The sequence below is a fragment of the Oncorhynchus mykiss genome, unplaced genomic scaffold (assembly GCF_013265735.2).
Source record: "Oncorhynchus mykiss isolate Arlee unplaced genomic scaffold, USDA_OmykA_1.1 un_scaffold_215, whole genome shotgun sequence".
Lineage (NCBI taxonomy): Eukaryota > Metazoa > Chordata > Actinopteri > Salmoniformes > Salmonidae > Oncorhynchus > Oncorhynchus mykiss.
In genome coordinates, this window is record NW_023493685.1 from 564,927 (window position 1) to 631,356 (window position 66,430).

The following is a 66,430-nucleotide window of genomic DNA, read 5'->3' on the forward strand; positions in this document are numbered from 1 at the left end:
TTCACACAGTGGTCCGACTCATCCAAAACCATCTCAATTGGGTTGAGGTCGGGGGATTGTGGATGCCAGGTCATCTGATGCAGCACTCCATCCCTCTCCTTCTTGGTCAAATAGATCTTACACAGCCTGAAGGTGTGTTGGGTCCTGTTGAAAAACAAATGATAGTGGGACTAAGTGCAAACCAGATGGGATGGCGTATCGCTGCAGAATGCTGTGGTAGCCATGCTGGTTGAGTGTGGCTTGAATTCTAAATAAATCACTGACATTGTCACCAGCAAAGCACCCCCACACCATCACATCTCCTCCTCCATGCTTTAGGGTGGGAAATACACATGCAGAGATCATCTGTTCACCCACACTCTGTCTCACAAAGACATGGAGGTTGGAACCAAAAATCTCAAATCTGGACTCCAGACTAAAGGACAGATTTCCACCGGTCTAATGTCCATTGCTCGTGTTTCTTGGCCCAACCAAGTCTCTTCTTCTTATTGGTGTCCTTTAGTAGTGGTTTCTTTGCAGCAATTTGACCATGAAGGCCTGATTCACACAGTCTCCTCTGAACAGTTGATGTTGAGATGTGTCTGTTGAACTCTGTGAAGCATTTATTTGGGCTGCAATTTCTGAGGCTGGTAACTCTAATGAATTTATCCTCTGTAGCAGAGATAACTCTGGGTCTTCCTTTCCTGTGGTGGTCCTCATGAGAGACTGTTTCATCATAGCACTTGATGGTTTTTGTGACTGCATTTGAAGAAACTTTCAAAGTTCTTGAAATGTTCCTCTTCCTCTGTTGTTTCTCTTTGCTTATTTGAGCTCTTCTTGCCATAATATGGACTTGGTCTTTTACCAAATAGGGTTATATTCTGTATACCACAACACAACACAACTGATTGGCTCAAATGCATTAAGGAAAGAATCTCAAATATGAAATATTTAGCTCAGTGGACATCAGCAGAGACTGAGAGACAACAGTGGTGTTGAGCGCCGGAGGACAACCCCTGTAGGTTCAGAGGAAGAACAGTGGTATTGAGCGCCTGAGGACAACCCCTATAGGTTCAGAGGGAGAACAGTGGTGTTGAGCGCCTGAGGACAACCCCTATAGGTTCAGAGGGAGAACAGTGGTGTTGAGCGCCTGAGGACAACCCCTATAGGTTCAGAGGGAGAACAGTGGTGTTGAGCGCCGGAGGACAACCCCTGTAGGTTCAGAGGGAGAACAGTGGTGTTGAGCGCCTGAGGACAACCCCTGTAGGTTCAGAGGGAGAACAGTGGTGTTGAGCGCCTGAGGACAACCCCTGTAGGTTCAGAGGGAGAACAGTGGTGTTGAGCGCCTGAGGACAACCCCTGTAGGTTCAGAGGGAGAACAGTGGTGTAGAGCGCCGGAGGACAACCCCTGTAGGGTCAGAGGGAGAACAGTGGTGTTGAGCGCCGGAGGACAACCCCTGTAGGTTCAGAGGGAGAGGGGGCACCATGAGGAAGCAGTGTGGGATGGGGGCTGCACAGTGCCTGGTTGGATGGATGGGGATTCCCCCTTTACATGGGAGTTGGCTATTCACTTATAACAGTCAGCGTTTTTCTATCATAGCACACTAGCTATATACAAATCAAATCTAAATGTATTCACATACACATGGTTAGGCGATGTTAATGAGTGTAGCGAAATGCTTGTGCTTCTAGTTCCCACAATGCAGTAATATCTAACAATTCCACAACAACTACCTAATACACACAAATCCCAGTAAAGTAATGGAATAAGAATATGTACATTTTAATATTTGGATGAACAATGACAGAGCCGCATAGGCAAGATACAATAGATGGTATAAAATACAGTATATACATTTGAGATGAGTAATGCAAGATAAGTAAACATTATTAAAGTGGCATTATTAAAGTGACTAGTGATCCATTTATTAAAGTGGCCACTGATTTCAAATCTGTATACAGGCAGTTAGTGGTGGCTGTTTAACAATCTGATGGTCTTGAGATAGAAGCTGATTTTCAGTCTCTCGGTCCCAGCTTTGATGCACCTGTACTGACCTCGCCTTCTGGGTGGTAGCGGGGTGAACAGGCAGTGGCTCGGGTGGTTGTTGTCTTTGATTATCTTTTTGGCCTTCCTGTGACATCAGGTGCTGTATGTGTCCTGGAGAACAGGTAGTTCGCCCCTGGTGGTGCGTTGTGCAGACCGCACCACCTTCTGGAGAGCCTTGCGGTTGTGGGCGGTGCAGTTGCCGTACCAGGCGGTGATACAGCCCGACAGGATGCTCTCAATTGTGCATCTGTAAAAGTGTGTGAGGGTTTAGGTGACAAGCCACATGTCTTTAGCCTCCTGAGGTTGAAGAGGCGCTGTTGCGGCTAATCAATCCCACTACTGTTGTGTCGTCTGCAAACTTGATGATTGAGTTGTAGGCGTGCATGGCCACACAGTCATTGGTGAACAGCGAGTACAGGAGAGGGCTGAGCACGCACCCTTGTGGGGCCCCAGTGTTGAGGTTCAGCGAAGTGGAGATGTTGTTTCGTACCTTTACCACCTGGGGGGGGCCCGTCAGGAAGTCCAGAACCCAATTGCACAGGGCGGGGTTTTCCACAATACACTAATTACATCATGGTTAGACCACCATTTGGTTAGACCACTAGTTAACCACCATGTTTACTTTCTTCCCACACCACGTGTAGGCCTAACAAATCAATCCATATAGGACGCATGTAGCCTACCATTAAGAAGTTAACATTTGTCAGGCAAACTATTCAGACATCATATCCCCATCAGGTTGTCACTATAAGCTTTTTAATTACACGTTCATGTATTCATTATAAAAGTTATTAATTGTAAAAGTTCTTATGTTAGGCATATCTTTCTTATATTATCACATTTAATTGGTATCAATCCATTCTTGAGCACTCATATGTGGCCCAACACTTCTGACACAGCCCACTGAGATGAGATAAAACTCACAGAGGCTGGCTATGGTCAGGAGAACGATTTGTGATAGGGAGATATGTATCATAACATGGTTAGTGACAGTTTGGTCATGCCATCACAATTACAACTGCCAACCTGTCTCAGCGGCTACACTGTAACTACAAAGTTACAATGTAACTACAATGTAGCCTAACTACAATGCAACCTTGCGGACAAAATAAATGACAGCAATGACTGCAACACTGCAAAAGAAAATGCCGCCTGAGCCCACTAAATAATAGTAGGCTACACTTTTATTTATCCAAAATACTTTGCCTACCTTCCAACTGTTTGGTTGGCGAGCTGTTTCATGCGATTAAACTGTTTCTTCATGTTTGCGTCCTTGCTCCACCGTATCCAACAAGTTTCAAAAATTTGCAAGGCCCCCTCTTTGATCCTTTTAGAAAGCAAGTCCAGAAGTTGACCTAGGTCGCTGCCATTGTATTTCTGAAAATGTTACGTTGACTCTGCTGCTCGTCGCCGAATAGGTGTTGTTGGAGCGTTCTAATAAGAATCGATTGTCATTCCCCGCAATGTTTTTTCCTCTTACAAAGTGAATAGGCAATTACAGGACACAGCCCCGTTCAGTTTTCGCTCTTTCCATTTTCACTTTGTGGGCTACTCCTATAACCCAAATGCTGTGCTGAACAGTGGTGTGTAAAAGGAGGAAGTGCAATTCACTTCCCTACTGTAGGCTAGCCTACATGGCCCGCTAGTGAGTGACATGTGATACCTTGGTAAAACAACCCTGTCGAAGTGACACACTTATAATGGGCAATTATGAGTACGAAAAAAACGGACAAAACAATGTGTAAAGCGAATGGTTTGAGATGCATTAACGGTTTTCTAACTGTCACGCGGTTTACTATAGGTTTAAAAGGGCTTATCCACCTATGTGATTCAACAGCAGCACACAATAGGCTTGCAATACCTTAGCTACAGTAGGGGTCAGTGAAACTATTTCTCTATGGACATTTTTGCTTTTTGAAATTGGTAATGCCATTATGTCCACCCAGGGATGTGCTCAACATGATGTAAACAATGTTTCTAATCAGTGACTAGGAAGTCAGGCTTACAAAATCATACTCTCAAGTCATTAAATAAAGAGCACTATGGCCATACAATATGTTATTACAATGTTCTTACAATGATTTTAAAATGTTATGTTACAACAAATGTGTTATTACAGTGCTGTGATATGAATGCCACATGGTGACTGAGCATTAATTACTGTTAATAGTATGTATGTATAAGTCTAACAGATCTCTTGATGTGAACTTCATGAGGTGTTTCATATGGCCATGGATGGAATCAATGGAAATTGCCACCCTGTCATTCATCAGTTGTATGGATTGAGGTAGGTATGGTGAGCTGATACTGGATCTATGCTTGGGGGGTAATACCTGGAGCCTTCAATGTCTGCTGTCATTTCCAGTGTTCTGCTGCTCCCTTGTGGCATGACATGCATAACATGCCTTCTCACAGAATGAGTGTTGAATGTGCATATGTCTTCATTGATTTTGACAAGAAACATAGCATGCCCATATGCATACATTTGTATTTTAAAAGCATTGCAATAGACAGAAAATGATATGAATCATGTATTTTCACATTGTGGGGGATGTAGCCCCTTAGGACACTGTCACTAGCCAGCCACCACCAGGTACTCATCCCTGCACCTTAGAGCTGCCCTATACCCGTAGAGTCATTGAACACTGGTCACTTTAATAATGTTTACATACTCTTTTGCCCTTTTAGATATATATATATATATATTCTGTATTCTAGTCAACTGTTTCTATTCCGGACTCTCATTGCTCGCTCTATTCATATACTGTCCATACTGTCTATACACACCAACTGTTTCTATTCATATACTGTCCATACTGTCTATACACACCAACTGTTTCTATTCATATACTGTCCATACTGTCTATACACACCAACTGTTTCTATTCATATACTGTCCATACTGTCTATACACACCAACTGTTTCTATTCATATACTGTCCATACTGTCTATACACACCAACTGTTTCTATTGCGGACTCTCATTGCTCACTCTATTCATATACTGTCCATACTGTCTATACACACCAACTGTTTCTATTCATATACTGTCCATACTGTCTATACACACCAACTGTTTCTATTCATATACTGTCCATACTGTCTATACACACCAACTGTTTCTATTCATATACTGTCCATACTGTCTATACACACCAACTGTTTCTATTCATATACTGTCCATACTGTCTATACACACCAACTGTTTCTATTGCGGACTCTCATTGCTCGCTCTATTCATATACTGTCCATACTGTCTATACACACCAACTGTTTCTATTCCGGACTCTCATTGCTCGCTCTGATCTTCCTAAATGTCTTGTTTTTCTCCTTCTTTTTCCTTTTTACATTTGTTCTTTTTTAATACTTTTTAAAAATAACAATAATAATATATTTTACTGTTAGTCATTACTGCACTGGTGGAGCTAGGAACAGAAGAATTCCGCTGCACCCACAGTAACATCTGCAAATGTGTGTATGCGACCAATACATTTTGATTTGATTTAATGATTTATATTTTTAAATAAGCTGTCAATCAACAGAACAACATCTGGAAGGGCATAACAAATCAAATCAAAGTTTATTTGTCACATGCGCCGAATACAACATACAACCTTACTGACAAGCCCTTAACCAACAGTGCAGTTCAAGAAAGAGTTAAGAAAATATTTAACAAATAAACAAAAGTAAAAAATAATAAAAAGTAACACAATAAAAGAACAATAACGAGGGTATATATAAGGGGAGTCAATGTGCGGGGCCATTTGATTAATTGTTCAGCAGTCTTATGGCTTGGGGGTAGAAGCTGTTAAGGAGCCTTTTGGTCCTAGACTTGGAGCTCTAGTACCACTTGCCGTGCGGTAGCAGAGTAAACTGTCTATGACTTGGTGACTGGAGTCTCTGACAATATTTTAGGCTTTCCTCTGACACCGCCTAGTATATAGGTCCTGGATAGCAAGAAGCTTGGCACCAGTGATGTACTGGGACGTACGCCTACCCTCTGTAGCGCCTTACAGTCAGATGCCGAGCAATTGTCATACCAGGCGTTGATGCAACCGGTCAGGATGCTCTTGATGGTGCAGCTGTAGAACTTTTTGGGGATCTGGGAACCCATGCCAACTCTTTTCAGTCTCCTGAGGGGGAAAAGATGTTGTCGTGCCCTCTCAACGACTGTCTTGGTGTGTTTGGACTATGATAGTTCGTTGGTGATGTGGACACCAAGGAACTTGAAACTCTCGACCCGCTCCACATCGGCCCCGTTGATGTTAATGGGGGCCTGTTCGGCCCGCCTTTTCCTGTAGTCCACGATCAGCGCCTTTGTCTTGCTCACAATGAGGGAGAGGTTGTTGTCCTGGCACCACACTACCAGGTCTCTGACTTCCTCCCTGTAGGCTGTCTCATCGTTGTCGGTGATCAGGCCTACCACTGTTGTGTCGTCAGCAAACTTATTGATGGTGTTGAAGTCGTGTTTGGCCACACTGTCGTGGGTGAACAGGGAGTGCAGGAGGGAACTAAGTACACAGCCCTGAGTGGCCCCAGTGTTGAGGATCAGCATGACAGACGTGTTGTTGCCTACCCTTACCACCTGGGTGCGGCCCTTCAGGAAGTCCAGGATCCATTTGCAGAGGGAGATGTTTAGTTCTAGGGTCCTTAACTAATGGTAACAGCCATCATTCTATTGATATACCAACATTTTTTAACACTTACATTTGTATTACATGATCTATTAAATACTTTAATTGTCTTATTAAATTTACTTAAATTCTGTTAGTTGTCGGTAATCTGCCACTATGGTCGTGGTCACTGAGTTCAGGTCCATTCTGACGTTCAAGGTATTTATTATAACTGACCCTATGTGGTCCTCCCCCCACTCCTCTCTTCATGATGTGGTGTGTGCGTATGACGTATCTCATCCACAACCTTATCAAGTGAAACAACCTACAGATTGAAACGGCTAGCACGGATAATCCACTGACAGTCCATCATCTATTTGATTTGCATTCCCTTTCAAGATTGTTTGATCAAAATCAGATGTGTAATTGTCTGGTTTAGTCTGACACATGATTGCTGTTTTTGCCTCACATCTATAATTAGATGGTCATTTGATGTGTAAGCCTGGGCCTACTTGGCTGATAAAACCCATATAGAAAACAGAAACAGTAGTTTAGGTTGATGCATAAAAAACTATTAACAGTTCAGTCAATGAAGAGGGTGGTTCGCACATAAGACAAACTCGGAAATATGATGTGGTACTTGGCTCTAATAAAGAGGGTATAGCCTACTAAAAGCTCTAGTCTAAGACTACAGAACAGAGCGCCACCCTTTGGTGGTGTTGAAGGACAGCTAGTGGTACAGTTGGCTTCTTGGTCTTCTAGGCAACCGTCGGTCTACTTCAGATTGACGAAAAATACCTAGAAATGTCCAGAGAAATACAAAACATCACTCTTCTTTACTGTTTGGATATGGGTTTTCATTCGCTCAATTACGTGATAACGCCATAATAACAGAGCTAGACTATTCATTTCCAATGGAGCCCAAAGTGCCAGCTATCAACGTTCCCCTGTCAGACAGGCTCGTGTTGTTTCTGAGCAGGGGTCATGTCCAAGTGGTGGGGCTCTTCAGCCTTATAGTAGTCGATAAATACTGTTACTATACAAGTGGCACACTCCACAGCTGCTGCTCGGGTAAAGCTATAACAACCACATTTTTATCAATCAACTTACCTGTCAACTTTATTAAAGATTAACTGTCAGATAAATCAATGAAACTGGTCATTTAAGTATGAATCAGAAAATTCAACTCTGGTTCAAAAAGTGAAGAGTTTGAAGGTATTTACTTATTTGTAATTGAATGTCTTCCTTCAATGGGATAGTTTATTTTAAGAGGGAAAGTTCAGCGATGTTACATAATGATATTTGTTTACATACCTTTGTTTTTTGAGTTGTTGAAATGGATCTTTGAAGACGTGCCCACAGTTTCATAGAAATTTGGTTGAATAATGTGACTTAAATTAAATGCTATTTTTTTTTATTAAAGCTGTTTCCATTCTTACAGTCTTATTGGAGGACAAAATATACTTCAGGAATGAAAAGACTCCTCAGACTCAAGTCACACTCTTGATGTGTGGTGGAAAACGTTCATCCTATCACGTGAAATTCTCCCTTCTAGGAAGTGAAATATTTGTGCCTAAGATTACATATTTCGTCATTACATTCAATACACTATAACTCCCCCACCAAGACGGAAAGACAAACAAGTATCAGGAAAGATCAACAAGTTATGAGGTTAATATCAATGTCAAATGATTAGACCATTTAACATTGAGCCAACACTACATCCATTGTTTTGGTCCTTGCTGTTTCACAGAAAATGATGTTTCTCACCTGACCTTTATTTTATTAAGGCATAATATTATCATTTATGGTATGTGGTGGTATAATTTAGAGGTTTATATTTTCTGACCTTGTATTCAAAAGTAGGATGAACATTATTTGATGGCATATGAACAGGGCCAGGAGTTTTTCCTAACCCGGTGACATGACCAGGAAAACCTCCAGATTCTATTTATACATAAGGTGGTCAGGAAAATTCATAGCTCTATATGAAACCTATAACCTTAAAGTACAGTGGCTTACGAAAGTATTCACCCCTCTTGGCATTTTTCTTATTTTGTTGCCTTACAACCTGGAATTAAAATAGATTTTGGGGGGTTTGTATCATTTGATTTACACAACAACTATCACTTTGAAGATGTATAATATGTTTTCTTGTGAAACAAACAAGAAATAAGGCAACAAAAAAAAACAGAAAACTTGAGCGTGCATAACTATTCACCCCCCCAAGTCAATAATTTGTAGAGTCACCTTTTGCAGCAATTACAGCTGCAAGTCTCTTGGGGTATGTCTCTAGAAGCTTGCCACATCTAGCCACTGGGATGTTTGCCCATTCTTCAAGGCAAACCTGCTCCAGCTCCTTCAAGTTAGATGGGTTCCACTGGTGTACAGCAATGTTTAAGTCATACCACAGATTCTCAATTGGAAGTTTTAAATGCCTTTCCAAGACATTTAAAACTTTCCCTGTAAACCACTTGAGTGTTGCTTTAGCAGAATGCTTAGTGTCATTGACCTGCTGGAAGGTGAACCTCCATCCCAGTCTCAAATCTCTGGAAGACTGAAACAGGTTTTCCTCAAGATTTTCCCTGTATTTAGTACCATCCATCATTCATTCAATTCAGACCAGTTTCCCAGTCCCTGCCAATGAAAAACATTCCCACAGCATGATGCTGCCACCACCATGCTTCACTGTGGGGATGGTGTTCTTGGGGTGATGCGAGGTGTTGGGTTTGTGCCAGACTGTCACGACTTCCACCGAAGTCGGCTCCTCTCCTTGTTCGGGCAGCGTTCGGCGATCGATGTCACCGGCTTTCTAGCCACCGCCGCTCCATTTTTCATCTTTCCATTTGTTTTGTCTTGTTCCTTACACACCTGGTTTTCATTCCCTAATCATACTGAATGTATTTAGTCCTCTGTTCCCCTACTTGTCTTTGTGTGTAATTGTTTATTGTTTGATGGTGTTTTGTCTGGCGCTATACTTTATCACTGTTTCCGTGTTATTTTGGCACGTTGATTTTTCATGTATGTTATTTGTGGAACTGAATTCAAATGCGACTATTTATTTCACTCTGCCTCCCTCGCCATTCCAACCATTATTATGAGCCGTTTGTGAGTGGATTGATGGTAATTCAGTAGTTATGTAGAATGACAACTTATATAGACAGTCATATAATGAGGCCGCTTGTCCATGTGTTCTATAACACACTCATCATTTTGGTATTTTATTAGGATCCCCATTAGCTGTTGCCATAGCAGCAGCTACACTTCCTGGGGTCCACACAAAACATGAAACATGACATAATACAGAACATGAATAGACAAGAACAGCACAAGGACAGAACTACATACATTTAAGATGTGACACAGAGCCTCTATGCTGTACTTCTATAGTATTTTAGGCAATAGCTCTATCTGCAGAAGCAGGGTTTCTGTCCCTGTATTCTAACTGCATAATGTATATTGAAATGTAAGCTATTCATTTCACAACTAGTATTCATAATACTATTCATAATAACAGTCATGGGGAAATCATTTTGATTGATCCATACAAAGTCCTGACAAGTATGTTTGAAGTTAGATCAAAAGTATTGCATTTAACGGTAATCACTTAAGCGAACAATATCTGAACATTTCTTGCATTTTGTCTCATTGTTTGATGATCTGGTAGCATTTTTCTGCCTAGCTATCTGGACCATTCCAAGAAAATTACTTATCAACGTCCCCCTCCGCTATCTTCACCCCACCTCCGCCCCTCACCTCCACTTCCCTCCTTGTCTTCGGTCCTCCACATCCTCCCATTCCTCCACCTCCCTCCTCCTCATCCACCTCACCCCTCCTCCTCCCTTCTTATTCCTTATCAGCACTCTTGCGTAACCTCTAGACTTAAGAGCACTAACAACCCATGGGCTGTTTCCAGTCTTACACAGTCTGACCCAACACCATGGCTCTTTATGAGTCTAAGACCGAGCTCTGGGACCTGGACATCAATGTGATCCAGCCAGAAGGGAAAGGTCCAGATCCAGCCACAGATGGAAACAGCAGTACCGAGTCGTTCAGGGATGCGTTCCAACGTTATATCCAGCCCTGTCTGGCAGAGCTGCTGGGTTCATCTCTGTTTATCTTTGTGGGGTGTCTGTCTGTGATCGAGAACACAGAGGGCACCGGAAGGCTGCAGCCGGCCCTGGCACACGGCCTGGCCCTGGGCATCGTTATCGCTGTGCTGGGGGAGATCAGGTAAGGCTGGGGGCCCCTCTGGGGGTGGGTGGGGAGAGGCTGGAAGGTGATAACCTGGTCCTAGATCTGTTTGTGCTGTAAAACCAACTTTTCTGGCCATGACATGGTATAGGTTTTGGGACAAGGCTGGGAAGTTGATGCTCAGGTTTTCAAATGTTAGCAGAGCAGCAGAAGAGTCTGTTCCTAGGCTTTCAACATGCAGCATGTTGATGCATAACAGATTGTGTAAAAGCATTGCAAAAATGAAGACTTGTAATGGATCTGTTGATCAGCATTGACTTGAAGTTTTATGACTGTGCTTTCAAAGTAGCCTACAATAGATCATTAAAATGCACAACAGGATTTTAAAATCACACTTGTATCATTTTGATGAGGCAATCTACATTAGCATTTTTTCTTAATATGGTTTTATTGTTGCTACTTGCCTCTATATTTAAAATAGTTTGTTTTGTTTTCTAAAGGATGTGCCTCATATAAAAAACTATTGTGAACTGTTTAAAATAAAACAACTTAATTAAAATGTATTAGGGTAATTCAATTGTTCCATGTCTTTCTCTGCAGTGGGGGCCACTTCAACCCAGCAGTGTCTGTGTCTGTGTTTCTGATCGGGGGTCTCAACATCATACTGCTGGTCCCCTACATACTTGCTCAGATGTGTGGAGGGATGATAGGGGCAGGACTAGCCAAGGTGGGTACTCTGTAGCCTACTAAAAGGTTTGTTGAACTTCTACTCATACTAACTTGGTATTTAATAGGATCTTAATTATAATTGTTCTTATTTATTGACATTGAAGACATGTACATTTATTTAACTTCATTATTTGGTAACAATATGTACTTTCTAGTACAAACATTCAAGAATTCAATATACAGTATTTGGTAACTACCTGGCACCAAATGGGTAGGCCTACTGTCACTAAAGACTATGTAAACATCAGGAAAATATCAGCTAGATCTTTCACACTTTCAGAGGTTTGATCGTCCCATAACACACAACACTTGTACAATCTGCACTTATCCTAACAGTATGATCATCCTCATTCTGTCAACACTTCAGATATGGATCATGACAATAATCTCTTTCTGCACCTACCCTGCTCTTCTCTTGGCTGCTATCAGGACAGTAAAACGATAAAGCAATTGACGTCCATGAGGGTTGAGTGACCAGGCAGTCACCCACTCTACTCGATTGGCAGTCATGTACATGTACAGTACAGTGTCCTTAGAGATGAACAAGATTAGTTGAGTCTGTGTTTCACCACCTTGTAAAGTCAAGAGCTCATTGGCCATTACCCTGCAAGCACTTTTCGGTCCTTGGAAGTTGTGGGAACATAGGTTTTTGGTTTCCCATTGGTTCTGGGAACGAAGCCATATGTTTCCTGACCGGTAAAATTGTATGTTTTTTAAACATTCTGAGAACATACGTTTTTTTTAAACTGCTTTGTTGGTTAAGGGCTTGTAAGTAAGCATTTCACTGTACGATCTACATCTGTTGTATTCAGTGCATGTGACAAATACAATTAGATTTAATTTCATTTATTCTGGGAATGTTAATTTTTAGGTTTCAGGGAGGTACTGAGGATGTTTTACTATGGTTCCCAAAAATATTTTCAGACGCCTCACAAGTCCTCAACTGGCAGCTTCATTAAATAGTACCTGCAAAACACCAGGTTCAACGTCAACAGTGAAGAGGTGACTCCGAGATGCTGGCCTTCTAGGCAGAGTTCCTCTGTCCAGTGTCTGTGTTCTTTTGCTCATCTTAATATTTTATTTTTTATTGGCCAGTCTGAGATATGGCTTTTTCTTTACAACTCTGCCTAGAAGGCCAACATCCTGGAGTTGCCTCTTCATTGTTGACGTTGAGACTGGTGTTTTGCAGGTACTATTTAATGAAGCTGCCAGTTGAGGACTTGTGAGGCGTCTGTTTCTCAAACTAGACACTCTAATGTACTTGTCCTCTTGCTCAGTTGTGCACTGGGGCCTCACACTCCTCTTCCTATTCAGGTTAGAGCCAGTTTGTGCTGTTCTGTGAAGGGAGAACACAGTGTTGTATGAGATCTTCAGTTTCTTGGCAATTTCTCACCTGGAATAGCCTTCATTTCTCAGAACAATAATAGACTGACGAGTTTCAGAAGAAAATGCTTTGTTTTTGGCCATTTTGAGCCTGTAATCGAACCCACAAATGCTTATGCTCCAGATACTCAACTAGTCTAAAGAAGGCCAGTTTTATTGCTTTTTAATCAGAACAACAGTTTTCAGCTGTGCTAACATAATTGCAAAAGGTTTTTCTAATGATCAATTAGCCTTTTAAAATGATAAACTTGGATTAGCTAACACAACGTGCTAATTGTTGCTGATAATGGGGCTCTGCACACCTATGTAGATATTCCATTCAAAATCTGCCGTTTCCAGCTACAGTAGTCATTGACAACATGAACAATGTCTACACTGTATTTCTGATCAATTTGATGTTATTTTAATGGACAAAAATGTGCTTTTCTTTCTTTTTTGACCCAAAACTTTTGAACGGTAGTGTATATGTTCAAATCAAAATATATTTAACATTTTATATTTTTCAAAGTAGCCACCCTTTGCCTTGATGACAGCTTTGAAAACTAGGGATTCTCTCAACCAGCTTCATGAGGTAGTCACCTAGAATGCATTTCAATTAACTGGTGTGCCTTGTTTAAAGTTAATTTGTGGAATTCCTTTCCTTCTTAATGCGTTTGAGCCAATAAGTTGTGTTGTGACATGATAGGGTTGGTATACAGAAGATAGCCCTATTTGGTAAGTACCAAGTTGATGTTATGGCAAGAACAGCTCAAATAAGCAAAGAGAAATGACAGTCCATCATTACTTTAAGACATGAAGGTCAGTCAATCCAAAACAGTTCAAGAACTTTAACAGTTTCTTCAAGTGCTGTCGCAAAAACCATTGAGGGCTTAGATGAAACGGGCTCCCATGAGGACCGCTACAGGAAAGGAAGACCCAGTGTTACCTCTGCTGCAGAGGATAAGTTCATTAGAGTTACCAGCCTCAGATTGCAGCCCAAATAAATGCTTCACAGAGTTCAAGTAACAGACACATCTCAACATCAACTGTTCAGAGGAGACGGAGTGAATCAGGCCTTCATGGTCAAATTGCTGCAAAGAAACCACTACTAAAGGACACTTATAAGAAGAAGAGACTTGCTTGGACCAAGAAACACGAGCAATGGACATGGTGGAAATCTGTCCTTTGGTCAAATTTGAGATTTTTGGTTCCAACCGCTGTGTCCCTGTGAGACGCAGAGTAGGTGAACAGATGACCTCTGCATGTGTGGTACCCACTGTGATGCATGGAGGAGGAGGTGTGATGGTGTGGGGCCACTTTTCTGGTGGTTTGCGCTTAGTGGGACTATCATTTGTTTTTCAACAGGACAATGACTCAACACACCTCCAGGCTGTGTAAGGGCTATTTGACCAAGAAGGAGAGTGATGGAGTGCTGCATCAGATGACCTGGCCTCCACAATCACACGACCTCAACCCAATTGAGATGGTTTGGGATGAGTTGGACCGCTGAGTGAAGGAAAAGCAGCCAGCAAGTGCTCAGCATATGTGGGAACTCCTTCAAGACTGTTGGAAAAGCATTCCAGGTGAAGCTGTTTGAGAGAATGCCAAGAGTGTGCAAAGCTGTCATCAAGGCAAAGGGTGGCTACTTTGTATTTTGATTTGTTTAACACTTTTTTGATTAGTACACGATTCCATGTGTTATTTCATAGTTTGATTGTCTTCACTATTATTCTACAACGTAGAAAATAATACAAATAAAGACAAACCCTTGAATGAGTAGGTGTGTCCAAACTTTTGGCTCGTACTGTATATTATTTTTTATCACACTTGAAAAGACAAACTCTGAACAGATGTAGAATATGACCAGTGGAAAGTAGCAGTCGATAAGCAAATGTTAAATAATGTTCTTCTGTATCTGGACCTATACTTTTCTCCCTACAGATCCTATATTCATATCAGTAATATCTCCTTCTCCAGGTGATTTCCCCATCCATGAACTATGCCAAAGTTTCAGGGGCAGCATTCGACACAGTGCAGGCCGACACCCAGATAGTACCAGCCACGGTGGCAGAGGTGATCATGACTCTGTTCCTGACGATGGTGGTGTGTATGGGGGCCGTGAATGGACGCACGCGCAGCCTGTTGGCCCCTCTCTGCATCGGGCTGACCGTGACCGCAGACATCCTGGCTGGGTGAGGACCCATGGGGTAGAAGGTGTGGTGTAAGAGCGGTGGGTGGGGTGGTCGTGGAGTGGATTGATGTAAGGTGTGTGGGTAAGCGATAGGATGGGAGGAGGGCTGGAAAGGTTTGAGAAATTAGCCTGGAGAAAGACTGTACTGTACATTCTGCAGAACAACTTTTTAGATACAAACAAATCAAATCAAATGTTATTAGTCACATCCGCCGAAAACACCAGTGAACCTTACACCTTACACCTTACACCTTACAGTGAAATGCTTACTTACGAGCCCCTAACCAACAATGAAGTTTTAAAAAATTATAAGAATAAGAGATAAAAGTAACAAGCAATTAAAGAGCAGCAGTAAAATAACAATAGCGGGACTATATACAGGCGGTACCGATACAGAGTCAGTGTGCGGGGGCACCGGTTAGTTGAGTTAATATGTACATGTAAGTAGAGTTATTAAAGTGACTATGCATAGATGACAACAGAGAATAGCAGTGGTGTAAAGAGGGGGGGGCACTGCAAATAGTCTGGGTAGCCATTTAACTAGATGTTCAGGAGTCTTATGGCTTGAGGGTAAAAGCTGTTTAGAAGCCTCTTGGAACAAGAACAAGAGCGCACAAGCCGTGCGGTAGCAGAGAGAACAGTCTATGACTAGATGACTAGGGTGGCTAGAGTCTTTCACCATTTTTAGGGCCTTCCTCTGACACCGCCTGGTATAGAGGTCCTGGATGGCAGGAAGCTTGGTCCCAGTGATGTACTGGGATGTTCGCACTACCCTCTGTAGTGTCGGAGGCCGAGCAGTTGCCATACCAGGCAGTGATGCAACAAGTCAGGATGCTCTCGATGGTGCAGCTGTAGAACCTTTTGCGGATCTGAGGACCCATGACAAATCTTTTCAGTCTACTAAGGGGGAATAGGTTTTGTTGTGACCTCTTCACGACTGTCTTGGTGTGCTTGGACCATGTTAGTTTGTTGGTGAAATGGACACCAAGGAACTTGAAGCTCTCAACCTGCTCCACTGCAGCCCCGTCGATGAGAGTGGGGGCGTGCTCGGTCCTCCTTTTTCCTGTTGTCCACAATCATCTCCTTTGTCTTGATGTTTGATGTAATGGCCTACCTTTGTACAGTATAGTTAACTACTACTGAGATAAATACCTGTACACTACCAATAAAACACAATGTACACCACAATACACTGCTTACTGTGTACCGTAAGACACCACATGCTCTATCATTCATTCATGCATCGCTTTTATATCACGTCCTCTACAGGGGAGCAGTGTCTGGGGCATGTATGAACCCAGCTCGTGCCTTTGGCCCGGCCGTGGTGGCCGACTACTGGAGCTATCACTGGATCTACTGGGTGGGACCCATGTCTGGAGCCCTGCTAACCGCCAGCTTCATACGGTACTGTACAGCTCTGATCTTCTGGGGCCTGGATACCTGGTTGTTTACATCATTGTCCTGTTTGGTTTTAATCAGAAACAGACTGGAGCCCAAGCTACTATTGAAACACTTTGGTTGGGAAAGCAATCTTAATCTTTGTCCTTGAAATGACCATTAATACTAAAATAATGACCCAACTGGAGCTCCATAGATTAGAATGGAATATATTTATTATTGAATGGAAGTTGCCTCCACTAGCTGCAGGTGTGGGATTAGAAGCCTTGTCTGCCCATACATTCTGGCAAATCAGCAAGAGAATCTACCACCTCCATATCGGGATATGTTGTCTTGTGCGATAAAGCACTGTATCGTAACATGGCTGTTAGACAGGGCTGTTTGTCCTCAACCTGATAAACATGAACTGTCCCTCTAAAATCAATGGCTAGCTATGGGATGGAAAGTTACTCCTACAATGGGTGCTTTTATACAATTCTTAAGTCTGGGAGAGTCATTAACCTAGTTTTAACAATGTGTGGATTTAACACCTTTTTATCTTGATTTTCCTTGTTAAAGTCTTGTGTTGTCTAAGACATATTTTGGGGAATTATTTAGATTTATGTTAAAAATAACTAAAGAAACAATGTGTGGAAGCAACAACTTGTCGAGTGATGTTACATTCAACAATTCTGTACTATTTTGATGGTGTGTTTTTTCTATTTTCAGACTACTGCTTGGGGATGAGAAAACCAGAGTTATCTTGATGTGATACAGATGTAGGTTTCCAGTTCAAGTCCATAAAAAAGTCAATTTCCAAAATCCACATAAATTCTAACAGTATTTTTGTGTTACTATTTCCATGTCTCTTAGTTTAAAATAATCTTACCAATGTCACTTTACTCTATACTGGTATATATAGATGATCTATTGTCCATAAATGCAATCTATTTTATTCAATGCCATTTGTAAAAACACATTTTTGTACATTAAATATTGCATTGTATATTTTTTTTAATGATTGATCCCTTTTGACATAGTAGAAGTGACTTCTGGCCCGTAGTCTGTGTTTTATACCGCCACCTTTTGGTTACGTGGTGAACTACAGCCTTGCATTGGTCTGACTCTCACTGTACTGTGATAGAAACTTTCATATGCATCATGCCTTTTCACTGATTATCTGCACACAGACATCCAAAAACTAGCCACATTAGATAACATTGAATTTGACACTGTAATTGCTATCTTGACTGAAAGTCTCAGCCATAGAAATATAATTACTAGGAAGGACATAGCCCCTCAGACAACCGGTCCTCCCATTATGGACTCATTGACTTGAACGGGGACCTCTCTTCTAGTAATTATATTTCTATGGCAGACACTCATTGGAGACAGTAGTATGTGAACGTTCAAAAAATGTTGCAGTGAAGATTCAAGAAATGAAGTATAAATGTGTACAGCAGAGGAGTGTCCATTTATTGATTTGTATGTTGGAAATATAGAAGATACTGTTTCTTTCATACGCAATTAATACAAATGAATTATTAAATGAATTCATGAATTCCATTAGTGCCCCCTCAAGAATAAGTACATACTGTACATGATGCCTGTATGCACAGTAACAGTCTGATTTTGCCACATTCTACACATTTACAATGTCAATTTATCATTTACAATGTCAATGTATTTATCCCCTGTTATTTGCTGATGAATGTGTCTACCATTTAGGACAAATAATAAGATATTACACTAAAGTGTAAAAAGCCAGTTTCATGTTTTACTGGATTGTCTTTTACTCCCTTCAGAGAATAACAGGAGCAGACTTTGCACAGGAGCAGAGACTTTGTCAAACTGTCTAGTTTTAATGCTTTATCTTATCTAGCTGGGACTGGCTAACATCAATGATCTATGCATGATTAATACAAACAGGTTAACCAAGATTAAACTTTTTTGTTTGGCCTGGAAATCTAGAACATTATGTCTAGTAGTAGGCTGCTGTATTAACAAACTAACAAAACATTTAGTTGATTTAAATAGTAAAAACATATCATAGTCATATATGCTCTACCCTGAAAATGTTGTTTTCAAATCAGTGCCAACAAAATATCTGTCTGCTGGACATTTACTATACTTTTAAACTGTGAACTGGTTGTCTGTTGTACTGTGTTCACTAGAGTAAACTGACTTGGATTAATCATAACATGGATATCAGTGTCAAAGAGTCCATCGTTGGTCAATGGAGCAATTCAATTTTATGCTCTCTCTCTCGCTCTCTTTCTCTCTCTCCACTCTCTATCTCACCCTTTCGTTCTTTGAACTTACCAAAGTTCAAGTGATTAGCATCGCAGGTAGATATTTGGACACACACCTGCGGACATTATCGCCAGTGCTGCACTGTATCTCTATATACAAAGACTCCTCTCTCTCATCTATTTTCCCTCCAAACTCCTCCATTCTCTCTCTCCTCTATTCTCACTCTATCTCTCCAAACCCCTTTCCACTATGACAGAAGGGACAATGGAACTGGGTGACATGGGGACATCCCTGATGGCATCAGACTCTAAGAAAGCACCGGTCCAGCCTCCCAACAAGTTTGAGCGCCTGGTCCAGCCGTGTCTGGCTGAGCTGGTGGGGACCATGTTCTTTGTGTTCATCGGCTGTGTGTCGGTCATAGAGAACGTGGAGGCAGCAGGGAGGCTGCAGCCAGCTCTGGTCCATGGTCTGGCTGTGGCAGTCATGGTGGCGTGCATGGCAGAGATCAGGTCTGTGTGTTTATATACAGTGTATTGATACACTGTCTCACTGTACTGTGTTGTTTTGGATAAGTGTCTGTAAAGTGTCTCATTTTACATCATTACAGTGTTGTACTTTGGTCTCCTTTTGAGATTAACGTTAGTCATTTGTTTTCAATAGAGCATTTATATTTTGCATGAACAGTATGTTGTGTGCTTTAATGTGAGTGGAATGAATGTATTTGAGTGTAATGTATGCCCAGTATTCCATTATATTTGCAATGTTCTATATTGCTACAATTTTTGGGGTCAAAATACTGAACACACACGGAGTGGAAACCCATAAGTCCCGTATTCTTTTTGTGGTGATTGTGTGTTTCTTGGTCATGTGCAGAGTTCAAAAACAGTCTTTCACAGATAAAGGTAACACACCTAAGGTTGTAAAACCATTCTCATTCCAGTGAGTGCCATTCAACTTATAAACAGTGGCCATTATGGTGTAATGTGTTATGATTTCACAGATGGACCTGACACATACATATCCCAAGTTTATAAAGCAACTGTGACCCCATTCATATTGTTATACCTAATAATTGAGTGAACATATTAACAATGTCTAATCAATATCTAAAGCCAATCTCCTTTAACTGATACAAAGGTGAAAGTGTGAAGGTGAGTAATGTTAAACTGTGAAATATACTGTGTAAAACCCAACCCTCCTGGGCTATCTGACCATTCTTCTGCTATTTCTCTCTGACCTCCACAGCGGCTCCCATTTTAACCCACCGTTTACCATTGCTATCTACCTGTGTGGAGGCATGAAGCTGAATATGGTGGGGCCCTACCTCATCAGTCAGCTCATAGGGGGTGTGCTAGGTGCTTCCATGTCAAAGGTGAGGGTTAAACCTGATATCAGTGGTCATTCAATGCACATCTATGACTAACAGTATCTGTGGAGGTAGAATTTTGTCTTGCACCTTGAAATGATTTGAAATGCAGAAAAAAAATATCAGTTGGATTAAATCAAATCAAAACTATAAAATGAATATTCACAACTACAGTGATTAGATATGCAGACAACTGTCATTACCCCAGTTTAGCTCGTCAGACAATGCATTGGGTTTTGTAGTAATATAATGACATCACTGCCAGTAAATGAACCTGAATCCATTGTTCCTCAGCTGATGACCACAACAGAGAACTACTCCAAGGCCCAGGGGGCAGCCTTTGCCCTGCTGCAATCACAAGATCAGCTGTGGGGGGCTCTGTTTGGGGAGATAGCCATGACCTGCCTGGTCACCATGGTGGTGCTGCTGGGGGCGGTCAACGCCAAGAGTAGCAGCCCCATGGTTCCCTTCATGGTGGGCTGTACTGTCATCATCAACATCCTGGCTGGGTGAGATACTGAGAGGGCCTAGAGTGGAATTTATCACTTGTACTGTAACTAGGCCCAACGTCTTTCCTGGCTACTTGACCTGGTCAGTTCCTGCTTTAGGGTTATTAGGGCCTAGAGGTTTTCCTGGCTACCTGGTCAGTTCTTGCTATAGGGTTATTAGGGCCTAGAGGTTTTCCTGGCTACCTGGTCAGTTCCTGCTATAGGGTTATTAGGGCCTAGAGGTTTTCCTGGCTACCTGGTCAGTTCTTGCTATAGGGTTATTAGGGCCTAGAGGTTTTCCTGGCTACCTGGTCAGTTCTTGCTATAGGGTTATTAGGGCCTAGAGGTTTTCCTGGCTACCTGGTCAGTTCTTGCTATAGGGTTATTCGGGCCTAGAGGTTTTCCTGGCTACCTGGTCAGTTCTTGCTATAGGGTTATTAGGGCCTAGAGGTTTTCCTGGCTACCTGGTCAGTTCTTGCTATAGGGTTATTAGGGCCTATAGGTTTTCCTGGCTACCTGGTCAGTTCTTGCTATAGGGTTATTAGGGCCTAGAGGTTTTCCTGGCTACCTGGTCAGTTCTTGTTATAGGGTTATTAGGGCCTAGAGGTTTTCCTGGCTACCTGGTCAGTTCTTGCTATTGGGTTATTAGGGCCTAGAGGTTTTCCTGGCTACCTGGTCAGTTCTTGCTATAGGGTTATTAGGGCCTAGAGGTTTTCCTGGCTACCTGGTCAGTTCTTGCTATAGGGTTATTCAGGCCTAGAGGTTTTCCTGGCTACCTGGTCAGTTCTTGCTATAGGGTTATTAGGGCCTAGAGGTTTTCCTGGCTACCTGGTCAGTTCTTGCTATAGGGTTATTAGGGCCTATAGGTTTTCCTGGCTACCTGGTCAGTTCTTGTTATAGGGTTATTAGGGCCTAGAGGTTTTCCTGGCTACCTGGTCAGTTCTTGCTATTGGGTTATTAGGGCCTAGAGGTTTTCCTGGCTACCTGGTCAGTTCTTGCTATAGGGTTATTAGGGCCTAGAGGTTTTCCTGGCTACCTGGTCAGTTCTTGCTATAGGGTTATTCAGGCCTAGAGGTTTTCCTGGCTACCTGGTCAGTTCTTGCTATAGGGTTATTAGGGCCTAGAGGTTTTCCTGGCTACCTGGTCAGTTCTTGCTATAGGGTTATTCAGGCCTAGAGGTTTTCCTGGCTACCTGGTCAGTTCTTGCTATAGGGTTACTAGGGCCTAGAGGTTTTCCTGGGCCTCGTACAAGTAATTCTCCAAAAATAATTTGTTCTCTTAATAATTAGCCTGGATAGATAAGGTTTGGAAAAAGTTTGTTTGAAGGTTTGTTTATTAACTATTTATAAACCACTATTATATCATTTGTTACCCATTGAATAGAGTTTGTTATAAATTATTTACATGGATATAACATGCATTATTATACACTGTTTAAACAAATGATCTACTGATTTATGAAATGTTAACTAATAATGAACAAAGAAATAATGGAAGATAAACAAACGTTCAAGTAGAGTTGTCATCAACGATTACATCCACAACTGAAGATATGGAACAGCCATTGCTAAAATGTGCATTATTGTGACATAAAGATTAGATAAACATCTTAGATAGGTAGTAGATAACACGCTCATTACATTGCAATTATGACCTTCTGGGCATTTCTAAGTAACATATTTACTGTTCCCACACGACACCATGATCATGGCAAAACATTAAATACTTGTTATCTCAACATTTAGTTTCATAGCATCATGGGTAGAGATACAGCACATGTTTGTTTTGATGGACATGATTCTGCTGCATACCTGGAGATAATCATCTTTAATACTATCATAGTTCTGAAACTCTTTGTCATTATTATTTCTTCAGTGGAGATGTGTCTGGAACCTGTCTGAACCCGGCCAGAGCCCTGGGTCCTGCTATAGTGGCCAACTACTGGACCTACCACTGGGTTTACTGGGTAGGACCCATCACTGGTGGACTGGTGGCTGCTGCACTGGTTAGGTGAGGATAGACTACACACAGAGATCCTACTAAATGACTTCTAATATATAATTATATGAGGCTACGTTCCAGACAGAATAGTCTGGTTTAGCAGCTATACTGTAAGAATGTGTTTGAGATTGTACAGGATGATGCACGGAGAAACTGAAGTACTCGCACACCATTTCACTGTATGTGTTTTCTCATGTTCCTCAACGTGTAGTCTTATTATTACTGATGTGAAAGCGAGCATACTGAATGAAGATCTATAATGTCACAATAAAGCATCATCTTCAGAACCTCTTATGCTATCTGTTTTTTTCAGACTACTGCTTGGAGACCGGAAGACACGTATTCTCATGAAGTAATACCACATGTCGAGTTGACAGGTCTGAGATTACCATTGTTGTTACATACAGTTGTTACAGTACCAGTCAAAAGTTTGGACACACCTACTCATTCAAGGGTTTGTCTTTATTTTTTACTATTTTCTACTTTGTAGAATAATAGTGAAGACATCTAAACTATGAAATAACACATATGGAATCATGTCGTAGCCAAAAAAGTGTTAAACAAATCAAAATATATTTTAGATTTTAGATTCTTCAAAATAGCCACCCTTTCCACACTCTTGGTATTCTCCCAACCAGCTTCACCTGGAATGCTTTTCCCACATATGCAGAGCACTTGTTGGCTGTTTTTCCTTCACTCTGCGTGAAAAAAACAAATTATAGTCCTACTAAGCACAAACCAGATGGGATGGCGAATAACTGCAGAATGCTGTGGTAGCCATGCTGGTTAAGTGTGCCTTGAAATCTAAATAAATCATTGACAGTGTCACCAGCAAAGCACCCTCACACCATCACACCTCCTCCATTATTTACGGTGGGAGCCACACATGCAGAGATCATTCATTCACCTACTCTGTGTCTCACAAAGACATAGCAGTTGGAACCAAAAATCTCACATTTGGACAAATTTCAACCAGTCTTATGTCCATTACTCGTGTTTCTTGGCCCAAGCAAGTTTCTTCTTATTATTGGTGTCCTTTAGTAGTGGTTTATTTACAGACATTTGACCATGAAGGCCTGATTCACACAGTCTCCTCTGAACAGTTGATGTTGAGATGTCTGTTACTTGAACTCTGTGAAGCATTTATTTGGGCTGCAATCTGAGGCTGGTAACTCTAATGAATTTATCCTCTGCAGCAGAGGTAACTCTGGGTCTTCCTTTCCTGTAGCGGTCCTCATGAGAGCCAGTTTCATCTTAGCACTTGATGGTTTTTTCATCCTGCACTTGAAGAAACTTTCATAGTTCTTGAAATTTCCGGATTGACTGACCTTCATGTCTTAAAGTAATGATAGACAGTCCTTTCTCTTTGCTTATTTGAGCTGTTCTTGCCATAATATGGACTTGGTCTTTTACCAAATAGGGCTATCTTCTGTATACCAACCCTATCATGTCACAACACAACTGATTGGCTCAAACGCATTAAGAAGGAAAGAAATTCCACAAATGAATGTTTAACAAGGCACACCTGTTAATTGAAATGCATTCCAGGTGACTACCTCATGAAGCTGGTTTAGAGAATGCCAAGAGTGTGCAAAGCTGTCATCAAGGCAAACGGTGGCTACTTTGAAAAATCTCAAATATAAAATATATTTTGATTTGTTTAACACGTTTTTGGTTACTACATGATTCCATATGTGTTATTACATAGTGTTTATGTCTTCACTATTATTATACAACGTAGAAAATAGTACAAATAAAGAGAAATTCTTAAATGAGTAGGTGTGTCTAAACGTTTTACTGGTACTGTATATTATCACCATTATTGTTATATTATCACCATTGTTGTTATTATTATCATCATTATTGCTATATTATCACCATTGTTGTTGAATATATTATCACCATAATTGTTATATTATCACCATTGTTGTTGTTATATTATCACCATTACTGTTATATTATCACCATTGTTGTTGAATATATTATCACCATTATTGTTATATTTTCACCTTTTTTGTTTTCCCAGTATATTTTGGGGACACTATTTTCCTGTGACTATTTGAGATTAAAAGCTTTTTATAAACAAAGTGACAAGCTATTGTCAACCATGTATTTTTAACATACACTTAGTGTACAAAATATTTAAAAGACACCTGCTATTTCCATGACATAGACTGACCAGGTGAATCCAGGTGAAAGATATGATCCCTTATTGATGTCACTTGTTAAATCCACTTCAATCCGTGTAGATGAAGGGGAGGAGACAGGTTAAAGAAGGATTTTAAAGCCTTGAGACAATTGAGACAAAGGATTTAAGTGCCTTTGAACGGGGTATGGTAGTAGGTGCCAGGCGAACCAGTTTGTGTCAAGAACTGCAACGCTGCTGGCGTTTTAACGCTCAACAGTTTCCCGTGTGTATCAAGAACGGTCCACCACCATAAGGACATCCAGCCAACTTGACACAACTGTGGGAAGCATTGGAGTCAACATGGGCCAGCATCCCTGTGGTACGCTTTCAACACCTTATAGAGTCCATGCCCTGACAAACTGAGGCAGTTCTGGAGGGGGAGGGGGGGGGGGGGGGGGTGAAACTCAATATTAGAAAGGTGTTCTTAATGTTTTGTACACTCAGCGTATATCAGTCAAGTTATTATCAGCACGGAACAGTTTGTGTCGAGGACTGACTATTGCAAACACCCAGGAATAGTAGAAATTTGTTCAACACTCTGTCAGATACTGATACTCAATTTCAGCATTCCCTTTTAGAAGACCAACAAAAGAATGCCCAAATGCAGAACATTATGTAGAAAAGCCCATTTCCAACCAGGTGTTTTGTGTATGGAGGGCTTCACCAATTTGTAAATCTTTGGCCCAACTCTCCATCTCATTACCTTATAAATCAGTGGGGATATAAAACAACTAAAACAAATTAACTTTCCCCATAAGTCAATTACCAAAACACTCAGTTCAAACGCAAACAACAGACGGCAAAATAATGAAGGACCTTTTCAAAACCACAGGGTCCATCTCTGGCATGAGCGTTGTGCTCCCATGCTCCTGGTCCTATAGCCTGTAAAGGAGACCCAGTCAAAGGCTGGCCTGGAGGGTCTCATGCTGTTTCCACATTGTACCCCGGGCCTCCCCACAGCAGTGGCCCACATGGGAAAGCTGGCCAGGCGGCGGGATAAACCAATTACCCCCCAGATGGAGGGGACTCCTGCCGGCACACCATCCGAGGGGCTCCCGGCCTCCCGCTTCCAGGCGCTCCTGGAAACCCCCGGGACGTCGTTCCCTCAGATTCCGTCTGGAGAATTCCCAAAGATGAGAATTGTGTGACCTCAAAAGCCCCGGAGAGTAGACAATATTCAGCTCGGAAATTTGGTATGGTACGCCCCTCAGGAGGACAATGGTGACTTGGTGAGGGAGATCTGGGTTTGAAAATATACTTTTTTGGAGACTTTAGGAAATATGAGTTAGAGTTGAAAGGGGTTCATAATTTTTTCACACCTCAGTTTTGTATTTAATAGCATTTAAAATGTTGGTTAAAATGCTATGCCATTTAGGGTTTTTCAAGGGTGCTTTTCTAAGAAAAATGTCCTGCCTGAGTTGGCAAACAGCAAACATAGTGGATTTAAGCAGTTTGATCTCATAGGTTTAACCTTAACCTCATCAAGTGGGAGGAGAAGAAAGAGGAAAGTGAGAGAAACAAAAAATAGTGAAGAGATGAAGCCTAGTGGATATTAGTATCAGGAGTTATTATGATCAAAACCTCACCAAGAAACTACGTTTGACAATAACCGGACGAACCGAAAGGATAAGAGAAGAGACAGAAAGAAGTAGAAGAGAGATAGAAAGAGAAGATGGATAGAAAGAAAGAGGAGAGTTAGTAAGAGAAGAGAAGAAATATAGAAAGAGAAGAGAAGAGAGAGAGGAGATAGAAAGAGAAGAGAAAGCGAACAGAGATAGAAAGAGGAGATAGAAAGAGAAGAGAAAGAGAACAGCGATAGAAAGAGAAAAGAGATAGAAAGAGGAGATAGATAGAAAGAGAAGACAGAAAGAGGAGAGAGATAGAAAGAGAAGAGAAAGAGAACAGAGATAGAAAGAGGAGATAGAAAGGGAACAGAAAGAGAACAGAGATAGAAAGAGGAGAGAGATAGAAAGAGAACAGAGATATTAAGAGGAGATAGAAAGAGAACAGAGATATTAAGAGGAGATAGAAAGAGAAAGAGAACAGAGAAAGAAAGAAAGAAAGAAAGAAAGAAAGAAAGAAAGAAAGAACGAAAGAACGAAAGAAAGAAAGAGAAGGGGTTAAAAGATAGAGTCGATCTTGGTGGATAAAGTGACCGGTCTAATGGCTTGAAATTGCCCCCTTGGATTCATGAGGCCCAGTGGTTCCTGGCTAACAGCGTCTGTGACAATGATCATTATGTCTGTCGGGGCCTTGTCACCGTGGGCCCATTGTTGGGGCCCCATTCAGCCCACGGTCATTTACACTTTCATTGGCAGCTATTTAGTCCCAATAAAACCTTCAACACAGCAATTTGTGAATCCTGCTCAGCCAAGTAGACGTGAGGAATAGGCATTAAAAGGAGTCGCTTTAAAAGTCAATGAATTGTTCAATCTTTTGGGGGGAGGGGCCTTAGTTTTTGGGGGCCGAAAAGTCCACCTCCCACCTCTGCTCTCTCTGTTTCCCAGGCTGTGATCGGGGAGCAACAGCCCCAAAAGAATAGACTGATTCAGCCTACTCATTTTCTGTCCCCCATCTTAGCCATTTGTATATCATTTTACGCTGAGTTATTCCATTAACATTAGCACTGCTTATAATGAGGCCGGTATAGGATGGAGTGGAAAAGGGCCAAAGTAGAAACTTGTTGGACAGTTGGCTCTAAACTCCCATTCCCCTATAAAACAGAGATGATGCACTGTGTTGCATATGGATGGGGGTATAACATCCCATTTAAGCCTATTCCATACCAGATATATCAAAAGACACAACAGCCGTGTGCTTTTAGATGCTGGTCTTTAGGAGGGGCTCATGTCTCTGGACTTTACTGTTCATGTCTCTGTGGACCATTTTTTTATTTTTTTATTTTACACTCTATAGACCACAGCTAGATGAACTGGATAGACTAAATACAAATCTATATTAATCATTTGCATTCAGACGCAGGTTGTAATACTTTAAAAATTCAGATTTAAAAAAAATCTCATTATTGGTTAGAGCAACCACTCCACCTGTGAGCAGTGAGATTTTAAATGGACCGTTTTCTATCGAGGGTTATTTGAGGCCATATTAATAATCTCCTTGAACATTAGCCATCTATTAAGTATTTATTAACTCTTATCTAAAAAATCCCACCGTCAACACTGCTGAGATTGCTAAGAGAAAGAGCCCAAACTATCTGCCTCTGCAGTCTAATAAAGACTCCCACATTCACTCCCACCTCAGCTTTCTCTCTGTCCGTCTGGTCCACAGTTTGCTGAGCTAGCAAGACTGGCAATACTAATGTGATACAATATTTTACAGTGCCTTGAGTTTTGGCTCCAGCCTCTTCTGAGACGTGAATTTAAATCCCACTGCTTCCATCTAAAGCCCAGGTCTGTTGAATGTGGCTGATGAAGGACAGAGGGTCTGAGACATATAATCAATCTTAAAGCTGAAGAAAAATGGTCTTCTTCATTCACGATCCCAGCAGCTCTGTAAAACCCCACTCTGTCTGCGTCACTCAGTCCACTGACTACCCACAATAGAGCAGGAGGGGCTGCCACGCCCAGGCTAACACTGAGGGGAGGCCTGGTGATTGGGGGGCAGAGGTGAGGGGGTTTGGGGTTGACATCCCCTCATCTTTCAAACTCTCCCTCTAATGCTAAGGGTTGTCTAACACTTAATGCCAAAAGCTCAATGAGTGAAATGAAAATACATCTGTACCATATTTAACAGTATTATTTTAATAGACAATAGATACAATAGTGCAATAGATGTTTTTGTCATTTAAATGTGTTGCAGAAAATTGCAATGCAAACGTTCATGATCATTATTTCCTACAGGAGGAGCTATTTTCAACAAATATTTTCCCATAATGCTCAAGAACCATAATAAAGAATGTTATGAAGAATAATATAAATCTCTTGTTCAAAAGTTGAAGTAATTGGTTGAAAGTGCATTGCAAGTCAATCAAAAAAGTACACAAGAAATCCCCACAAGCATTGCTTATATATTTTGGCAATAAATGGTAATCAAACTGAAGGTTTGCACCTACACTGTAGCATCATCCATACCCTGTAATAAAACCAAAATGATACAATCAATATGTAAATAAGCAAATCCTTGTGAATTTACAAAACACTTCATTTACATTACAATAAAATATTTCAAAACCTATTGTACAAAGGAATAAACAAGACCACATAAAACCTAACAATCAGACATTAAATTCATAGGATTTCCTGCCACAGTAGTTCAGAGGACACCTGTGAGAGGTGTCCTCTGAAGAGAGCAGCAGTTTGTGTGGGGAGAGAGAAAGAGTGAAGCAGCAGTTGGTGTGGGGAGAGACAAAGAGTGAAGCAGCAGTTGGTGTGGGGAGAGACAAAGAGTGAAGCAGCAGTTGGTGTGGGGAGAGACAAAGCGTGAAGCAGCAGTTGGTGTGGGGAGAGACAAAGAGTGAAGCAGCAGTTGGTGTGGGGAGAGACAAAGAGTGAAGCAGCCGTTGGTGTGGGGAGAGACAAAGAGTGAAGCAGCAGTTGGTGTGGGGAGAGAAAGCGTGAAGCAGCAGTTGGTGTGGGGAGAGACAAAGAGTGAAGCAGCCGTTGGTGTGGGGAGAGACAAAAAGTGAAGCAGCCGTTGGTGTGGGGAGAGACAAAGAGTGAAGCAGCAGTTGGTGTGGGGAGAGAAAGCGTGAAGCAGCAGTCAAACCATTTTTAGTCTCTGGGAGCTGTGGGCGTTGAGAAGAGAGACAGACAAAGGGCCAGGCTCTCTAAGTCTTTCCCCGCTGGGGCCGGCAGGGGCTGTGGTGGCCCCTCTAGTGCTGGCTGGATGGGTCCCCTGTGGGCCCCTGCCCTGGGCCTTGTACTCCTTGTGCTCTACAAGTGCTCCAACAGATTTGTCCCTGCTGGTGTTTGGAGTGGTATAGATTCATGAGGAGTAGAAGGGACAACATCTCTCAAACCGCTGTGGTCGTGAGGAACTCATCTCGCTCGCTTGCTGCCACGGCGACATAATCTCTACCATGCCAACTGGGGTAGAAAGAAGAGACTCAATGTGTTCCATTTAAGAAAATAAACCCTACATATAGGTCACAGGGCTCATGGATCGCCACTAGGAACTGGGACACACCCTCAGTCCAGCGGGAACTCACAGGGGTTCTGACGAGCCGCCCAAGCTGATTGGTAGAGGGACATGAAGTCTTTATAGCGGGGGGCACAACCCAGCCAGGCCTCCCCAAAGTGTTCTGTCCCTGTGAATAGGAACTCTCCTCCCCCAGGCTTTACGTGACACTGTAACAGTGTGTGGATGTGACCGTGCCATGAGGAACTGGAACCGGGAACCCCTATGGTGCCAGTGTGGCGCTCGAACACCCCGCTACGCTGCCGGTACACCCTCGCCTCTGAGACCTCCACCAACGATGTCTGCCGCTCAGCATTGTGGGATACGTTCCTGATGGAGCCGCGAACCACTGGAGGGGCAGAGGAGGGGACTAACATTAGAGACTGTTTTCAGTCATCCCAATCATTTATGGTTATGTTTTATTGTAATGAAAACCAATTAATATGAACAGAAAGATGAAAAATGTATCAATTAAACAGCCACCAATACAGTATGATTCAGGTGATCTAAATTGTTATGTGCATTTCAATAATGTGTTTTTTTAAAGGGCCAAGAGGGAAATTAAAAAGTTAACAGGATCTTGCTGTGTGAGTATGAGTGGAAAAAGGATTAAAATCTTCCCTCCAGAAACTTCACTCTCAGTCTCCACATCCCCCACTCACGCTCCTTCCTCTCTGTCTCCACATCCCCCACTCACACTCCTTCCTCTCAGTCTCCACATCCCCCACTCACTCACCCTCTCTCTGTCTCCACATCCCCCACTCACGCTCCTTCCTCTCAGTCTCCACATCCCCCACTCACGCTCCTTCCTCTCAGTCTCCACATCCCCCACTCACTCACACTCTCTCTGTCTCCACATCCCCCACTCACTCACACTCTCTCTGTCTCCACATCCCCCACTCACGCTCCTTCCTCTCAGTCTCCACATCCCCCACTCACTCACCCTCTCTCTGTCTCCACATCCCCCACTCACTCACACTCTCTCTGTCTCCACATCCCCACTCACGCTCCTTCCTCTCAGTCTCCACATCCCCCACTCACTCTCCCTCCTCTCAGCCTCCACATCCCCCACTCACTCTCCCTCCTCTCAGTCTCCACATCCCCCACTCAGTCTCCCTCCTCTCAGTCTCCACGTCCCCCACTCACTCTCCCTCCTCTCAGTCTCCACATTCCCCACTCACTCTCCCTCCTCTCAATCTCCACGTCCCCCACTCACTCTCCCTCCTCTCAGCCTCCACATCCCCCACTCACTCTCCCTCCTCTCAGTCTCCACGTCCCCCACTCACTCTCCCTCCTCTCAGTCTCCACATCCCCCACTCACTCTCCCTCCTCTCAATCTCCACGTCCCCCACTCACTCTCCCTCCTCTCAGTCTCCACATCCCCCACTCAGTCTCCCTCCTCTCAGTCTCCACGTCCCCCACTCACTCTCCCTCCTCTCAGTCTCCACATCCCCCACTCACTCTCCCTCCTCTCAATCTCAACGTCCCCCACTCACTCTACAGAAATCCCTCCATTCCCTCCTTTCACTCTCTGTGGCCATTTACACTTTCATTAGCCAGCTATTTTCTCTCATCAAAAAGTTGATGATGGCGACTTGTGAGATCAGGGCACGGGAGTCAGCCTATAAATGAAGTGGACTCAATGGCACTATTGCTTCTGCTCTGTTGCAGCCTTAAGCCAATGGGTCTCCCATTGTGCAGCCTCAGCCCTCACATCTGTCAGGCCCCTCTGCCCAGCTACAGAAGCTGTTCGCTGGGAACAGATCAGGCCCACTACCCCCCCCCCCCCCCCCCCCCCACCATAACACATCCACACAGACACAAAATCTCCTTTCCAACACCCACTCACTGACTCCACCCCAGGCCTTTGTAGAATAAATGAGTGGTGATACCCAGCTGATGAGGGGACAGATTGGGCTACATGGATCTATGGAGAACTAAAGAGATAGGACACAACGAGTCAAAAGCTATAGTTGTTTACCGTTTTAATAAATGTTTGATATAGGATCTAGATTTGTAAATAAGAACAATAATGAATTATTTATGTTATATTGATACATACCAAAGTCACTGCTGCAGATGGCCAGGAGGAGCTCTGTGTCATTGCAGGGACGGCAGCTAGCTGTGGGAGGAGAGAGAGAAGTTTATAGTGTTGGTCTATGCAGAGGAAAGGGACACACATCACCCTGGGAGCACCAAAGCACATCCTTTCACTTCACTTGTCATCTCACAACTCTCTCTCTCTAATCACTCTCTCTCTCACTTCACAATCTCTCTCTCTCTCCCTCCCTCTGCCCACTCCATACTCTGCATCACCACCCATTTCTCTCTTTCTCTCATATTAACACTTCTTATAGTGATCATCTTACTGGACACTATCACCCTACTGTGAGGGTCCACTTTCAACACTTCAGACCACAACTAACACCCTACTGTGAGGGTCCACTTTCAACACTTCAGACCACAACTAACACCCACCTGTGAGGGTCCACTTTCAACAATTCAGACCACACCCAACACCCTACTGTGAGGGTGCACTTTCAACACTTCAGACCACACCCAACGCCCTACTGTGAGGGTCCACTTTCAACACTTCAAACCACAACTAACACCCTACTGTGAGGGTCCACTTTCAACACTTCAGACCACCCCCAACGTCCTACTGTGAGGGTCCACTTTCAACACTTCAGACCACACCCATCACCCTACTGTGACGGCTGGGCTTGAGATAACTGATTGATGGATGAGGATTACAGACACCTTGCCAGTCCATTGACACACACATACCAGCAGCTCCATCCCTCCATTCATCCATCCCTCCTCAGTTCATCCAGACAACAAGCCAAGGGGTCAGATGGAGGAATGTCTGGCATGCGTCTCTACTCCATTCACATCTCCTCCACCATACTAGCACTACCCACACAGATCAAAAGCCTTGATGAGTCTCAACCTCCATGTTTGACTTCTATTGTTTAGCGGTCTAATTGAATGACCCAGACTGGTGACCCCAATCACTGGTATCCTCCACTGAACTCCTCCACTCTGTCAATATTGGGAGAGAAGGACTCAGACAGACAGACATCACCAGGACAGGAGAATGACGTCACCTCATTGAGACAGGCCCACACAGAGATGAGGCATCTGTAGAATCCAACAAGTATTTGCTGTCTCCATTGAGATACCTGGGGGCCAATGGCCCTCCGCCACCCTGGCCCCTGCTCCCTAGCTTTGTCCCTCCGGTGGAAATGAGACCACCAGACAAAACAACAGACCGGTCAGCAGCTGCTTCCTAGACCAGGCAAGATTGGATTTGGTTTTTAATTGGATAATTGACTGATTTCTTTGGGCCCCAAACTGTCCCTCAGTCTCCCCAGCACACCCCTCCACCCACACAGTGAATGGGCCCACCTCTTGTGCCGTGTGCTGTGATGCTAGGAGTTTATTGTCTTCTATGATTAAGTTATAATGTATCAGTGTTTTATTATTCATGCACTTGCTTGGAAATGGTTAAATGATGGTCAAGAAGATGATTCTAAAGTAAAAACACTTAAAAACAACTGAAGGCATGATGATTTGCATTAAGGATACATGTTGATCACTTTCATTCTTCACTGTAATGTTCTTTTTTGACACCAATACAACTGACAAAACATACATTATTTTTGTTATATCAATAAATGATTAGGTCTATTTACAATTGGGATTGCAACTCCAACAAAAGTGTCAAATGAACATCTTATGACCATGTCATACAAATAGAGAATTCGTATTGTCTCCAAATGTCAGTGGTGCAAAGTTCTTAAATTCGAATAATTTAACGTAGCCTACTACTTAGGTCGTTTTTTGTGGTATCTGTACTTCACTTTATATTTTTGACAACTTTTAGTTTTACTTCACTACATTCCTAAATAAAATAATGTACTTTTTACTCCATACATTTTCCCTGACACCCAAAAGTATACGTTACACTTTGAATGGTTAGCAGGACAGTAAAATGGTCCAATTGACGCACTTATCAAGAGAACATCCCTGTTCATCCCTACTGCCTCTGATCTGGCAAACTAACTAAACACAAATGCTTCGTTTGTAAATTATGTCTGCGTGTTAGTGTGCTCCTGGCTATCGATAAATAAGCTTGTGCCGTCTGGTTTGCTTAACATAAGCCATTCTTTATTATTTATACTTTTACTTTACTTTTTATGCTTAAGTATAGTTTTGCAATAACATTTACTTTTGATATTTAAGTACATTTAAAGCCAAATACTTTTAGACTTTTACTCAAGTAGTATTTTACTGGGTGACTTCCTCTTTTACTTAAGTAATTTTATATTAAGGAATTTACCTTTACCTTTACTCAACTATGACATTTGGTAATTTTTCCACAACTGTCAAATACTCACCCTGCAACACACTTTGGCCGAGGTTGTTCGCAGTGGTCCGATTGCCCAGCAACTCATATCTGAAGCCTACTGCGCGTTGGCTGATATCCCTCTGCGGGTTCGCCAGGAGGAAGATGGCTGGCTTCTGAGGTCCGTCCGCCGGGAAACAGAACACCTGCTCCGGCCGCCCTCCATCCGTCATCAACAGGTCAAGTTCCCCAGCCCGCTCGATGTAGACGCTGGCACCGTTGAAGCTGCGGAACGGTTTGATGCAGACCGTTGTGTGTCGCGCAGAGGACAGGTTGGGTTCCAGGACGACCCGAAGCGCCTGGCCCGGGTAGACCCACTCCACCGAACCCTCTGTGCAACGCAGCCGCACCTGCTGCACAGTTCGCGAGTTAGCCTCAGCCTCACGCGCCAAACCACTGCAATCCATGAACAAGGAGACGGGTTCAAATGGGCACACTCACTCAGAAAACAACGCAGGTCAGAAAATAATATACGACGAGAGATTAGCCTATACTCACAGAGAATATGTATATTATCTCTATTATCTAAACAGATAATAACCATAAATATTTAGACAACAAAGTTTTTAGAACGGCAAACGCAATCTCAAAGTCAATTACCAGTTTGGAATTCTGGCTACTAAAAAAAAGCATAATCCCTCACCTTCCACTCCAGTTGCATAGGTCTGCCGCGCAGGGAGACAAACAGCAGAGGAACAGTACATACATGAAAATCAGCCTTAGAGTTGGCGACATTGCAACCACCAAATATAGGAATAAAAATAGAATCCAAAATCAACTTGGTGAGAAAACATCACCAATGTTCCGCTCCAATCCTTCTGCTAGCTCACTGAGATGCTCTCTTAGCAACATCTGTGGACGCCTGTGACTGACGCTGCGGCTGTGTTGTATGATTAGCCATGTGCACCCTAGCCCCCTGACAGCGTTGGTAGAAAATGGATGTCCTCGCTATTGTATGTGTGTATGTGTGAGGATGATGAAGGTTGATACAACCGGGAATGGATTTCGTCATCATTACCGTTGGACCACAATGGAAATAAGCTAATAAGCTTAATTGTGTTATCCTTGATGATTTTCTTACATTGTATGTGGAGGCGTCACTGGCTGGAGCGCGCTTATGTATGTATTTTACAACTTAAATTCAATCAATCAATCAATGGCGTAATTACCAAGCCCAAAGATTTGTAAATCGAATCCGTTTCAAAGGCGGTAATTTTTATTTGTCGTGACATCATTTAATGATAGAAGTTGTGTAAAATGGAAAAAACAACATGTAGGCTATTTGTGGCAAATTGTAGGTATGGGCTATCAATCGGAATAGCCTGTGGGTCCAATAATCGAAAAAGGTTGACCAAAACGTAATTACATTTATAAAATCGCATTATTTAGGCCTACGTTCCCACACGATTTAATACGCGTTCAATCTCTTTTAGCTTTTGTTTTAGGTTAGTTCAGTGAAAAGACGATCCGCAGTACAGGCTCCAGCCATCTGTTACCTTCAAGTGCACTGCGTGACTCACAACTTTTCCACACCTGGATAATTGGAGCCTTCGTGAAACTGGGAAATAAATGCCGACAAATGCCAATTACTTCTTATTTAGAAGCCTTTTATTTATGTAGGCTAGTATTGAGACGTATTTTCCGAACACTTTATATTTGCACATTCAACCCCTAAACATTGGCCTATAAAAGTAAATAACTCATAAAATAAATGAACAAAATAATACGATGTTGTTTGTATATATATGCAGATAATTGAAATCGCATTTTGTAATGATAGGCTTGGTTCTATAAAAACGAATGGTAGGCCTAACGGCCACAGATAGTATAGTTTGGGTGGTGAGTGGGGGTGAAGGAGATGGGGAGGGCGAATAACGGTAATGATGACGAAATCCATCCAACTAGGAACAGGCCCAGGCCAAGAACTGAAAAATGTATAAAGTATTTTTGATACTTGGGCTCTATCTAGTGGCCGTGTACATGTAATGCACATCTGGAAAATGCAGGTCATGCGCGTCTCGGTTTAACGTTGATGAGGGTTAAAACCCTGTGAACAAAATAGCAATCCTTCTGGGCCCAAGCAACAAAAGGTGCAAGTCAAGACCATGGCGACATCTTGCGGGGTTTTCCAGCAACCACTGTTGGTTGTTCACAGGACTTAGTTGGCCCCCTCCGGTGGTGCGAGATCAAAGGCTTATGCGTTTTGATGGGAATGTGGTTTGGTAAATTGCACTCATATGGAGAATTTAGGCAGATGTTTTCTCAGCTGCGGGGAAAGTCCTCTGCTAGGGTATAGGCTTACGAAAAGGATATGTCCTTTCCTCAACCAGGTGGAAATGTAACAGACATAGGCCTACTGTGTAGTAATAACATAGAGCTAAAATTGCAAAGAGCTAAAATAGGACCCCTTTCATTCATTTTAAACATTAATAATGTATGTATTTATTAACCTACACTATTTTAATTTAGTCTATAAAAAGTATTCCGAACTATACCCAGGAATAGCTATTATTTTCAATCGTCTATCAGAATTCAGCTGTAAGGGAAGGCCTTGTAACTGTCAATGGCAGTTGAGTGGCTCGCGCTGTTGTCACAGCCAGGTTCATTTTCACACGCGCTCTCAGGTTGGTCTGTTTGAGTCACGTGTTCGGAGGCCAGAGCCCAGTTCCCTGGGGAGAGTAACATGAATGGACACTTTGTTATGCTACGAAAAGAGAGAGAATAACCCTCTAGTCCGAGTGGCATTCAGCTCCCAGACTGACTGAATTCTAGGCTAGTGGTTCAGTGTCCCATAGGGGCAGACTAGCCATCTGGCATTTCGGGCAAATGCCAGAAGGGCTGGTCCATTTTTTGCCTGCATAACTTGTTTTTTTCTTCGCAAAAGTATCATTATCTGGCTAATAATGGGGACCTCAAGCAATAAAATGGGCTCGTTTGGGGTCCTCAATTAAAATAATGGGCCAGAGTGTTAGAAATGCCAGAGATGATTTAAGGTCACAGTCAGCCTCTAGCTCAGCTGTAATATTTATGTAATATTTCTGTCTCCCTGCAGGCATGTCATTTACATTTTGTAACATCAACTGTCCATAAGACGCATTATGCTAATTGGCCAAAGTAATATTTTTCTTTAATGTGGTATTATAACTCCTATTGAATAATATATATTAAAATCGTGAATGATAAAATAAAAAGCTCATAGGCTTATGGCAACAGAGTTGAGTCTGTGACACTCCACCCGGGTCTTGAGGGTTACTGCCGTACCTGCAAGGGCAAGCACCCCATCCCATATCGAGGCACGACCACATCATATGAAAATAGTAAAATATGCCACACAGACGTCCCATCATCACACACATCCAGCAGCATCCGCGTTTCATCTGCACCTTTTGAACGATCATGGCCCTCCTGCCCAAGACCAACCCATGGCTGGCTAAAACGGTCCCCGACGGCAACCACCTGCAATGAGACTCCCGTGCCCTCTGGTCCCTGTATTGTAATATAGCTTACCCCACTGCCGTGCGTCTGGCACCGTCTATACATTGCTTGTCGCAAAATACATATGCTTAGGCCTAAAACAATTAGGAGACATAACGTTGCACATGCACATGGGTTGGCCTATAGTCCCAGGCGTGCGAGAGAAATGGATTGCAGTACATATTAATATTGAACCTTTATTTAACTAGGCGAGTCATATAGCTCAGTTTATAAAAGGAGGCGTGGGTCATCAGGGTGTGTGATGATGGGTCATTTTTCGTACTTTCCAAAAGATAGAAAAGTCAACTGTTAGGCTGACATGAATGTAAACACCTGTATTATATTAGGCTATAGATAACTAAGAAAATCTACAATGCAGAAGCCATTAGATATTGGCATTATCAAAAGTAGGAATACTTCTAAGATGCAGTTGGACATGATATTTTGTATTGTTTTTAATGAGCGTTCGACTCATTTAATTAAAAGGTTGTGGTCAAATTCAAGATCCAAAAGATGAAGCAGTCTGTGGTCCCATGTGTGCCATTTCTTTCGGCAGTCTGTCAATAGACCTAAGAATAATAAGTCAAGTGATAAAATATTGACTACATACATGCACGTCCTTGTCTGCTAATCAAGACCCCATGCAAATATCCATCTAGATTGTGAACAAATAATTAGAAAGGACAAAATTGGTCTAACGAGCAATAGATCATCAAAACTCATTAGCTCGCACCATGACCAATGCTTCAGAGCTAAACGGTAATTAATTGTTACCTACCATAACTGAAGTAAACCTACCATTTAGACACTGTCAAAAAGTTCAACTCTGACCACTTAAACACCGAATTTTCAACTAATTGTTTGATTGAAGAAACACCAAACCTCAGTTAATCGTTGTCCCATTTAATTATCATGTTCGAAGGTTTCTTCAAGCAAACAATTAGTCGTGTCATGAAAATCCACTGACGGGTTATTTTGAATATTGCGCAAAACAATTCCCAAATGGCTATTTGAATAAACCAACAAAATACATTTTTACAAATGATTACCTCAAATCCCAATACAAATTAACTCAGCATCGGAAACTGATGTGTTTTGCTCGTGCATTTTTCTAAAGCAGTTCAGTGGAAGTCATAACTAAAATATCGCCAGTCCCAGTCCCAGCTGTGCTGAACTGATTTGACACACATCACGGAGTCCAGGGAACAATTCAACCGCCGAGCTCCAACTGCACTGGCTGCTGCACCGGAGCACAGAGTTGTGTATAAGGGTAATTGTTAACTATAGGTCAAGGTCGTCCATTGAACCTTACCTGACATACATTTTCACACGAATATTCTCGATTTATTGCATAGAATATGCTATGGATAATGGAAGGTATTTTCCAAATATTTTTAAACATTAGGCCTACTTTACACTAGGTAGGTAGGTATACATGCATGTCTATCCTTGCAATTATGTTAATACAAAATGTGAAAATATTTTTTAAATATATTTTTTTAAATGTGTACAGAAAATGGTATGAAACATTAGGGAAAGTCCTTATTGCTATATTAAATAACAGCTATTACATACCTCTATAGCCTACCACATTTAAACCAGGCTGAATTGAAAGCCCCATTAGAAGGTGAGGAAATGTAAGACTCTTAATTAATGTATTTAAAAGTTTAAATGAAAATATGAAATAGTTATCCAAAAAAATATATTCAAATAAACTATATAGATAGACATGTTTAATTTTGTCATTATTACATTAAATACTTTGACATAATACATATTAAACATACAACTCTGGATATAGTTAGGCCTATAGAAAATGTATCTCAAATGATCATGATTAAGCTATTACTAACTTCTTACAAATAGCTGTTGCATTGTTAGTCATGTTATGTGAAGCAGATACTGACTTCATTTCATCTATTATCTTTGAAAAAACCTTTGTCTGTGCTGCTCTCTTTGATGGTGACTGTCAAAAAGTTTGTTGTCACATCGGTTACCACCACATTCTCAACATTATCCAGACAAGGCCTCCAAGACACTGCTGACTGCTCTCCAGAACTCCTCGATGCAGGTGATTTGGCGACAACAATGGGCCTAGACTGTTGCATGGATGAAGAAGAGTCACTGGCTCTGTAGAAATGGTTTTTGGTGGACACATGTTTCAGTTTGGGGTGTGGGACAGACATGCCCCCAGGGCATTCTAAAGTCCTGCGGCTCTGTTGATCGAGTCTAGCCTTATGGAGGAGTCTACCGTCATGGCTATGGGTGCCAGGATGGGACACAGTCCCCAGCAGTCTTTGAGTTTTGTTTGATTTTGGCACAATGCTCGTTCCCTCTTGAAACCTGCGTGTCAACTGGATGACACTTCTCTTAGATGTTTCGCCTTCATGATGACAATGTCTGGACATTTTAGACAGACCGTATGGGTCCTGCTGCTCCTCTAACCGACTCCTCTTCGCGGGCTCCTCTGTTGGACAGCTGTCTGGCTCCATGTTGAATCGTAAACGCAACTTGGGTTTAGGTCCCCTTTTTCTAGGGATGTTGACAAATTCCTCAGCCATGAATGGGTGCGGAGGCGCCGGTCGCGGCCTTCTCTCAGTCTCTGGCAGTCTGACCCTCACGCTCTCTCCTCGGTTGACCGTGCTAGGGGGAAAGATTGTGGGCACGACAGCCCGTAGTCCTTCTCGAGCTCTCGGTGTAATCATAGGCATCGGAACAGGGTATGAAACACGAATCCCCCTTGGCATTTCTCTTCTGCATTCATAAGTCTTTGCTGTGGCTTTCGCCTTTGCCTGTATAAAGGTGGTCAAGTTAGATAAGTATGGGGGTTCATAAACATGTACTTGGAAGGCTAAATCCTGTTATTAATAAGCTGTATCATTGCAGATATTTTCCAACAACGAAATAGGCCTATAGCCTATTTGACATTGTTCATCCACATGCCATTTCCCTACACCAAAATCCTTATTACAATGATGCCAATTTGGTTGGTAATGACAATGTTTGAACAAAAAGTAAGCCCCATGCATTCACTCTTTTGCGATACATTTATTTCCCACTGTAACTTGGAAACGTGTGTTACTTTATTCAACTTGGAGCTTGAACAATAACATCAAAACGGAAATTAAAGCAGAGGTAAAAAAATTACAAATTAAAGAGCAAGATAACAGACAATGTTGCACTTTCATCTATTTATTAGCTGAATATCAGACATTTTGTAGTCTAACATTCTATCAGACCACAAGACTCATGATTCAATTGTCGGAAAACATAGGTGATGAGTAAGAAAAGAAATATGACTGAAACATGGACTAACTAACTCATGACAGTCACTGTTAAATTCCCCCACCTTCAGCAGAAATGTCTCCGGCTTCGGTCCCCTCTTCTTAGGCCCAAATAACTCCCTTTCACGCTCCCTGTGAAATAAATACATACACATTTCGTATGAAACGTAACTCGCTCGAAATAATTGAGTCATATTTGAGTTGTTAAATGCGTGTCGTCTGTTGGGGATAGCCCAAGATGACATATTCGCACTCTGCCAGAAGAGGCCTGCTGTGCTGTCAAAACCTTACCTTTCTTCGAACGCAGCGAAGAGGCGCGCATCTAGAATGTTTTCCTCTGGTTCCCAGGTGCTATATCTATCCAAAAGAACGATACGGTAGCGTAAGAAGAGTATCACATTTGTGGCGAAAGCGTTCACCAAATGAAACAATATCGGCTGAGAATCTCGTTGCTTTCATTATGGCATTGCCTTTGCGGACAGCGACGTATGTGGAGGTAGCAATCTGCTAATGTTAGCAACACTCTTGTCGTGTGTTTGTGCGTTAAAATAGCCTAAGCAAAGTACGCGAATGTTACCAAAACCATGCCCTTTACGCAATCAACAAGCCTCGGTTACATGGCCTTAACATGTCATGAGCACACGTTGGTGCACATAAAAACAAGCATTCGAGAGATAACACGACAGGCTGGAAGCTCTGCTGTCAGCTTCCAAACCAGAGTGTAGCCTACTCACTTTTTAGACCAGCTCTTCCATTTCACAAGGTATTCCATTCGACCCTGCAATATAACAACAAATAGGGAGAGAATTAGGCCTACTTATTGTCGATGTCATTGCGATGGTGCAGAAACACACGATTAGCATACATTATTGTTAGAAACGCGGATGTGTAACGAAAATAAACTGCGTACTCTTCTTATGCGTTGTTTGATGATGGACTCGGCAGCGAAGACACGCTCTCCAACAGCCGATAGCTCCATGTTTACTTCAACCTCGTTTATAAGCTATTTATTTTTCTATATACTGCCCTCGCTGTTTAATTCCACACATCCCATAATACGCTCAGAGAGGAAGACGTCATCACGTTTTATATGGGTTGCCAAGCACCGCAGTCGGTGGGACCGTATCTGGTAGAGCGCATTGGCTCAGCTGTTGCTACGTGCTCTGGGTTGCTAAGTGAAGGGGAGGAGTCAATTCCTATTGAGTCTAAGGAAATGACGCTGATTTGGTGGTTGTCTGGTTTGTGCGCAGGAATGTCTTTGGCATAAGCGAATAAATAACCGTCTGACTATGGCACACCAAAGTATTATCCATTTGAAAATAATTTGTTAATTTAAATTCATTGTATAGTCTACCCAACCTCTTACCTTGCATTGTGACTATTTCCTTGAACAGATCTTTAAATAGCCAGTCATCGGCATTTAGAAATATAAAAAAGAGCATTCATTTAATTGATATGAAAATATCAAAGTGAGAATCAATAAGAACATGACCTTGAGGCTCGATTGTATTTCCACCGAATCTAACTGATAAGCTAGTTGCCAGGAATCCCATGCACCAATCTAAATACAAATGCATAGGATAGCAGCTATGTGTAGCCTAGAGATGGGAAAGTATGTTATTTTATAATCTTGCGCTATTGTTCATTAATGTCCAACTACGTGAGGCTAAACTCTATTAAGGTCCATTAAAATTGACCTTTCAAGTTGTATCATTTTCATTAAGATATTGTTTGTTTTTCATAGGTAATTTACTTTATTGTGGGGTGCTGAATCTCTGGTCTCTTTGGTCTTCCGATAGTTTTTAAAAAACGAATTCAGTTGAAGATTTATGAATTGATGAAAACAATTAAAAGTCAAATTAAGAAGAGTTGAATTTGAAGTTTTACTGTCTGAAGATGAATAGGTAAACACAACTGAAAACGATCAAATATTTCAAACACAACTAAGCCATAGAAATGTGAACATATGATAACATAGCCATAACGCGAATAAACAGGTCTTTGGAAAAAAGAATGACATGAGAATGACATATAACATAATCTAGCACAAGGTAATAACAATAATGATTTGTATACTTACTAATAATAATGATAACAATATTAATACATTGCTAAATAACCAAATTACTTCAAATAAATTATGTTGGTTTGTTAAAAATGTATACCAGTTTTTGTATTTACTATAACGAATGTTATTGTTTATTATTATTATCAAGACGCTATGGTTGCTTTAATTGCCTCATGAACTTATACATGTTTTAATAATTAGACTTACTTACAAAAGTTTTTAGACTTTGTGTTTTTCATAACGATTTTGTTTTTATAAATAATTTTTATACATGAGCAAAGAATAATATGATTTACGCCTCCTATAATAAAGAGATAACTCTGAGATCTGAAACATATCCTACAGAAACCCACATTCATTTGAAACCTATAGTATTTGACCAAATGTGGCTATCAGTCCTCGTTAGGTAACTTATTAAACAAATTAATAAAAATATAAACCCCTTGAGTTCTGTCCCTTGATCCATGCAAACTACAACCTTTCTTTAGTGAAAAATAAAGAGTAATGAAGGCAGGGCTATGAATTACATAAAGATCAAACTGCGAAAACCCATGTTTGTTATCTTCTGAATGTATTTAAGAGTAGGCCTAAGTTATTAGAGTACAGTGTTATACAAGTCCAAATCAAAGGTTAAACTTTTTCAGAAAAGGAAATTGGGAAAAATCAAGTAATCAACTGTAGCCTGCATTTTTTTGTACACAACTACGTTGTACAAGTAAGAGAATAATCTATAGAAAATGGGCATAGTTACCAGAAGGAATCATACGAGTTATGAAAATATAATGAGACAACGAGATATGTATTAATTTGATTTAGATAGAGAGAGGTAGAGAGAGAGAGGGAGAGGGGGAGAGGGAGAAGGAGAGAGAGAACGCGAGAGAGACTTACATATCATACTAAACATTACATTATAGCTATTTTACAACTTTGTATGATAACGAAATTATGGAGCGTTTCTGTCAACAATGTGATTTGATATATGACTAAATTACTCAGGCGTTTCCACAATATCAAAAGAAACAGGGAAAGCCTGCTGTTACACAATTACAGTATATTACTGAATAGCATACAAAGCATGGCTAGTGTGCACAATGTGTGAAAATATAGTGTTTATAACGCCTTAGCGGTTCATCAAACCGACAATATGTTTCGGGTTTGGAAAGAAAACGCTCGTTTGTTTGGTGGAATGGCTCTAGAGCCTATGCGAAGGGGAGAGCAGAATGTACATCGGATTTGTTCCGTATTTGACCTTCAGATGCCAGATTATTTCGCCCTACACTGTTACCCAACAACACATGTTCAATATAACACGTAGATATGGCCACTGTAGCCTTATTACGGACGAGGAGACAAAGAACAGCGGACAAAAGATGCATGGGATGCATTGGAAATCATATGCCACCACCATTTTGATACGCTCAAACCATGATACCGACATTTCAGCACAATGTGGGTATTAAAACGACTACATTTTAAGGGAACGCGTTAAACCTAGGTAACACCTAACTGCAGGACTCCATATTTTGTGGTCTCGATGATTGGTCTCAGCTTTACTGCAGTGCAGCAATGGCGACAGCCATACATGGATACTCAGTGCGAGTTGGTAAAATATTATTGGCTCGCTCGTTTCTGGGCAACCGCGGTTACTCAGCTCACTACTCGCAAGTGCTGATCGCTGTCCTACTTTCATGGAGGACATTATCTGTTGTGCAAAACGCGTAGCCTGAGTAAGAGGAAAACCACAGACACACATAAAATACATGTATGTTTTCAGCTCGAGAAGAAGAACCACAGCCTCGAAGCAAACTGAATTTACAGTGCCTCTCTCTCTCTCTCTCTCTCTCTCTCTCTCTCTCTCTCGTGTTTATTCAACAACGATGCTGCAAATACATCTTGGCGGATTATATTAGTGTTTGGCCATGATTTAACACAAAATAAATGTAATCTTCACAAATTACATTTAATTGACTTATTTGTGAATCCTTTATAATTAGACTGGCATATAGGCGTATGCTACTGGCCCCCATCAGAAGTGTTTAAAAAATCTCATAAAAAATACACAAAACAGTCATTCGAATTGATTGGTGTTATTAGTTGTTGTTCGCCCTAGGCTTCATGGCAAATACGCCTTGCAGTAGGCTACGTCTGTAAATGTAAGATGATACAGCAATGGCTGGCTGCACTGGAAGGTTGTGGTGTGGTGATAAAGGGGGAATGTGAAACATCGCACTTGTTCTATTTATATGCTCCAACGTGTACAACGAGGTTTCTGTTTGACTACAGAAAGCTGAGTCATCTCAGAGTCATGCGATCTCTTATGCGATCTTGAGGTTGGCTATTTCTTTAATGTCCTTCACTTGTAAAGATAGTCCTGTGTGTGTTTTCTTGTTCCAGTTCAATGGCCCGTCTTGTAGCCTAATTATATATTCTTCAAATTGACCGCCAAGTGGCCTCGCTTTATATGACTGTGTGTATGGGGCAAAATTGGGCTACCTTGAATCATAAATGGTTATTCGGCTCTCCCAAATATAGAACCCCTTTAAGTTACAGAACAATTTCACCAAAAGGGTTCTTAAAGTATTCATTGCGGGTTAATTTGTTGGGTGAACGGGGTCTACCTGGAACCAAAAAAGTGTTCTGCCTGGAACTACATTAGGTTATCCTTTAGACAGCAGAAGAACAATTTATGGGCCAATTTTTACAAGAGTATGTCCAACTCCAGATATATTTAAACCTATTTTCCGATATGTATTATGTGCACCTTTGGGAATTTGCTATCCACACCTAACACCTTGATTGAAAATAGACTTGTTGATGCATTTCGATGAAGCATTTCTGTTGTTTACTATCCAAGCGCATATGTCCAAAACTAAGGTTGTACGTTCCCCTTACTAGTGATTCTGTCTTTCGTTAAGATCAAATACAATTTCTCGAAATGTGCCTACGTCAACGTTGCATTTGCCTATGTTACACTGTGTAATAAACTAAAATGGCGTGCTTCTTCGGTCAGTTAGCAAATTCAGAATGTGATTATGTATTGAAACTGACATGGAACGCCCATTGCACAACTCAAATCTGTAGTTTATTAGGCTACACCTCCAACTCTCAGCGCGTTATGCCGAGCGACCATTTCATACACCGCAAAGCCCCTGCGAACATTCGATCCGCTGCTTGAAGCGGGTATAGACGAGAGAAAATGGCTGTCTCATTTTAAGCAAGTCACACACGCTGTGTATGAATAATGGAACCTTTGACTATAGGGCCAAGATATTATCCTAAAAAAGGAAGACTTATTAACGTAGATGCAATATAGCTATCCTCTAACCCTTGCGTCTACAACGGATTCCAGAGCAAATCAAATGGAGACTGATACAAGCTGGCAATGTGCCGAATTGTTAAATGATAAACATTAGTTAAGTTACTTCAGCTGTAAACATCTAAACATTTAACGCTGAAAACGGAAAACAAACACATAGGCTACTTGGGGGACAGTTGGAAAGTAGATGCCTCAACAAACGAAATGTAGCCTTCATTCACCTATCGATAAAGTCCTCATTCCTGAAATGCATGATGAAGCCACGCAAACCAATTAATTGAAACTTTTCTATATGGTTCACCAAACAAAGAAACGCCATTCTAGGTAAAATAGACCCATTCTCTATTGCTCTTAGCCTAATGATATCCGATTAAGAACCATTGACGATTGTAAAATTATATAGGCAATATTAACACGATTATAATACAGTTATACACTTTAACCTACAAAATAAAATGTCTAAAATATGTGGCCATGAACATGGACAGTGCAAACTTGAGAGCTTTGAATTCTTAAAGTTGTGATTAAGCCCAAAGTGATTAAGCCCAAAGTGAGATTTCAAACTTGCAACAAATGCATAGGGAAAGGGATGTCAGTGAGCCTATATATGACACCGATATAGTCTACCTGATCAGGCTCAAATCTATGGCGAAACGTTTTTCCATTCTATGGACAATTTCAACATTTATTGGCATGATATAGCCCAGAGAGCAATTCAGAGGTACCGCGCTGCGCTTCTAGAAATGTGCAGGACTTGTCAAAAACTCCGCTTGGTTTTGTGTATGAGAGCTATCTGCAAAAATATGAAACAACAACAAGCTACAAAAAAAGTTGAATGTGTAATTTGACTTTTGTGCATGGATCAAATAAAGGAAATTCAATTTAGAAGCGAACGCATTCCAAAAGAGAATTGCTGATTTTTTTTTTTTTGTCCCTGCTTTTAGGATTAATAGAACCAGCTATTTCCCGAAAAATGCTTTCAAATAAGGACATCACCGGACACTCCCCATGTGCGTGCATCGCCAATTTACATTTAATACAGGAGCAACATTTACTGCCTTGCTCAAGGGCACATCGACAGATTTTTTCACCTAGTTGGCTCTAAGATTAGAACCAACAACCTTTCAATTACTGGCCCAACACTCTTAACCGCTAGGCTACCAGCCGATTAAAACCTTTCTCAAAATGTGTTAAATTGGCCCATCAATTGACATATCTATCTGTTCCAAGATTGAATGGCACACTCCCAGTGCCGAAAAACATTATTTGATAAGCAACTCCCAATGAAAGACCTCGGCATGTTTTCCAGTCCAGTCCAAGGTCTTTCACAATGTAATGATTACACTGGTTTTAGATGAGGTCTATAGACAAGGTCATGGCCCATATTATGAAGTCTAAACAAGCCATTCAACATGTTCTGATGCTCATGTAACGTTTATGTATATGCATACTCCCTCCCAATATAGATAGTTCTACTTTCCTTGTTACACTTGACTGGTCTGGGCCCGAATCATTGAGAAGCGCGCCCGCCTGTAAACTCGAAAGTTCCAGGAAGCAATACATTGACACATTTTGAGCCAAAATTCCAGGTATGTGCGCTTTTTTTCAACTGCATTCGAATCCATAATTTGGGTTGTCAATCAATTGGGCTTTGGGAGTTACTGTAGGCTACGATGCACATCTAAATAGAGTTAAGCATACATCTCAAATGGTCATTATGGAAACCCTAGATACAGTTGACAAATGTATAACTCTCACAGCACGTCTCCCACCAAAAGACAAGGCAACCTGACGCATCTCACGGCCATTATATAGGCCGAATTATGAATAGATCGACTGCATGCTCATTAGACGAGCCTACTGGATAGGCCAAGGTTATGCGTGTGGGGGGAAAAGAACAAGCGAAGTCGAGGTCTACCACCCCATGACAGAACTTACCAGAAGGACAAATCTTTTATGTAGTCAGACCAAGACACATTGCTGAAACGGCACGTGAGTTTGTAAAAGCCTCAGTTGTGTTCTTACAAAAATGGAGTGAGTGTGGGAATACGTCAGTTGTAGCCTACATCAAACAGCCTACAAATGTGCAGCTGTGCGTGCGTCTTATTCAAAGTTCATGTAAAAGACGTGAGACTTGGTTGATAGAAGTGAAAGTCTAATAGAGGTCTTCCTTCCCATTCTACAAAGCCTTCTACAAGAGGTATCACAATGTGATATTGCACAAGACCCTCACCCTCCCTCTATGTGGTAGTTCTGATTACATTCCTGCCAAGGGTCAAGCTGTCTCGCTCCAACAGAAAAATAACCCATCAGTAAGTAGTAATAACACAAGTGCCCAGTAGTTATTTAACAGTTATTTACCAGTTATTTAAGACAGAAGGCCCTTTGTTCTGGATTGTATATGTGCTTATGTAACTTCATATGTGGTTCCATTCAGAGGTCACATTATTACCAACATTAATGTTTTTTAAAGGAAAGTTAGCCATTTTTGTCAAGTTGAAAACACAAAATGTGGTCGGCAGCCAAGGCCTAAATATTAACTTTAGTTTCCAAATAAAGAACATCACATGGCATATAAGTAGAATAAGGTGAATAATTATTTTAAAAAAAATATATATATATAATATTTTTTGGGGTAGTTGAAGGCAATTATAATGGCTGTTACAATATGCCAGTCTAAAAATAAAATATTTTTTCCCATACTGACTGAAATAATACTTCAATTCATTTGCCTTAAGAACTGAATGTCATGCACAGTATGTCCCCATAGCAGGCCAAAGTCAGACAATGTCAGAAAAAGGTCAGTTCTCTTGCTTTATTGTAAAACATAACATAGCTGTGCCAACAGTACTAATTCCAGCCCCTCCCCATCGGAACACACCTTAAAACAATGATTTTGCCTTTGAACCAACAAGTGCAGGGAAATGTAACCTGGCTCCAACAAATCAATGGTAACCAAAAGGATTCAAAACGTTACAAAGTTGTGCTAAATGATGTACAGACAGGTATAAGATGTTCCACCTCTAATGCAGAGGGCATCTAAGTGAGCTTAGTTTTTGACAGCAAAATAATCATGATAATAAATAATATCTATTTAATCATTATCATCATAACAATCATATGTAAATCCATAATCTGTGATTTTCTTTCTTGCTTTGCATTCAGTGTGCATCGAAGGCAATTTAGACTGTAATGTAGGTTACATCCAACAAGGTTTCAACGACAGAAGAAACAACTCTAACTTTAGCAGCAATATCAAAAGAGCTTGTGCTCATTGGATCATGTGTGTTAGGATCAAAATATCAGCCTCTAAACATAAGCGACTCACAATTAGCTTTTCTATTTTGCACAGAGATGGGTGTTAGGAAACACTGAAAATACACATGTATGACTTGTAACCCAGGTAGCTTCGATAAGCTAAAGACAAAGAAGTTATACATGTCAATCTATCAGGCCTTTGTAAAGCAAGCGTCAAGTTAAGATGAATGCCCCTACTGTATGTGTGAGATGCAGAGGAGGCTGGTGGGAGGAGCTATAGGAGGACAGTCATTATAATGGATGGGATGGAATTAATGGAATGGAGTCAAACATGTGGTTTCCATATGTTTGATATGTTTGACTCCAATCCATTTATTCCACTCCAGCCATTACGATAAGCCTTTCCTACCAGCCTCCTCTGGAGAAAAATGTCACCCTGTCATAAGGTCAACTTAAATGCAAAAATAGTCCTACATAGACCTGCCACAAATAGTTCTGCATAGACCTGCCACAAATAGTCCTACATAGACCTGCTGTATGGGCTTAGTAGACCATCTGTGGGGTCTTCACCCATGCAATACATCAACCTAATTAGGGTCACAAGTCAATTAATCAGAAATTATCTTAAAGGAAAAATGACTCAGTTGATAAATGAAAACTCTGGTCATCATTACTCACCTCTGAGAGCTAATTTCTTAAATTGTTTGCCTTCCTGCCACCGTGCAATTCAATAGTGCAAGTTATATTATACACTTTGTTTTCTCAAAAGGAAAACATGCAATGTAGCAGCTCATGGCTAAGATTGACAGGGTTTGCTGAAACCGGTGTTCAGTTAGTTGAAATATATGTGTGTAACTCTATTTTTCAAACGAGAGCATTGGAGGATTTGTCGGAAGTTTGCTTCAATCTCATGTCAGAGTACACCCCTCGGTGAAACGGGGTCTGTATGATGTTGCTGTGGGTGCCCGGCACACCCAACATTCATATTTGCATTTCTTCTTCCATTCATTTCTCCTGCACTCACAAACAATAACAAAACTCACCAACATGAAATATGACACAGTAGCCTCAGACTGAGCACACCTGGCTGGAGGGGATTGTAAAACAATGGAAATACGTATAAATCATATGGAGAATACATATACAGTACATAGTACAAATGAATATACACACATAGGTGAATGCAATGAAGTGCTTTTAAACGGATCTTTGATCACCATAGTTACTCAACATCATCTACTTATGGACCAAAATAACCGCCATTATTAAGTAGAACATACTGTATGTATAAAACGGCTTACATCTCAGGCTAAACTCTTAGGGAAAAAAGGTGCTATCTAGAACCTAAAAGGGTCATTCGGCTGTCTACATAGGAGAACCCTTTGTAGGACTCTTTTCGGTACTAGGTAGAACCCTTTTGGTTCCAGGTAGAACCCTTTTGGGTTCGATGTAGAACCCTTTCCACACAGGGTTCTACATGGAACACAAAAGGGTTCTACTTGGAACCAGAAAGGGTTCTCATATGGCGACAGACAAAAAAACTTTTCAAACCCTTTTTTCTAAGATTGTATATGTTTGGTATATACCATCAAGCCACAACAGCAAAAGCTATTCTATATGACTTGATATTTCATAATGGACATTTCACTAGTAATTAACATCCACCTGAATGCAGTCACTGAAATCCATGAGGGCACTTTCTTGGCAACCACATTACCGAAGAGTTGAAGTATAAAACATTGTAAGAAATGTATTGATTTTGAATTATAAATTATAAATCTCCATATGTACAAATCTTCACGTTTATTTTACATATACACATATTGATAAAGCCGTCAAATCAGTAGTCCTCTGTTTCGATAGGTCCAGGGACTGTTAAACAGAAACGTATTCCTTAAAAGTGACCGTGAGACAGTTTGTGGTGATGTCAGTGATGACAATGTTGCCCATAAAAGGAGAGAACATTAAGACAGACTCTTCTTTAGCCTCCTCTGTTGTTGTTGTTGCTGTTGTTGTTGTCGTTGTTGTTGTCTCTGACTCCTGTACCACTGCAGTTGGATCCTTATGCTCCGGTTCTGGCTCTGGCTCAGGTTCAGGTTGCTTTCTGGTTCTAGAACAGCTAAGATCCATAGGTTCTTCCTGACTGATGCTGGTGTCCGTAATCTCATACCCATACCCGCTACTGCTGCTCCGGCGGGGGACAATGAGGTGGAGGTCCATGGGTTTGTCCTGGGGCGGAGTGGGCACAGCACTGGGGACACTGATGCTCCTGGAGCTCAGAAACGTTTTACACGCGCCCCTGTCCTCCTCGGGGTGGGAGAGCTTGCGTTTGCGGTCGTTATTTGTGGTGGGGAGTGTCCGTGTCTGGTCCATAGGGCTAGGGGTGGGGAGGCTAGTATCCATCGCCCAGGGGGAAGGGGTTGGGTTGGTGGTTAGCTGTAGGGGGTGATCATCCGGTAAGTCCGCCTGGCCCCTCGCAACCTCTGTGTTGTATTCCTCAGCCGTGCTGGGCGATGGTTTGGAGAAATGTCCGTCTTCTGGAGAGCGTTTCTTGGGATGCTCAGCGGCCGGCGTGGAACTGGCATTACAGATCTCTTTAGGGACATTGGTGGTTCCCTGTACCTTGGACATGTCTGACTGCTCAGCGTGTTGAGGTTTCTCTTCTCCAGTCAAGTCTGAAGAGTGTTTACCCTTGGCCGCCCCAGCCTTGTTGCCGTCCATGTACTTGCTCATGACGATGACAATGCGTCCATTCTTGTTCTTGTTCTTGATGATCTTCATCTTGCTGCTGACAGCACTGGGTAGGGCTGCCTCCTTTGGGCTGGGCTTCAGGGCGCATTCGCTCTCAGCCTCGTTGACACGCACCGCTGCTTTCTTCATCTCCACCACCGTCACGTCTTTGACTTTGCTCAGGCAGCCCGTGTTTTTGTCGCGAACCCATTTCTGCTGCAGTGCCGGTGGCAGGTTCCACCCAGGGTTGGGATTGGTGGGCGGACTGGGTTCCTGACCTTTGACCATGTCTTTGGGCCTGGTGGACTGGGTGTTGTACATATTAGGGTCAGGCTGGTAGTGGTGGTGTTTCTTGCTGTTGAGCTGATAGAATAAACTTCTTCTTCCCGTTGCCCAGCTGGTCCGCTGAGACTTCCTGTTTGCTGGGCTGGTACTGGTGGTGCTTCTTGCTGTTCAGCTGGTACTGTTGGGGCTGGGAGCGGTGCGTCTGGATCGGGTCTGACCTGAGGTAGTTCTCGGCCTCTGGAGACGTCTCCTCAAATCCAGCAGGGATGCTGGATCTCCGTGCAAACGAGGGAAGCTGAAAAAGTCGGAAGACAATGGAAGGTTATTATTCTGAAAAATGTAGGCACTCCTTTCATCTTTTATTGTTCGGGTTTAACTGATGAGGGAAATAGAAAAGGCAAAAGATAACCAACAGAAATCTATCCTAAGTCTACATTTATGCTATGTTGCTTCTCATAACTAGTCCTTAGCCGTAGCCAGCAATCCAATCCAATTCAAAAGGACATTATAAATCCCCTCAAGGGTAATTCAAGACATTGTCGGAGCACAAGAATACAATATCATTGCATAAATTATCCACATACTGTAAGCCTAAATGCAACACACAGGCCTTGGCTAATGGCTACATTTGTACATTGGGATTCAGATGTTATCGGAACATTACATTCTAGTTCTTGGCTAACCTGGCATAAAGGACACAGACAACCGATCTATAACTTTGTGTGAGGAGAGCATCCAGTCAGTGCTCTCGGTCTGGGATTCCTTCCTCCATCTTCTCAGATCCCTCCCCCCTCTTTCCCTCTCCACTTCCCATGCATGACCCACCCCCCAGGCCATGAGAATGCTATTTCAGAAAGGGGAGGAAGACGCTATGTCTGTGACCTCAGGGTCACTTAGGTGCCACTAGACATGTCACGCATGATCCTTGATGTCAAACCACGTGTGGTTGTAGCAAAGTGGTGTGTCTCTTAAAGGCCCACTTTGTACAGACATTTTTGAGGATTGTCTATCCTTGCATCCATATCTATGAACTTGAGAGTGGTTACATTTCTCCAGCCTTATCCGTCAGCTTTGTAGCAAACTAAGTGGCAGGGCTGCCATTTTGTTGTTTTTCAAATGAAGTGGGTCTTTCAGGGCTTGACTACTCGTAGTAATAAACACAGTGGCACTAAATCACTAGCCTTTTGTAATTTAAATCTGGCTCCAAGTGTGTTCTTACAAAATACTCAACCTCAGGGAACTGTGAACTATGTTCTGTTATTCTTTCACTTCTGCTTTGAATAATTCTAGAAAAGGCACATTTTAGAGCTAACAAATTGCTCGCGTGAAAATGGAATGGCATACCAAATTTCCCATAGGCAACATGGTTATTCATTTGGGGAGGAGAAAATAACACTTGTAAATCTTAAAAGGGAAACAGCCATTTGCACATGTGGCTATTAGCATAAATAAATGAATGCGCTCAAGCAATACTTCCAGAGCCTGAGGCAACAAACTGGGTTTCATGATGAGTGTGTAGGTCAGACCAGCTGGAGGGCCCCATACCTCTCTCTCTCTTTCCTAATGCAAATCTACTCAAAATAACCACAGATATAATGACAGGGATCCTCCAAAACACCTGACACTGGTGTGTTACAGGAACTTCTGCTCTCTCTCTCTCTCTCTCTCTCTCTGCTGTTCAGTGGCATGGCAACAGAATGGCTGACTGAAATTCCTGTTATTTCTAAACAAATGGAACTATTAAACATAAAAACAATATGGACAATAAGGCGGGGATGATGATCGTTACCTGGACTAAGAGATGTTTGGTTTTGGTCCACGTTTACGATATCCCATCAACTGTTCCTGTCTCTCTCTGTAAAAGATGATGAAACAAACATATATTTACCATGAGGGTGGAGGTTGGCAGGAAACATCATCTTGTGTCATCAAAAGATGTTTGACGTATTACATACTGGTAGCTTTACAAAATATTAATGAACTGTACACATTGACAGATGTGCACAAACAGAACTAAGTTTGCAAATATATCTCTCTATTGGTCTTATTAATAATTCCGTAGCATCTCTAGACCAATTTATTTTTGAAATAATCTCTTCAAGGTCAAAAGTGGAATTCTGATTTTGAAGGCTAATGAAGACCCGTGTGTGACATGCTGCAAAGCATTCTGGTCTGTCTGTATTTGCATAACTCTCTCCATAGTAATATGCCCATCATTCCATATTCTCATTATAATGAAGGATTTCAATTAGTTCTACAGCAGGGGGAGAATCTCCCCCTCTCTTCCACATCCTCTCCCACCGCCAGTCCTTACACCTCCCTATGGTTCTGTCACAGTCAAATCCTAATTAGGGTCACATGGTGTGTATGAAATTGAATAAATACAAGGTTGAAGTAGGGTTTACTGAAATGAAATAACTGCAGCACAACAGCATCTACACTGCATAAAGATTAGGTGACAAGGTGTGTATGAAATTGAATAAATACAAGGTTGAAGTAAGGTTTACTGAAAATGAAATAACTGCAGCACAACAGCATCTACCCTGCATAAGGATTAGGTGAACACAATGGTCTATTATTAACTATGCGCATTTGAATATATTGGGTTGTATTCCGGAGTAAATTACACTCACTGAATAAATGAATTTATAACTAGATTCCAGAGAACTGTAGCCTACCAAGAATAACATTATATTTGTTTGGGTTTACAAAACTCTTCCACAAAAAGAAGAGAGAGAGCTGTGCAGGACGTTATTATTCTGTTGTGATCATATGCACAGTCATGTCCATATGAAATAATAGCTCCCTGGTTGAGGCCTTAAGTCATAACATTCTCATAATATGACCCACTAGCCCAATGGCAGCTGGACTCGACGCACCCGCACCGCATTAGCGCATGTGGCTAACACACAGCATTAATGTAGTAGGTATTCTATGCTACGGTATGAATGTTTAAGCAAAACACTGAGCAAACCCGTGATGACACGACCAGTCCCCGTGAACTTTCTGCACCATAAAGCAATAACGTGGTGTGATTTTACACCGGAGACGTCCAGCGAAGCAACCTCCCTTTATAGAAGATTTGGCAATTACAACCTCCCATGTCGATTCCCCTCCCCCATCCCCCGGGACCAGAGCAGAGCGAGCCGAACACACAGGCCTGCTCCTTCCCTCCCCACACAGCGCAGAGGCAGCGCTCTGAGACCGACCGTCCAGCCGACACAGACAAGGCCGCCGGGGGACTGGAGAATATGAGGTCGCCAACTGGAAATGCCGGAGAGCAGTGGATGTCAATTACGGTTTCCATAAATGTGATACCCATCCCCCGTACTTTAGGCTTTCAGCTTTCTATGCATCTCCCTGTCCCCACACCGACTTGAAGCACGGAGTGGTGGTGGTGGCCTTTGGGGCGGGTAGCCTAGGTTATCCAGTGGGTGAGAGTAGACCAGCCGCCTGCACCACGCAATGCTGTTGTGATACGTTGTTGGAGTGAAATGATTGCGACATATGTGGTCATTAACGCAATCGAGTATGCATGACATTGCATGTGATTTAGGCTATTTGTGAATTTGCGGCGCAAATTGTTTAAGCCCTATAGGCTTTCGCACAGACATGATACTTTTATGCAGCCTTGCTTATAATCAACTCTTATAGATACTCCAAAGGTTTTAGCTATTACAAAGAGTATTCCGATCAATAGTTATGAAATAAAATGTGGTTTTAAAATATCCATTGCGTTTGAATGTAGCCAAACGATAGGCCTAATCATTCGTCGCCTGAATCTTAAAGCTAATTGTTGAAATCAGCCCATGTTTCTGACTACACAAGAGTGGTTTTGTCATTATAAGGACTTTCACAATGGACATATTCATGAATTGACTCACAGGGACCAGACTATCAAAATAGTATTAGGCCTATATGCGCAAATTCGTCGTTCATTCACAATAGCATCCCAGCGCTGTTATTTCCTCCAAAACTGGCTCACTTTTGACAGCAGCCCAAGTCTTCGATTGTAATAGGCTACACAATGGGGCCGTAAGAGGGTAAATTAGGCCAATAGGAAGATTGCTAATGAAGGATATTGACTTTATACATATATTTACACAGTTTATTGATGGACAACCTCACACCGAATGTCTAATTACAACATCTTCCTCCGTTTATTTTTCTCACGTTTATTTTATTTTGTAGCAGTTCTTTGCATAGGACTAGCCTACATTAACTGCCATGCCGTGGATCATGGACTCATTGAGACCAGACCTTGACAACAACCCATGGAATAGTCTAGGCTATTAAAATGCAGAATGCAGAATTAATCCTAAAACTATGCACACGTGCGTGTATCTAATCAATCCATAAACGTGTCTTTGGAGTTCTCCCAACATTCAAACACATCCCCCCATGGGAGGCGGTGTGGTGTATGAATAACATGCGCTGCTATACCCACCGCCCCCCTCCTCTCGTGACCATATAAGGTCACGACTCAACTCGAGGCTGCTAGGCCATATCCAAGGTCTCTCACTGTTTTGGAACGCCACGAGAAGGCGCGGGTCAAGGATGTTTTCCTCGGGTTCCCATGTGTTGTATCTGTAGAAAGAACAGAAAACAATATGTAATTCATGTTGAGAAAAACAACATAGGCTATTCCCTTTTACAATATAGAGGCTAAGGTTGTCTCAATATATTATAGGTTATTTTTTTTAACCTTTATTTAACTAGGCAAGTCAGTTAAGAACAAATTCTTATTTTCAATGACGGCCTAGGAACAGTGGGTTAACTACCTGTTCAGGGACAGAACGACAGATTTGTACCTTGTCAGTTTATGAATTACATACTATCCTTGACTCTAGCCCACAACGTCGTTACAGTAGTCTTCATGCGTAAAGTAGCGTATACACCAGCAGGTTCCAAAAATGTGTTATAGCCTACTAATGGGTTCATCTCTTGGATGATTCACTATGTCTGGCAAGGGAAGACAATTCCAAAACCAATACGGATCATGCCTGCCATAGTAAATAACCCTGGGTATGTCTCAAGTAGGCTACGCGAGAGAGAGAGCAGTACACCATTCAAAAGACAGGGTAGGGTCCCTGCTCTATCCAAACGCGAACGGTATAAGACCAATACTCTTTGCACTGTGCACCGAGTTACAGTCGGCCATTTTAACACCACTGTCTCGTAAATTCGCTGGCAGTGCAGAAATAATTAAAACGGGATTACATGGCTGTGCCTACCCCCTTCCCTCGCATAAATTATGTGAAGGCATCCGTATCGTTCTCCCTCTCTTTCTCGCTGGCTTTCTCGCTCCCCTCTATCTCTATTTAGCTCGCGCGCGCGTCCCCGTAGCTGCCTTTCGAGCGAGGATTTTTTTGTTGAAAAACAAAATCGGTTGCTGCCTGCAAAATCCACATATGGGTACTATCGTGTGTCCCGAGCATTTAAAATCATATGAGCAATACAATGTTTCACACTTACTTGGGAGACCACCCTCTCCACTTTACCAGGTATTCTATTTTGCCCTGTAGGAGAAGGGAGAAAGAGAGAGATTTGGTGAGAAAACCGATAACATTCTAATTGAGCTCAACGCTATTGAAATGTGCATTGGAGAGAAGTTTTACCTTCCGAATGCGCTTCTTTTCGATTACCCTCCACCGCAAAGACGTGCTCTCCTGCGGCAGGTAGCTCCATTCTGGCTTGAATCCGTTTGAAGCGAACGAACGTTGAAATACGTTGATGCCTTCGTTCACTCGGTGCGTTCTCTCCTTTGTAATTTTCCAGTTATAAGAAACCAAACTGTAATCCCTCACCACTCCTCTCTCTCGCTCCTTCTCGCTCGCTCTGTCGCTCTCTTGCCCTTCTCCTCTCTCTCTCTCACACACACACTCTCGCTGGGTCCTGGCTCGAAGGCAGTAAGCAGAAAGATATCCCACAGTCCACCACTAGTGAGGCTGCAAGAACACTTCATGCAATAGCCAGGCACATGACGTCAGAGCGAAGAGGGGGAGGTGAAAGCAGAGGTTTGTACCCGCTCCGTGTGTGTGGAGCAGAGTTGGGCTGCAAGAGACATGCAGCTATGGAAATGATAATCCATTACTGTATAATTTACATCCACGAGCAAACCATACCTTTGTTGACTAAATAAGTATCCTATACCAGGTTCATTCGATCTGCACAATATGTATGTGAATTGGAATCTTCCAATGCCATTTAGAAAAATAAAATACAAAATGTAGTTTTGAGAACATGTTTCATGTTTAGGACTTTTCAGAGGTGTATAACAACATGCTACTGATGCTTTATAGTCTATTTTCCCAAAAAATTATACTTGGCAATTTGTATCATCAACTTGCTGGGAATAGAAAGGAATTGAACAGAATATAATATAAGACGCAGGTGCAAAGTGTTCTCCGAATGTTAGGCACATAAGAGCCTGTCGATACGATGATCGTGTCTGTAAATGTAATAGATACATTATGCAATGGTTTCAAGAATTGCTAATCAAAATACGTTATGAAAGAGTTTTCATAATGAAGCCTAAGAGCCGAAATTGGTCAGTGGGACAACACGTGTCAACCTTCAGATTAATGTAAACGTGTTGTTGTGGATGCTGAAATGTAATAATAACTTTACTATATTCAAAGGGAAATTGGGTCATATTTTAAGGTTTCCTAAAGAAATGGGCACAATTCAATGAAGAGGGGGCATTCAGTGGGCATTGGTTTAATGCGACCCCAGTAGGCTAGGCTATGCGTCATGTTCTTCAACGACGACATAAACTGCCTATTGACTTTACCTTTTGACTTTCATGATCATACTCAATGCAGTAGCCTGCTTGAATTATTTTAAAATGTGGAGAGCCTATCGTTATGAGGTTACCAAATATCTAGGTCATGCACTAGGCTACTCTACACCGAAACCACTTTCGTATGCTCCGGTCGTTCACAAATGCCATTTGAACATTGATAGACATCAGACGACTGCTGTAATCGATATTTTGCGTAACTTTAGGCTTATATTAGCCATATATGGCTAAATGTGCTCTCTAAATGTAACTCAATAATATTTCAATAGGCTTATAAAATGCATGTGCAGAAAGATACGAGCTATAGTAAAGCAACTTCATATGCTACCCTGCTGTGTCGGGTACTACTTCATTTAATAGTTGTGCCATTAATATTTAAGCTACTCGTTTGTAGGAAATTAATGATTGATTAGACGACCGATAACACCATTGCGCATTTGGTGTATATGCCGCAATGGTGACACATTTTGATCAGGTCTACCTCGAAAACGATTAGACGAGGGGTAAATCGAGAAGTCAACACCAAAATGCAAGTATTCTAGCTGATACATAAAGCGTTTCCCTCTCAACTATAATTTCAGCACCACAAGGGTTAATGCACGATCTTCCATAGAGCGGCAACCGCCAGCCTATTGCAACCAGGCACGATACAGCGCTGCCCTTCCTATAAGGTAATGGATAGAAACGAGTGTAATATCACACCGTGTAATAATTAAAAGCCATATTTCACACTCGAAATACATACTGGGCGACGTCCTGATACCGCCTGCCGTAAAAGCGCTCGTGAAAACGACGGATTTGGATCATATTCACGGTTTTCATTTGCCCTTCAACTGCGGTCAGAGAGCGAATACGCCCTGCTCCCTAGCAACAGCATTCGGAGCGAAATACAATTTAACTGGGACTATAGAGCCAATACAGCCCGTAATTAAATGTCATAGGTAGCGCTCACGTTTTTCTATCGTTTGCGAATTTCCTGTCTTATTAGTTAAGCGTTTTAGAAACGAAATGCATGGCTGGAGGCAACATGAAGCCGTGGAGTGAAGACGATATCTATCATTTATAGGTGTTATTTTCAATGGCTGTTAAATTGTATATAGTAGTAGGCTCATTCCCCTTCCATGAAGTGATATTAGTAGGGATGATTTTATGACACATTGAAGGGATCATTCATTTTTCATTGGCTGCTCCTGACGCAGCCATTCTGCAATGCTGCTGCCGACTTTTTCCTGATAAGAGTTTGATGGAATGTCGCAAGTGCATTTTTGTGTTGTCTCTCACGTCGATACAAACATCCAACTCAGCACAACCACATAAATGTCTACACACTAACCTTGTATAATCACCACTGAACAGAAACGAACGAGCCTACTAAAGTAGGTTTAGAAACGCATTGCACATAATACATTGTTGTTTCAGAAGGTATTTGTCTGTTTGAACTACGTGATATGGTTTTATGTTGTAGTTTTTGTTTTTGTTTCAGCATTTACTTTTCAAGTAAAACAAATGTCGCCCCATTTAATAAACCCTATTCCAGACTCACAAACTACTGTAGGCTGTGAGAATTCAGGTATAGGCTAAATCAACCAACCTGCCAAGCCTGCGAGAATTGGTAATCATTTGGGTGTGGTTGCACATTTGCAAGTAGACTATTTTAATACATGGTCTCACACCTTGATTACATGAAACGTTTCCCGCCGTGTTGGCCTATAGCCAATGTTGTTCTCGGCCCATATGATCATTATATCCGCCTCTGAACACACAGGTGCAAAAACTCACTGGTTTGACTCCAGGCTCTGATGCATCTCTAGTCAATAGCTGTGCCTATAGTTTTAGGTAAAGGCAATCAACTTCGATTGTTCATTCCGACTAATAAAGGATTAGGATGTCTAAATACAACCGTTTCTAATTCATATTGTTGGATGTGTATTGAAGATAGTAGGTCCTCCATTCCGACAGTGTTTCTATAGCACCACATTGTTTATTTTATAGAGAGCATTTATTTAGCCGTGTTGAATCCAAACATTGTAAAATAATTCTATAGTTATGAAAGCAGCAATTGAACAAAAAAAATGACTTGAATTGATTGAAGTTTATTAACAGATAATTGCACTTTATAAAGCGGGAATAGGCCTATGCGTAAAACGGTAGGCACAATGTACCAATGCTGCTCGCAGTGTGTCTCAACGTTTCTCCATGACATACGTTCACAGTCTAAGTCTTTATAAGTTGTGTCTATTTGTGACCGGATAAAGTATACCATCTTGTATGAACCGTGGACGATGTTAACCCACAATTACTACGTTATCTTATTCACACTAACTTCTCAAGTCTGGGAAACAAAATACATCGTTTTTGTCGTGTAAAGCAACTGTAAAATTGACACAACAGTCGAGCCAAAAAGACAGAATAAATGTTTTCAAATGAGAAATGGCATGGCACATGTTCTAAAAATGTAAAACATTTCAGCTACTGTTAAGCTATCAGATATGAAGGTCAAAATGCGGTGGATTGCAACTCCTGTTGGAATGTCCATGACGGTGTTACAGAAAACGAATGTTAGATATGCATGTACATACATGGGCCTGGGTTAGAATGTAGAAGCTTTCTGTTCCGTCATCCCATGGGTAGCTCATTTATCATAGAATGGATGGTGGAAGCACTGTGCCATTTAATACATTAAATAACTGATGGTTTACCACTGTTTATCAGACTGGGCTAAGCCTTTGGGCAGGAACATACTTTATAGAATGCACAAATGCTGTAGTCTCATATGTTGTATTTCGTTATTACTTGTGTACATTTGCGCTGTGTGTAGATCTTCACTATACCTCATATGGCAATAGAGGTCTGCAGATCCCCAGGAAGTGAGAGAGTAAAAGAGATTGAGAAAGAGGTGTGTGCATGTTTGTGTATGTGTGTGCCTGTGTGTGTGCCTGTGTGCGTGTGTGTATATCTGTGTGTGTTCAGCAGGGCCCAGGGTCAGGCTAAACCGTGATCTCTGCTCCCCTCACCGTGGGGAGTCATGAGGCGGTGAGGAGAGAGATGCTGGGTGAGATCCCAGACTATGACCTTTTCACAGACTCATCCCAGAGCCTCTCTCTCTCTCCGCTCACAGTCTCTCTCTCACAGCCTGCCTGTATAATCATCCAACCCACAAAATGGTGTCTGCTTAGAGAGGGCTTGGCACTTGTAGTGCCCAGACTGTGCCAACTGGTGAAATGGAGAGATCTGGGTGGCGGGGCAAAGTGGGGCAGAAGAGGGAGAGAATACAAGAGAAAGAGGAGAGAGTGAAGAGGGCAAAGAGAGGGAGAGGAAATGTCAAAAAGAGAAGGAGAAGAGGATTAGAAAGGGAGGGATGGGAGGAGGGAAAGAGGAGAGAAAAAGAGAGATATGAGAGAGAGAGAGGCAGCAGCACCAGCAGCACCAGCAGCAGTAACAGCAGCAGGACCACAACGGATGCCTGCATTGCTCAGCCAAGCATCTGATTCATCTCTCACAGAAAGATGGAAGAAAAGAGGATTGGATGAGGGGACAGAGTGGAGGGGTAGAGGGGTAGAAGGGGTTGGGGGTATTACAAAAATGTTAAGAGGGCCCTACAGCCATTCTCACAACGCTCAGTGGGCGGTCATTAAGCCCCCCTATCAAACAGGCTGATGTGGCAGGGAGAAGGGGAGACGCACAGAATTAGGAGGGGACGTTTTCCCTCCATGAGAATGCAGTTTGAGATTCTTCAAGCTGTACACTGTATATCTGGCAACCTTGAAACACTTGGATTTTCGACAATGCGGTTTAGCTTATTCCAAACCTTGTCGAATTAGCAACTCTATTATGGGGAAGGAAGTGATTTTGTTTGCACGCTTGGAAAAAAAGCATAATCACTGCATTAATTTAGATCAATTCTGTCATAGTAGAATATGCCAAGTAAACATATGAATTCATTGAAAATGATGTGACAATACAGCTGGTCATTTTAAATCCAGACTCCTAGCATTGAGGTTTTAATGCAGCTATCTCCCTTCATCTTGGTCTTTTTCTGACATATGTTCAATTATGATAATGGTAACAAATGAAAGCCATTAGTATCCAATTAATCTTGGCACGCTGCAGATTTTAAAGGCCCAGTGTAGTCAAAAACGTGATTTCCTGTGTTTTATATATATTTCCACACTATGAGGTTGGAATGATACTGTGAAAATGTGAAAATGATGACAATGCCCTTCTAGTGTAACAGCTGTTTGAAAAGACCGCCTGAAATTTCTGCTTGTTTTGGTGGGATGGAGTTACAGATGATGCCGGTAAATTAGTTAATAGACAAATAGAGAAAGAGAGTTCCAAACATCTCTCCCAATACAGTTCATTTTCAGTTTCCCCCTCCTCACTTAGACCACTCCCGGGTAGTCCAAGCCAAATTCTTCTTTGAGAAATTGCTCTTTGCTAAGAATCTATTTTCTTTCTTTTTGACCATTTTAATTGAAAACAATCACGGGAAGGAACTTAATTATTACCCAGAAATGATTTGATATTGTGATAAAAATGGCTCCATTCGACCTTTAATGTAGCCTACAGCCTCTGCATCAGGCTGTATGGCTGTGTGTATTAATGCGGGAGGGAAGTGGAAATTCCTCCTCCAGTGTCTTTGTCAGGCCCATTGTTGTCGTGTGGGGCTGGTCCATGGAGAGGAGCTCTCTGTGAGGGTGGGCTGCCTCACTTTCCTCCCTGCCTGCCTGTCGTCGTGTGGGGCTTGCTCAGTCCCCCCCCCCCCCCCCCTAACCACCCCTCCTGCGACCCCCCTCTACCCCATACCCAGGAGTCTGAGCAAGGGGTGTGTGGGTGGGAGTAAGGGGGAGCGGCTGGCGGGGAGGGGGGCTGATAGAGAGCACCATGCTCCCTGGGGATTGGGGCTCTAGTAGGGTGTGTGGGTGGGAGTGAGGGGGAGCGGGGAGGGGGCTGATAGAGAGCACCATGCTCCCTGGGGATGGGAGATCTAGTAGGGTGTGTGGGTGGGAGTGAGGGGGAGCGGGGAGGGGGCTGATAGAGAGCACCATGCTCCCTGGGGATGGGAGATCTAGTAGGGTGTGTGTGGTGGGAGTGAGGGGGAGCGGGGAGGGGGCTGATAGAGAGCACCATGCTCCTTGGGGATGGGAGATCTAGTAGGGTGTGTGGGTGGGTGTGAGGGGGAGTGGGGAGGGGGGCTGATAGAGAGCACCATGCTCCCTGGGGATGGGAGGTCTAGCAGGGTGTGTGGGTGGGAGTGAGTGGGAGCGGGGAGGGGGGCTGATAGAGAGCACCATGCTCCCTGGGGATGGGAGGTCTAGCAGGGTGTGTGGGTGGGAGTGAGGGGGAGCGGGGAGGGGGCTGATAGAGAGCACCATGCTCCCTGGGGATGGGAGGTCTAGCAGGGTGTGTGGGTGGGAGTGAGGGGGAGCGGGGAGGGGGGCTGATAGAGAGCACCATGCTCCCTGGGGATGGGAGGTCTAGCAGGTGTGTGGGTGGGAGTGAGGGGGAGCGGGGAGGGGGGCTGATAGAGAGCACCATGCTCCCTGGGGATGGGAGGTCTAGCAGGGTGTGTGTGGTGGAATCCGCTGCAGCAGACCTGTCAATAGTGTATCGAGCCACGGCGCTATGCTGGCCTGGGATGCAGTCTATGTACAGTCTTTGGATTCTACAGGGCAGGCATAACACACAAATACAGAAGGAATAGATACAGACTACTGCCCTCAATTATACCTATGTAGCAAACGCAGTTTCCCACGCCAGCTGTGAGACAATGTCTGTTTCCATGTTTGACCGTTAGGATGTGGTTTCATCTTTATGAACTACAGCCCACTGTCTCTTTGTTCTTGTAACGTGGAGTGGGTCCATTCATTAGTGTCTCAGGCTGACATCCATAACCGAGCTCTTTCTTCAGATTCACTTCCTCTTCCTGGCTCCTGTTATGTTAATGATGAGTGGCATAGCTAGGCCCGTCGTCTTTGGCTGAGTGCTTATAATCCTTGTTGTTTTCCCCTTCCGTCTCTTGGGACGGCTTATTTGCTTGTTTTAATTGCATTTTAATTTACAATAGCCTGGAAAGGCTGTGACGAGAAGCTCTCTCTCTCTCTCTCTCTCTCTCTCTCTGTCTCTCATATTCTAAGAGACCTCTAACATACAACAATAGTAATGTCTAGCGCAGCCCACACCGCGTCTCCAAGTCAACACAACAAACCAGCAGGTATATATCACAACCTGGTTTACTCTATAGTGTATGTGAGAGGTCAGCGGAGGTTCAAAAACAATCAACTGTCTGGCCAGATAGAATTGACAGCGAGAGCGGCTGGATTTAGAAGTCGATGATGTAGATTGAAAGAGCAGTCTATAAGAGGAAGGGTGGAGGGGAGAAAGAGGAGGCAGACAGACAGACAGTTTATTTGCTGGCCTATCTATATGGAATTCAGTCACTCTGGCTCCTGCCATGCTGATTCTTTTTTTTTTTTCAGACTTGATTTTGATTGGCTTCTGGAAAGCAAAGAGAGTTGTCAGAAGAATGGTCCAGAGATAAGACTGGCTTTCTTATTTGGGCAAAGAGCACAATGTGGATTAGAGATTGTATTAATCTATAGAGACAGTAGGGCTGGGTAGGAGGACTGACGTTTGTTTCAATCACTTAGACATTTGCAGTCACTGCGTTTTGGGATGGCACATAAGAAACAAAGACATGGATGAATGGATTTGTTTACTCTCTCTCTTTCCCTCTCTCTCCCTCTCTCTCCCTCTCTCAGTATTCTCTCTCTTTTTCTTTCTTGAGGGACTCGTGTGTCAAAAATCATAAATACAGTACGTATCTGTAAATATCCACATACACACACACACACACATACACACACACACACCACACACAC

General features: G+C 42.2%; 5 protein-coding genes and 1 pseudogene across 6 annotated transcripts in view; 2 read left to right on the top strand and 4 right to left on the bottom strand.

Moving 5' to 3' along the window:
* The window catches only part of LOC110486820 (rho GTPase-activating protein 17), a 45,249-nt gene extending 41,605 nt beyond the window's left edge, over nt 1-3,644 (bottom strand). The window contains exon 1 of the mRNA XM_036972991.1: nt 3,237-3,644. Within this exon, the coding sequence (XP_036828886.1) occupies nt 3,237-3,289 (53 nt within the window). The 5' untranslated portion in view covers nt 3,290-3,644. The remainder of the gene's footprint in view (nt 1-3,236) is intronic.
* Nucleotides 3,645-10,570: 6,926 nt separating this feature from the next.
* Nucleotides 10,571-17,559, top strand: LOC110487556 (aquaporin-8-like). Its single transcript, XM_036972971.1, has 5 exons — nt 10,571-10,872; nt 11,434-11,560; nt 14,902-15,116; nt 16,385-16,519; nt 17,222-17,559. Exons 1-5 carry the CDS (start codon nt 10,580-10,582, stop codon nt 17,262-17,264), a joined length of 813 nt encoding a protein of 270 aa, XP_036828866.1. The 5' UTR covers nt 10,571-10,579; the 3' UTR covers nt 17,265-17,559.
* A 1,255-nt stretch (nt 17,560-18,814) lies between these two features.
* LOC110486819 (aquaporin-8) lies at nt 18,815-23,131 on the top strand. Its single transcript, XM_021558642.2, has 5 exons — nt 18,815-19,254; nt 19,991-20,117; nt 20,406-20,620; nt 22,475-22,609; nt 22,914-23,131. The coding sequence occupies exons 1-5, from the start codon at nt 18,995-18,997 to the stop codon at nt 22,954-22,956; spliced, it is 780 nt and encodes a 259-aa protein (XP_021414317.1). The 5' UTR covers nt 18,815-18,994; the 3' UTR covers nt 22,957-23,131.
* Nucleotides 23,132-28,529: 5,398 nt separating this feature from the next.
* Nucleotides 28,530-39,271, bottom strand: LOC110486817 (meteorin-like protein). 2 transcript variants are annotated; one of them, XM_036972978.1, is made up of 4 exons: nt 34,976-39,271; nt 34,325-34,728; nt 31,987-32,046; nt 28,530-30,273 (listed from the first exon to the last, which is right to left on the bottom strand). In XM_036972978.1, exons 1-4 carry the CDS (start codon nt 35,065-35,067, stop codon nt 29,936-29,938), a joined length of 894 nt encoding a protein of 297 aa, XP_036828873.1. In that variant the 5' UTR covers nt 35,068-39,271; the 3' UTR covers nt 28,530-29,935. The 2 variants fall into 2 exon arrangements, with proteins under 2 accessions (XP_036828873.1, XP_036828874.1); XM_036972979.1 differs by lacking the exon at nt 31,987-32,046.
* Nucleotides 39,272-39,526: 255 nt separating this feature from the next.
* On the bottom strand, nt 39,527-42,219 carry LOC110519423 (chromobox protein homolog 8-like). The gene is made up of 5 exons (XM_036972982.1): nt 42,001-42,219; nt 41,825-41,868; nt 41,382-41,447; nt 41,156-41,222; nt 39,527-40,598 (listed from the first exon to the last, which is right to left on the bottom strand). Exons 1-5 carry the CDS (start codon nt 42,067-42,069, stop codon nt 39,720-39,722), a joined length of 1,125 nt encoding a protein of 374 aa, XP_036828877.1. The 5' UTR covers nt 42,070-42,219; the 3' UTR covers nt 39,527-39,719.
* A 7,049-nt stretch (nt 42,220-49,268) lies between these two features.
* Nucleotides 49,269-58,508, bottom strand: LOC118947905 (annotated as a pseudogene).
* Between the last annotated feature and the right edge of the window lie 7,922 nt (nt 58,509-66,430).

Bases quoted from the DNA above. Each gene is read 5' to 3' on its own strand.
- LOC110486817 (XM_036972978.1), bottom strand. From the start codon at position 35,067: ATGTCGCCAACTCTAAGGCTGATTTTCATGTATGTACTGTTCCTCTGC. The intron at 32,047-34,324 runs GTGAGTATTTGA...CTCCTCCCACAG, and splicing joins CGGCCAAAGTGTGTTGCAGG to CTAGCTGCCGTCCCTGCAAT. The intron at 30,274-31,986 runs GTATGTATCAAT...CTGCCCCTCCAG, and splicing joins CATCTGCAGCAGTGACTTTG to TGGTTCGCGGCTCCATCAGG.
- LOC110486819 (XM_021558642.2), top strand. From the start codon at position 18,995: ATGACAGAAGGGACAATGGAACTGGGTGACATGGGGACATCCCTGATG. The intron at 20,621-22,474 runs GTGAGATACTGA...TTATTTCTTCAG, and splicing joins ATCATCAACATCCTGGCTGG to TGGAGATGTGTCTGGAACCT. The intron at 22,610-22,913 runs GTGAGGATAGAC...TGTTTTTTTCAG, and splicing joins GTGGCTGCTGCACTGGTTAG to ACTACTGCTTGGAGACCGGA.
- LOC110487556 (XM_036972971.1), top strand. From the start codon at position 10,580: ATGGCTCTTTATGAGTCTAAGACCGAGCTCTGGGACCTGGACATCAAT. The intron at 10,873-11,433 runs GTAAGGCTGGGG...CTTTCTCTGCAG, and splicing joins GCTGTGCTGGGGGAGATCAG to TGGGGGCCACTTCAACCCAG. The intron at 11,561-14,901 runs GTGGGTACTCTG...CTCCTTCTCCAG, and splicing joins TAGGGGCAGGACTAGCCAAG to GTGATTTCCCCATCCATGAA.
- LOC110519423 (XM_036972982.1), bottom strand. From the start codon at position 42,069: ATGGAGCTATCGGCTGTTGGAGAGCGTGTCTTCGCTGCCGAGTCCATC. The intron at 41,869-42,000 runs GTACGCAGTTTA...GTTATATTGCAG, and splicing joins TCAAACAACGCATAAGAAGA to GGTCGAATGGAATACCTTGT. The intron at 41,223-41,381 runs GTAAGGTTTTGA...TTTATTTCACAG, and splicing joins TTCGCTGCGTTCGAAGAAAG to GGAGCGTGAAAGGGAGTTAT.